Source organism: Bombina bombina, chromosome 6, assembly GCF_027579735.1.
Source record: "Bombina bombina isolate aBomBom1 chromosome 6, aBomBom1.pri, whole genome shotgun sequence".
NCBI classification, from domain to species: Eukaryota; Metazoa; Chordata; class Amphibia; order Anura; family Bombinatoridae; genus Bombina; species Bombina bombina.
Window position 1 is genome coordinate 987,311,070 of NC_069504.1, and position 72,089 is coordinate 987,383,158.

The 72,089-nt window shown below is 38.6% G+C and overlaps 1 protein-coding gene across 2 annotated transcripts; it reads right to left on the bottom strand.

The window, feature by feature from the left end:
* Positions 1-6,488: 6,488 nt before the first annotated feature.
* Positions 6,489-34,016, bottom strand: CD74 (CD74 molecule). Of its 2 annotated transcripts, none has more exons than XM_053718657.1 (9): positions 33,817-34,016; positions 27,541-27,725; positions 24,096-24,193; positions 14,468-14,530; positions 12,506-12,601; positions 11,711-11,810; positions 10,589-10,792; positions 7,850-7,915; positions 6,489-6,754 (listed from the first exon to the last, which is right to left on the bottom strand). In XM_053718657.1, exons 1-9 carry the CDS (start codon positions 33,894-33,896, stop codon positions 6,750-6,752), a joined length of 897 nt encoding a protein of 298 aa, XP_053574632.1. In that variant the 5' UTR covers positions 33,897-34,016; the 3' UTR covers positions 6,489-6,749. The 2 variants fall into 2 exon arrangements, with proteins under 2 accessions (XP_053574632.1, XP_053574633.1); XM_053718658.1 differs by having other exon boundaries at positions 7,859-7,915; positions 33,817-34,015.
* Between the last annotated feature and the right edge of the window lie 38,073 nt (positions 34,017-72,089).

Below are 72,089 nucleotides of genomic sequence, written 5' to 3' on the forward strand. Positions count from 1 at the left end.
GCCCATACAAATGCCCTTTTCAGGGCTATGGGGAGCTTAGGTTTTTTAGATAGGCTTTTTATTTGGGGGGGTGGTTGGGTGGGTGGTGGGTTTTACTGTTGAATTCCAGCGTATTTGCGGTTGACAGCTTGATAAATATCACCCTAACTTTCATCCAAGCCCTCACTGACAGACTGACAGGACTACTTAAAACTCCTGTCCCATGCTGAAGAGTACTAACCTCCAGAAGAGATAAAAATTAAAAATTCTGACACTTCTCTGCCATCCTCCTGGGACGAAAGGCAAAGAATGAATGGGGGATGAGGGTAGTGGGAGGAGTATTTAAGCCTTTGGCTGGGTTGTCTTTGCCTCCTCCTGGTGGCCAGGTTCTTATTTCCCAAAAGTAATGAATGCAGCTGTGGATTTTTTCCATGTAAGAAAAATTTTATTCTTGCATATATATTATGTACACGCAGACAAAGATACACACTGGGGCCTATCTATCAAGCTCCGAATGGAGCTTGAGGGCCCGTGTTTCTGGCGAGTCTTCAGACTCGCCAGAAACAGTAGTTATGAAGCAGCAGTCTAAAGACTGCTGCTCCATAACCCTGTCCGCCTGCTCTGAGCAGGTGGACAAACATCGCTGCAATTCAACCCGATCGAGTACGATCGGGTTGATCAACACCTCCCTGCTGGCGGCCGATTGGCTGCGAGTCTGCAGGGGGCGGCGTTGCACCAGCAGCTCTTGTGAGCTGCTGGTGCAATGCTGAATACGGAGAGCGTATGTCGGATCAGGTCCGCACTGTCGGATCAGGTCCGCAAGACCTTTAATAAATAGAGGCCATTAAAGGGCCATGATACCCAAATGTTGAATCACTTGAAAGTGATGCAGCATAGCTGTAAAAAGCTCACTAGAAAATATCACCTGAACATCTCTATGTAAAAAAGAAAGATATTTTACCTCAAAAATACCTCAGTAGTCACATCCCATTGTAAAGGACTTCTAAGCAGCAAATCAGTATGTCTGTCCCGGGACAGCTAAGGGAGTGAGCTTACGTGCACACTCATCTTATTTCCCTATTCAGTTTAAGGAAGTTTACTATGAAATCTCATGAGAGTTAAGTCAAATCTCATGAGATCACAGTAAAAGAGTTAATGACTTCAGCACTGTTGATGCTTATTGGCTGCTGTTCATTTCTTCATATTTCTTTTTTTTACCTGCAGCTGGACAACAGCTGAAGTATATTGTTTTTAATAACTTACTCTGCTGAGCTGAGGAAATTGTGAGGTAAAATATCTTCTTTTTGCATAGAGATGCTCAGGTGATATTTTCCTGTCAGCTTTTTACAGTTATACTGCAACAGTTTCAAGTGATTTTGCATATTAGTATTATGTCCCTTTAAAGGATTACTTTCTGTTATAATTTTTAAGCTAAACAACTAACATATTAAAGTTAATAAACATTAATTAAAACCTACTGACCTATATTTTCTCCAAAACGAAGTTTCATAACGTTCTAAAAGTTATATCTTTTATTTGCAGATGATGTCACGTTATCCTGCCCACTATTTTCAGCACTGCATGTTCAAAATACTTAAACCAATAACTTTGTGTTTAAAGCGCCATTTTGAAACCTAGGTATTGTAAACGGATTGGTACAGAGCAAAAGATACCCACGGAGTGGGTTTGGAAAACAATTAAATTTGCAGACAAGATTTCTGATATACGGTAGAGATATGTTAATGAAATGCTATTGATAAAAAGCGTATTGGGGTAGTTAGTTAGTAACAGGCATAGAAAATATTTACTTACAGTGGCCCTTTAAGTAAAAAAAATAAAAAATTTGTGGCCCACATTGGAAAAAGCTGGAAACCCCTGTTTAGATACCGTTCCAGACAATCGTCCACCATTTGCTCAGTCAGCATTCCAACAGCTCATATATGTATTTTCAATCCACATTTTATTTGTATTGATAGATATTGATATGAATCATAATAAACAAAACAGATTTGTCCTGTAAAGTTTATATTTATATATATATATATATATATATGTATCGTACTTTAAATGTTTTTTTATTCAAAAAAGTAGAACAAAAATCTAGCTAAGGCACCTGCACACATCATAAAATACAGTTGTAGTTGTGTTTAAAAAAAGTCACGCAAAAAAAAAATCTGAAGCCCATATCACATCGTTTTTGTTTTTTATTGAAAATGTGACTCTATAAAGCTTATGCAAGTCATGTTTTTGTAAATGTTTATTTAGGGGCAATGGGAGCAAGTTTATTTCATGCATTGAAGAGTATGCATTAAAACAATCATTTTTCATCTTTAAAACCTGAAAACTGGTACAATTGTGAGGCTGAAGAATGAATTTTTAAAGATATATAAACAAGGGTCCTAAGTTACACCCACACAGAACATGAAATCCTAATCAGTTTAGAGAAATGACTGCTAAAGCCAATGTATCCGAGCTCAAAGCCTGTGCCACCTAACACATTCAGTTCAAGGATAAGTGAATGTAAAATGTTACTTTTACCTCATCTGTATTAATATTAAACACTTAAAGTGAAGGTCAATTTTCATATGAAAGTGTCCGGTTTTTAAAAAAACTATTAAAAACAGGGGCACTTTCATTCATGAAAATTGACATAGCACCGTATTTTAAAAATACTTACCTTGTTCTTCTGAAACGCCAGATCGCCGTTCTGAAATGATGCCCCGTCTGCTTCTTCCTGGTTTACTTACCCAGCAATGACGAAACCGGCTTCCTCCAATCACGGCGTTGCCTCAGGCAATGATTACCCCGGGGGGGAAGCCGTGATTGAGGATGCCGGGATCGTCATTGCTGACGTATGAAGAGGCTTGTGACGGGCTGGTGAAGCACTGGAGCGGCTTCAAGAAGAAAAGGTAAGTATATTTAATAGTTTTTTTTTAAAAACGGGCACTTTCACATGAAAATTGACCTTCACTTTAACAGTAAGACATGAATGTAACTTTGAAATTATAACATAATTTTACAGTCCAGATCCTATAAAATAATCACTGTGTGTTTACTGTTCAGCATACAGCAAGGAAATCACTAGAAGTGCTGAATGACTGTATTAAACACAATATCTCACAGGTATCTAGGGCACCGCATTTTATTGGCTGCATGGTCAAGTCTTCAGCAATAATGGTTTTGTGGGTACCCTAAAGATAGTTATGGGCCATTGCAGGCCCTGAGAAGTTTCATGTTGACCACCAGCATTTAACACCAATAATGAAAATCTAATATCTCACTCAAAAATGCATCAGTTTTGGAGAAAAAAAAGATGTAACAACAAATTTATATCAGCATTAAAGATGTTATAAATACAGATAATCACTTCTATAACCTTTTAAAAATATGCATTGAATTTGTAGGCTTCCTTTTTATGCATTACATAAGGCCCTTTTGGTGAAATTACTTGGCGTCTTCTAGTCATTGTAATACATAATGCATCTGAACTGCCAAGATTCTGTTCTTGCTATTACCTATAGTAACAAAGTTGCAGCATAGCCGTATTATTAACCAATCATTACAGTTAGAAAGTTCAGTTTTAACTATAAGCCCACCCATTGCAGTCCTGATTGGTTAAGCAGATTAATCCTCCATTGTTGCTTTAAATTTCCATAAGTAGGAAGGTACTCCATACAAGGCCCAGACCATAGCAAAGAAGAAGAGGAAAGAGGAACGTATTGCTTTTTAGCCTGAAGGGAATGAAGAAATAAGATTCTTCAACTTTACACCTTCCTGGGTGTGATATGTGGGCAGGCATTTTTAAAAAAAATTATTTTAGCAACATTATTTGGGGGATTTAGGTGTTAGGGGTGGTGGGAAGTTTGCAGTGGGGAGAATCTCTAGAGGTTTGTAGTTTGGAGGAGGAGAACCATGGTGGGGATTATTAGAGTTTGGGGAAGGAGTTCAAGGGTTTGTGGGATGGTGTCCAGGGGGTGTTATCTTTAGGATGATCATGCAGGTGGTAATTAAATGTATTAGGAGCATTTTGCAATGTGAGCCGATGTGGGGGTATTTTGATACTGAGGGATGCGTACAAAAGGTAATTTGATAAGGGAGTATTTTTCAATAGCTATTGTGTCAGATAATTGGATCTAGGGAGGTGTTTTATGATGGGGTATACTTTTCAGGGGGTAACACTGTTTTTGTGATGGTGCAGGGAATTGTTGGGTTGTACTTTAGGTGATGGGAGAGGTCTCATAGGAGAGCTGGGTCAGCCATTAGATTTTACTGTGGTGGGACTGAGATGTGGTTATAATTGTGGGTAGGGAGGGTCGCAGGATTAAGGGGCAATAATCATGGTACCTACATTATATCATCATTGTGACTAGATATAAGGAGAAGCTATTATTCCATGACTGGCATATAATCTACTGTTATGAAATAATAGTGATTTGTGTGTGTGATTCAGTCACAAAAATGAAGTGGTTGTCCCTGAATGGCTATATAAAATCAACTTGAATAAATCTTGCCCTTAGTCTTCCTCCTAGCCCACCTTCCCTGTCTTGTATCACTGTGTCTGCTGGTATACTTCTGCTGCTCTAGAGGAGGGATGTTAAATACTGCAGAACTGAAGAAATGCCAGAACAGAACAAAAATCCCAGATTTCTCAGAAGATAGATATCACTTAGCAATCATCACTAAATAGTTCCCACAGGCATTTCAAAATGCAAAATATAACATGAAATCTCATAAATCTACCAGTGATCTCAAAATGTCTTCATTCCCTCGATTCTACATAATAATAATAAAAAAGTGTCTCTTAAATCTAAAATGGTTATATAGAGGAAAATTAGTATTTTGGATGTTTCACCATATAACAAACCTATATATAAAAAGTCAAAGTATAATTATTTACAAAGTAGCGTAATTCTATTGATTTATCCCCTTTTCAAGCTAAAATGCTGAATAACTCATTTCCAGCTATTCAGAGCAGACAATACTTAGTTAGACATACTTAAAAAAATGTTTCAAGAATATTCTATAATTATAGCCAACAGTTTTGTAGCAAATTGCTCTATTTCTGCATTTACACAAGATGTATTACAACAACAGTAAAAATGATTCATCCTCAGTATAACAAGGAATGTCAGTTAAAATCAAAATTTATAGGTTAGTGACAGGGACATTTTTTAAGTACTTTAAGATTTAAATTGTCCTCAACATTCTCAGGTGGGTGCTCAGTACTATTAGTTAAAATGACATGAAACCCATAGTTTTTTTCTTTCTTTCATGATTTAGAAAGAGCATGCAATTTTAAACAACTTCCCAATTTACTTTTATTGTCTAGTTTGCTCCATTCTCTTGATATCCTTTGTTGAAAAGCATATCTAAATAGGCTAAGTAGCTGCTGATTGGCTCACACATGTGCATTGCTATTTCTTCAACAAAGGATATCTAAAGAATGAAGAAAATTAGATAATCAAAGAAAAATGTTTTCTCTATCTGAACAATGAAATAAATATTTTTGGTTTCATGTCCCTTTAATAGGCAAGTTGTTGTCAGATTGCTGCCTTTAAAGCTGGATACACCTTCCTGACATCATACATTCATAAATCATTGTGGCATAGACTGCTAGTCACTTCTCACCATTTCTGTATTATAGATAATTGCTGTGCCACACTACCTGCTGTATAAGCTATATGGCATGGTAAGTAGACAGTGCTTGCTAACAGAGACGTCTACACGCCTGAGTTAAAAGAAGGGCAGAATTTGGTAATTGAAAGGACCACATAAGGCCAGCAAGTGAATATCATAAGTGACTATAACTGTGCTGGCAAATGGACGCACCTAAAACTTAATGAGACAGCCAGACAGGTTCCCTGTTAAAGGGCCATGATACTCAAATGTTGAAACACTTGAAAGTGATGCAGCATAGCTGTAAAAAGCTCACTAGAAAATATCACCTGAACATCTCTATGTAAAAAAGAAAGATATTTTACCTCAAAATGTCCTAAGTATTCACACCCCATTGTAAAGGACTTTAAGCAGCAAATCAATATGTCTGTCCTGGGACCTACAAGGGAGTGAGCCTCGTGCACACTCATGTTATTTCCCTATTCAGTTTAAGGAGTTAAGTGAAATCTCATGAGATCACAGTAAAAGAGTTTATGACCTTAGCACTGTTGATGCTGATTGGCTGCAGTTAATTTTTTCCTTTTTTTTTTTACCTGCAGTTGGACAGCAGCTGAAGTATAACTTTTTGCACAGAACTTACTCTGCTGAGCTGAGGAAATTGTAAAGTAAAATATCTTCCTGTTTTACATAGAGATTCTCAGGTGATATTTTCCTGTCAGCTATTTACAGTTATGCTGTATCAGTTTCAAGTGATTTAGCATATGAGTATTATGTCCCTTTAATTCAACTTTCCTAGGTCGATGCCTACAAAGGCTACTCATAAACTTTGATTAGCTGAGGGAGCATTTGAATAATTTTGTGAGTTCTCAAGGAGAATACACTGAGCACCCCAGTAAGCAACATATGCATTATTTACTCCTGGTGGTATTACATGTAAACCAAGCTAAGAATGCATTTTGATTGTAGAGAGAGGAAAATTATTCAAACAGTAACATCAGAATCTCTATGGACCTATTCAGTAAGCCGGATACAAGATGCATCATTAATTAGATGAGTTAATAACAACTATCGTTTTTATGCAGAGTTTGCTGAATTCTGTGAGATAACACAAGGAATAGAACCTCATCGGACAGCTCTCTTGAAGAGGATCACTTTTAATCTGTAGAGAAACAATATAGCTCAATTAGTAATAAACACTGGCATGTAAGTCTGCAGTTAACTGATATATTATTGTGTGTAAAATTATGTGTGGATTTTGTTACTTCACAGTTAGAGGTAATAAGTCCTAACGTTTTTGTCATGCATATGAAACAGCATGAAATAAACATGGTAAAATTTGTGTCATTCTCTTGGTAACTTTTAAAAAAAGATACTAAGAGAAAGAAGTTAATTTGATAAAATAAGTAAATTGGAAAGTTGTTTAAAATTGCATGCTCTATCCAAATCATGAACGTTTAATTTTGACTTTACAGTCCCTTTAAGATTGGCACCTAATGGGCGCTTCCATGACGATCTCAGAGTTATTCAAAAGGAACTGAACAGCATGTTTATTGTATAATATAGAGAGTGAGAGGAGGATACAAGGGGAATTAAGGATTTTATCTTTCTGCTACGGTTTTCTGTTACCCTGGGTACTTGTCTTATTATTCTTTAGGAAATCAGGACAAGATACTTTTTTATGCAATATATTTCACTGTATAATTCCACAAGGCTCATGTATTAACTATACTCATTATGCAGTGCATGGGGAAATTAACAGCTACAATTGTTGCTTAGAGACACTGTAAACACCTTGAGATTTGTATATAAAATGTTTAGTTATGATTAATTAAACAACTTTGAAATATATTTCGTTATTTGTTTTGCCCCCTTTTTATGCTATTTAGCTTTTTTTAAAGAGCAATTTCTAATTCTCAGAACTTGAACTGGATCCTGCTGACTTCTCAGGGCTAACTTTGCTAGATATTTGTCCCAAAGTAGCTTTTTCAGATAACAATTGCAAAACAATGCATTTTACACTATCTTTATGACAGAGACGCGCCTTGTTGTCAGCGGACTAAAGCCCAGATTGGCTCCTCCAAATAAGGCAAATGGTGGGCAGAGTTTGGCTATTAAAAAATAACTGCAGTTAAAAGGATGTTCATTTGTTTTAAAAACATAAAGATTTGGCTGATATACTATTCTATAGCAACACAACATAAATAGCTTGTAATTACAAGGTGTTTACTATCCCTTTAACACAAAAAAAACTTACCAAACTTACCAAATTGATAATCCATTTGAGGAGTTGATCCCAGAAAATCCTCTGGCTCCATAATTTCTATAAAAAGGAAATACATTAATTTCCAGCCTCCTACATATCGTTTATCTCTGTCTCACCATCTACAACTATTCATCAGACAATTTCAAATGTTAATTATACAAACATATGACTAAAAATATTAAATTAAGTCTTAAGAAAATGTATTAAATTCATTAAAGCAATTTGGAAAAGCCCAATGGTTTTAAGTATTCATAATCAAGATTGTAAGTATTATAAGACTAATAATTTGATTTATATAAATGATAAATTGCAAACATGTCATTTTACAACACTAGAAGGTTCTCAACTTTATTCAGAATAAATCATTAACCCCTTAACGACCAAGGACGTGCAGGGTACGTCCTCAAAAAAAAAGGCAGTTAACGCCTGAGGACGTACCCTGCACGTCCTCGGTGTGGAAAGCAGCTGGAAGCGATCCTGCTCGCTTCCAGCTGCTTTCCAGTTATTGCAGTGATGCCTCGATATGGAGGCATCCTGCAATAACCCTGCATGGCCATCCGATGCAGAGAGAGCCACTCTGTGGCCCTCTCTGCACCGGACATCGATGGCCGGTATCGTTGGTGGGTGGGAGCTGACTTGGGAGGCGGGTGGGCGGCCATCGATGGGCCGTGTAAGGTGGAGGGGGGCGGGATCCGGGGCGGAGCTGACGGGGGCGCGCACGGGCACGCGCGCGTGCACAGAGGGTGGCGGGCGCGTGCACGGGGTGGGAGCGGGTGGGATCCGCTATACTACAGAAAATGAGAATGTAACTATGTGGGGGAAAAGGGCAAAATTAAAAAAAATAAACTTCAGTCAAAGGGATCTTGGAGGGGTGGGGGGGTTGTTCTTGGGTGTGGGGGGAGCTACACTATAGAAAAAGGGATTTTTTCTTAAAAAAAGCACATTTTTTTCTAAACTGGGTACTGGCAGACAGCTGCCAGTACCCAAGATGGCGCCCATTAAGGCAGAGGGGGAGGGTTAGAGAGCTGTTTGGTGGGGGATCTGTGAGGTTGGGGGCTAAGGGGGGATCCTACACAGCAGCATATGTAAATATGCTTAAAAAAAAAACTAAAAAAAGCCCAAATATACCTTTTATTTTAGTACTGGCAGAGTTTCTGCCAGTACTTAAGATGGCGGGGACAATTGTGGGGTGGGGGAGGGAAGAGAGCTATTTGGGAGGCATCAGGGGGTCTGATGTTTCAGGTGGGAGGCTGAGCTCTACACTAAAGCTAAAATTAACCCTGCAAGTTCCCTACAAGCTACATAATTAACCCCTTCACTGCTAGACATAATACACGCGTGATGCGCAGCAGCATTTAGCGGCCTTCTAATTACCAAAAAGCATTGCCAAAGCCATATATGTCTGCTATTTCTGAACAAAGGGGATCCCAGAGAAGCATTTACAACCATTTGTGCCATAATTGCATAAGCTGTTTGTAAATGATTTCAGTGAGAAACCTAAAATTGTGAAAAAGTTAACGTTTTTTTTTTTATTTGATCGTATTTGGCGGTGAAATGGTGGCATGAAATATACCAAAATGGGCCTAGATCAATAGTTGGGGTTGTCTACTACACTACACTAAAGCTAAAATTACCCCAAAATGCTCCCTACATGCTCCCTAATTAACCCCTTCACTGCTGGGCATAATACACGTGTGGTGCGCAGTGGCATTTAGCGGCCTTCTAATTACCAAAAAGCAACGCCAAAGCCATATATGTCTGCTATTTCTGAACAAAGGGGATCCCAGAGAAGAATTTACAACCATTTATGCCATAATTGCACAAGCGGTTTGTAAATAATTTCAGTGAGAAACCAAAAGTTTGTAAAAAATTTGTAAAAAAGTGAACGATTTTTTGTATTTGATCGCATTTGGCGGTAAAATGGTGGTATGAAATATACCAAAATGGGCCTAGATCAATACTTTGGGTTGTCTACTAAAAAAAAAATATATACATGTCAATGGATATTCAGAGATTCCTGAAAGATATTAGTGTTCTAATGTAACTAGCACTAATTTTGAAAAAAAAAAATGGTTTGGAAATAGCAAAGTGCTACTTGTATTTATGGCCCTATAAGTTACAAAAAAAGCAAAGAACATGTAAACATTTGGTATTTCTAAACTCAGGATAAAATTTTGAAACTATTTAGCATGGGTGTTTTTTGGTGGTTGTAGATATGTAACAGATTTTGGGGGTCAAAGTTAGAAAAAATGTGTTTTTTTCGATTTTTTCCTCATATTTCATAATTTTTTTTATAGTAAATGATAAGATATGATGAAAATAATGGTATCTTTAGAAAGTCTATTTAATGGCGAGAAAAACGGTATATAATATGTGTGGGTACAGTAAATGAGTAAGAGGAAAATTACAGCTAAACACAAACACCGCAGAAATGTAAAAATAGCCTTGGTCCCAAACGGACAGAAAATGGAAAAGTGCTGTGGTCATTAAGGGGTTAAAATACCAAGACGGATGGGCTGATTGTTACAAAAGAAATTCTATCTGTCTTGCAACAGTAGTCTAATGTTATTAACAGACTGTTAATCAGCTTGTTGCAGGTTATATATTTCATCCTAATCACAGCTGCAAGTTGTACAAGACATAAAAACAGCAGACAATATTGCAATATAACTCTTTAAGCTCCCTCTTCTTTCAGCGTACAATGGGAGAGTAGGAAAGAATCGTTCTTACCACTGCAATCCAGTTTGCCACGAGTCTTGGTTCCTGGGATCAGTGTTCCATTCTTGTAGACACACCAGCAGTACCCAGTGCTTCTCCAGCACTGCAGAGGCTTAAAGTTACCTTGCTCATCACACTCAGGTAAAAAGGCACCCAGGTGGCGGTGAGGGCTGGCGCTGCTGGCTTTAACCTGGCATTCTGTTTTCACCGGGGCACCTTTATATAGAAAGCAAATGAAAAAGGTCTGTGCTTATCTGAAAGTATTAGATATGTATTTGACGTATTACTTATTTCATTTTTTTATGGGAAATATGTTTTGTTCACTGACCCAGCAATTGAAAAACAATACCAATGTGCGCTTTGTTGACTGACAATGGTATCATTGGGATATGCATCATCTTTTTTTTTTTTTACTAAATATTGATCATTGCTATAATTCTATGAAAAAAAATCTATATTATATACATATATATTTATGTGTTTATGTGTATATACATGTATTAACACATACATATATATGTATATAAGCATATACATATATATGTACAGGGAATACACAGATCCCCATAGACCGCAATGTAAAGGCACTTTTCAGTGCTGTTTTTTTTCTGATAGCCCACACCCGCCAACTTTAACCCCTAAAAGCTGCTTCAATGCTCATATTTTTGTATTTTGGGGGCAATTAGGGGACATTTTAAAAATTTACCAGAGGTCTGGCCTCTGGTTAATGTTTTGAGTGATAATTGCTACCGCGAGTTTACGGTAGCAATAACCCAAGACTAATAATGGCTGATTAAGTATCGTGTTTCCGTAAACGGGTGAATTTGCCTATTTAAGGTGGAGCAATAAATTAGCATTCCACTTGTAATCTTGCCCTTTATCAATTATAGAGACAGAGCTAACAGTTTATACTCAACGTTGCTAATCTTTTTGCAACGCGTTTCTGCATTCTTATCAGTATTTAACCAGTATATGTTTCACCAGTCTTTGAAGTTGTGATAATCGTACAGTAGATCTCAGCTCTTATGTCTACTCTTCCATGTATCAGTCAAAAAAGAAATCATAGCAAAAATATTTCACAAAGAATAGGTTACAAAGTTTTCATTATAATATATAGATGCCTGTATCCTTTACCTGTCATATGCACAGTATCTGGGAGTGGAGTGGCTTCAGGTGTCTTGGTGTTCTGCACTAAGTAGAACAGGAACCACTGCTGCATCCAGGAATCAAATAGCTGTGAAAAATTGCAAATGTGAGAGAGTGCCCAGTATAGTAAGCATATGTTTCTTTGTGCATATATATATATATATATTTGGGACTCAGTTAAAAGGATATGAATTGTGTTCACTATTTATAATAGGAAATAGTTTTACTGTGATCCCTTTTTCTTAAACCAGTATGGGATCCATTCCAATTGTACACATAATGTTTTGATATTATTGGCCAAGTGAAAAAATCTACACCCAAAACACATTAGAGCAGTCATCATCTCTACCAGAGCTTCCAACCGCACTGCATATTGCAGTATTGTCATGGGATTAAAGCTCTTCCCAATATTTTTGCTTCCTGGCAAATGTCCACTTTCCAGAAGGCTCACTGTCCGCTCATCTCTGCTCAACTCCACCCACATCATGGTTCACACCACCCACAACCCACATGTAGCCTGCGCCCCTCCAGCAACGGCTTCACCCTCAAAGCACCTGTGGGCCACCTCTCACAACTGCCCCTCACCTCCCTTTCCCAGAAATATTAGAATGTATGGACTACTGAACTGTTATAAAAAGAAGCAAAACTCATGTTGTCACATTATGGTTTCCATGAGAATTATCACTGATTGCGTAGGGCCTTGGGTGACTGGAGTAGAGGAGTGCATTGCTTTGTTACATATCATAGATAGGGATAGGTGTGTGAGATTGCACAACGACTTACAATCCACTCTTCATCAGTCAAAGTTTTCCTCAGCTTCCTCATGTTCTCCATGATGCTGCCATTGAATGTTGTGTATGCTCTCATAGGGTTTCCAGTCTGCATAGAAGAGATTAAACAAAAAATGCATATTGGATATAATTACATTTATTATTTAGGGCCAAATTTTCTAAAGCTGCCTGGTCTATAAGAAGAAACTTTTAATTTTAAAGATTGTGTATCTAATTAAGGGAAGTTCTCTAATTTTCTGTATTTAAATGAGAGATTACAATATAGTGCCAATAAAATAAAATAAGCTGATGATTGCTCTCCATGCTAACAAGTTTTCCAGAATCAGCCCCTTAGTCTGCAAACTCATAAGCACAATTATTTCCTCTAATGCAATTTCATCTAAAATCTGTGCTACTATGCACCATAAAGCAGCACCAGATGAACAGAGATTGGAGCAAATGTTGCAGGATACTGGGCAAAAGTCTCTGTCTCTCTTCAGCCTCACCAGTCGAAAGACTAAAGATGTATATGTATGTATATATATGTCTATATATGTATTTATGTATTTAGGTGTATATTTATGTATTTACAGACATATAGACATAAATACATATGTACACACATATAGACATAAATACATATGTACACACATATAGACATAAATACATATGTACACACATATACACATAAATACATATGTACACACATATACACATAAATACATATGTACACACATATACACATAAATACATATGTACACACATATACACATAAATACATATGTACACACATATACACATAAATACATATGTACACACATATACACATAAATACATATGTACACACATATACACATAAATACATATGTACACACATATACACATAAATACATATGTACACACATATACACATAAATACATATGTACACACATATACACATAAATACATATGTACACACATATACACATAAATACATATGTACACACATATACACATATATCTAAGTGCATTGTAGCCCGTTCCAATCAAGTAGAGGAAAACATGTAAAAACATATTTATGCAATATTCATAGTTAATATAGTGTATATTTGCTGTAAATATTTCCCATACCAATGTTCTTTACATAACGGAACATGTTCTATGTATTTGTAAATATATATTCCTATATATATCTGTGTATATCTATACCTATATATAATCGTGTATGTATATATATATATATAGATATATATTTGTGCAAAAAAAAACATTATATATATATATATATAGAGAGAGAGAGAGAGAAATATGTATTTATGAATAAATAGAACATATTCTTCTATGTGAAGAATATTTTAATGTGAAATATTCATATTTTCATGTCAAGTTAGGGCACTTGAGAATATGCAATCGGGTTTGCAATTGAATAGGCTGTTATTACTAGTAAATTTAGGTGTGAACGCTACACAGATATATATGTTTTGTAGGATCTATAGTTAAAAAAGCAAGATATTCAGTTAAAATATAAACAGAATAATAACAGCAAGGCAAAGTTCTGATGATTGTAAAACCAAAATAGGGAAACTTAGCATTTTTCTAAGCGGAGAGGTTTAGATTATCAGGCCCTTAGAGAGAACAATTGGAATTGAATATTTTAGTACCTCTCTGTCCAACTCCCCCCCCCCCCACACACACACACACACACTGGGAGCGTTATTTTTCTATATTCTTGTTTACATAACTTTTCTATAGCTATTAATTATTTCAATTTTCAGTATAGGTGGGATACAACAGGCAAAATCTGCTATTTTCAAACAAGAAAATAAAGGTAAAGGGCGATATGTAAACAATTTAATATTTCACAACCTCAAAGTGTTTCATGTCATTTGCGTGTTTGTGTTTTACATGAGCAAGAATGTGCATACTGATAAGTATGTGCCGTCATAATCTATTTTTCTAATAATTTAATCATTTCCGAGTTACTGAGATACTTACCACCATCAGATATTTTACTACATCCTCTATCTTGTTGCCGTTCTCAGCAATATTTCTTAGCTCCTAGAGGTGTTAGAGAAAAAGATTTTAAATGCACAGATGCCAAAACCCAAAAGTTAGTTACAGGGGTGATGATTACACCCACAAGTTTTTAAAGCTCCGCCCACTTTGCGATGCCCCTAAACAGCCAATGTAAATTGTACACAATATAAAGAATATTAAATATTATATTATTCAATCTAATCTGTAAAGTTCTACCAATAAAGTGATATGCTGTGTGCATGCACATTCTTCTTTTGCGCATGGTCAGAGTGCCGGTGGCATAATGCAACATATCACTACAACCACTACACACACTCAGCAACCGCAAGAAAAACGTATAGCAAAGTAATATATACAGCAAAAATGTTTTCAATTAAATCTGAATTGAACTTTAATGTACAAGGCCATATGGGTGACATGCAGAGAGTTTATTCAATGTTCCTCAGTTGCTGAAATTTATTTAGGGAGTCTAAGATCTCTTATAATATATTATTTAACAATAAGAGCAGAAAAAGGACAGAATACACATGTATTAATTGTCCTTACCATGCAATAAACCCCTATTCATAAATCAGCTGAATAATATTTATACAAAATCATCTTTATCCCTCCCTTTAAGCAAACATGTCTGGATTATCCTAAAGGGCAGTAAACACTAAATACATTTTGTAATTTTAGGATTGAGGATATTCCCCGCCTCCCTCTGGTCGTGAGTGCCTCCATGTTGAAATCTAGCTTTCACTACATTCCAGTGCAGACCTGTTTGAACTTGTGCAGCAACTCTCCTTCAGATACCTGCATCCCTCTCTTTTTTAGTTGAATGTTGACTGGATGTGAGTCTTTTCCATGCTATAGTATTTAGGCTACAGCATCTTTATATGTTTCTATGGCATCTAGTTTAGATCATGGCCTCTATGTATGAAGCCGTCTACTTAGCTGCATTCGCCGGCCCAATACGCTCGCCTACCATCGCCGCCGCGGGCCTGAATACGTTCGCCAAAGTTAGCAAAAAATCTGTCAAGAAGCCGCGCACCAAGTACGGAGCGATGAGCAGCGGACTGTTGTTAACTGACAGTCATCGATCTCACTGCTCATCCGCTTCTTCGCAGCTTTTTTGATAGCCTGTCACTAAGCACCCATACTAAACTACACTGTTTTACCCCCTAAACCGCCGCTCCCGGAGCCCCCCACAACTAAATAAAGTTATTACCCCTTAAACCGCCGCACCCGGAGCCCACCGCCACCTATATTAAAGTTATTAACCCCTATCCTGCCCCCCACTACACCGCCGCAACCTATATTCAAGTTATTAACCCCTATCCTGCGGATCCCGAACCCCGCCGCAACTAAATAAATTGTTTAACCACTAAACCGCCGCTCCCGGACCCCGCCGCAACTAAATTAAATGTTTAACCCCTAAACCGCCGCTCCCGGACCCCGCCGCCACCTATATTAAACTTATTAACCCCTAAACCTAAGTCTAACACTATTATTTTAATAAATCTAAATAAAACTTACTATTATTAACTAAATTATTCCTATTTAAAACTAAATACTTACCTGTAAAATAAACCCTAAGATAGCTACAATATAACTAATAATTATATTGTAGCTATTTTAGGATTTATATTTATTTTACAGGCAACTTTGTATTTATTTTAACTAGGTACAATAGCTATTAAATAGTTAATAACTATTTAATAACTACCTAGCTAAAATACAAAATTACCTGTAAAATAAATCCTAACCTAAGTTACAATTAAACCTAACACTACACTATCATTAAATAAATTAAATAAATTACCTACAATTACCTAAAATAAAATAAAATAAACTAAACTATAGTACAAAAAAACAAAACACTAAATTACAGAAAATAAAAAAGAATTACAAGAATTTTCAACTAATTACACCTAATCTAAGCCCCCTAATAAAATAATAAAGCCCCCCAAAATAAAAAAATGCCCTACCCTATTCTAAATTACCAAGTAACCAGCTCTTTTACCAGCCCTTAAAAGGGCTTTTTCTGTGGCATTGCCCCAAAGTAATCAGCTCTTTTACCTGTAAAAAAAAATACAACCCCCCCCAACATTAAAACCCACCACCCACATACCCCTACTCTAACCCACCCAAACCCCCCTTAAAAAAACCTAACGCTAACCCCCTGAAGATCACCCTACCTGGAGCCGTCTTCACCCAAACGGGCCGAAATCTTCATCCAAGGTGCGCAGAGGAGGTCCTCCATCCGATTGAAGTCTTCATCCAGGCGGCGTCTTCAATCTTCATCCATCCGGAGCGGAGCGGAGCCATCTTCAAAGGAGCCGACACGGAGCCATTCAATCAGCCAATCGGATTGAGCTCTCATTCTATTGGCTGATCGGAACAGCCAATAGAATGCGAGCTCAATCCGATTGGCTGATTGGATCAGCCAATCGGATTGAACTTCAATCTGATTGGCTGATTCAATCAGCCAATCAGATTTTTCCTACCTTAATTCCGATTGGCTGATAGAATCCTATCAGCCAATCGGAATTCGAGGGACGCCATCTTGGATGACGTCCCTTAAAGGAACCTTCATTTGTCGTTCAGTCGTCGGTTGAAGAGGATGGCTCCGTGTCGGCTCCTTTGAAGATGGCTCCGCTCCGGATGGATGAAGATTGAAGACGCCGCCTGGATGAAGACTTCAATCGGATAGAGGATCTCCTCTGCGCACCTTGGATGAAGATTTTGGCCCGGTTGGGTGAAGACGGCTCCAGGTAGGGTGATCTTCAGGGGGTTAGCGTTAGGTTGTTTTAAGTGGGGTTTGGGTGGGTTAGAGTAGGGGTATGTGGGTGGTGGGTTTTAATGTTGGGGGGGTTGTATTTTTTTTTACAGGTAAAAGAGCTGATTACTTTGGGGCAATGACCCGCAAAAAGCCCTTTTAAGGGCTGGTAAAAGAGCTGGTTACTTGGTAATTTAGAATAGGGTAGGGCATTTTTTTATTTTGGGGGGCTTTATTATTTTATTAGGGGGCTTAGATTAGGTGTAATTAGTTTAAAATTCTTGTAATTCTTTTTTATTTTCTGTAATTTAGTGTTTGTTTTTTTTGTACTATAGTTTAATTTATTTAATTTTAGGTAATTGTAGGTAATTTATTTAATGATAGTGTAGTGTTAGGTTTAATTGTAACTTAGGTTAGGCTTTATTTTACAGGTAATTTTGTACTTATTTTAGCTAGGTAGTTATTAAATAGTTAATAACTATTTAATAACTATTGTACCTAGTTAAAATAAATACAAAGGTGCCTGTAAAATAAAAATAAATCCTAAAATAGCTACAATATAATTATTAGTTATATTGTAGCTATCTTAGGGTTTATTTTACAGGTAAGTATTTAGTTTTAAATAGGATTAATTTAGTTAATACGAGTAATATTATTTAGATTTATTCAAATAATATTTAAGTTAGGGGGGGTTAGGGTTAGTGTTAGACTTCGGTTTATGGGTTAATAATTTTAATATAGGTGGCGGCGGTATAGGGGGGGCAGGATAGGGGTTAATAACTTTAATATAGGTGTGGGCGGGGTCCGGGAGCGGCGGTTTAGGGGTTAAACAATTTATTTAGTTGCGGCGGGGTCCGGGATCCGCAGGATAGGGGTTAATAAGTTTCTGTAGGGGGCGGCAGATTAGGGGTTAATATGTATAATGTAGGTGGCAGCGGGGTCAGGGAGTGGCGGTTTAGGGGTTAACATGTTTAATATAGTTGCGGCGGGGTCCGGGAGCGGTGGTTTAGGGGGTAATAAATTTATTTAGTTGCGGCGGTGTAGGGGGGGGGGCAGATTAGGGGTGTTTAGACTTGGGGTACATGTTAGGGTGTTAGGTGCAGACATCTCCCATAGGAATCAATGGGATATCGGGCAGCAGCGAACATGAGCTTTCGCTATGGTCAGACTCCCATTGATTCCTATGGGATCCGCCGCCTCCAGGGTGGCGGATTGAAATCCAGGTACGCTGGGCCGGAATAGTGCCGAGCGTACCTGGTAGTAGTTTGATAACTACCAAAAGTAGTCAGATTGTGCCGAACTTGCATTCGGAACATCTGTAGTGACGTAACCATCGATCTGTGTCGGACTGAGTCCGGCGGATCGTATGTTACGTCACTATATTCTACTTTTGCCGGGCAGTAGGGGTTGATAACTATGGCGAATCAGCCTCGCCACAAATACGCTGCGGAATTCCAGCGTATTTGCGGTTGACGGCTTGATAACTAGAGGCCTATATGTTTACTTGCTTCTTCAGCTACTTTCCAGCACCCTTTTTTCCGTGAGGGGTAAATATTATTTTTTTTTCTACTGGCTTGTTATTCTTTCACTTTAAGATGCTTTACTATCTGGTCTGAAAACTTAGATTTTTTTTTTTTGTGTGCAAAGAGTTATTTGAGCTATTATGAGGGTTTTTTTATCTGTCACCCTAGACTTGACAGATAGGACCTTGCAACAACATATGGCGTAGTTCTCTTTTTTCTTCCAGTTATTTTACTCTGCTTTGTGCTTGAATTGTATATACAGGTGGCCCTCGTTTTACAACGGTTCAATTTACACCGTTTCAGAATAACAACCTTTTTTCCAGTCATGTGACTGCTATTGAAAAGCATTGAGAAGCAGTGCATTTATTAAAATAGCCAGTAGGTGGAGCTGTCCGCTTGTGTTGCAGCAAAGCCAAGCAAGCTGAAATTAATCAGTTTAACCAAACCTGAGTTATTGAGCAGATTTCAAAGGAACAAGATCTTCATGTCTATAAATCAGTCTAGATTGGAATGCATAGAAAGAACTGTTTGCAGAAAAATGCAAGTAAAGTCTGTGTTGTGCGATTATTTTATTAGGTTTATAATGCTGTTTAGCAAATGTTTTTGTTCATTTAACTTAGTTTAATTATATATTCTGTGTTGTGTGATTATTTTATTAGGTTTATAATGCTGTTTAGCATTTAAAGTCTTAATTTCAAAGCTTTAAAAATAATGTATTAGGTGTTACTTATGACAATTTTGAGAGGGGTCTGGAACCTAACAGCCTCACTTCCCATTGACTTACATTATAAACTGGGTTTCAATTTACAACGCTTTCGATTTACAACCATTCCTTTTAGAACCTAACCCCGGCGTAAACTGAGGGCTACCTGTATTTGGTATTAGCTTTCTTTGCTGTTTTTTGTGCATCGGTTCATATACTTTGGTGATATTGCTTTGGGTTCATCATTTAATTTTTTAGGGTAAGTGTTTCTATGGTTGCCAATTTATCTACAGTAGAACTTTTCCAATTTCTTAAATTGTTTCAGAATTTTATATATATATATATATATACACACAGTTGTATGCAAAACTTTAGGCACCCCTGACAATTTCCATGATTTTCATGTATAAATAATTGGGTGTTTGGATCAGCAATTTCATTTTGATCTATCAAATAACTGAAAGAGACAGTAATATTTCAGTAGTGAAATTAGGTTTATTGGATTAACAGAAAATGTGCAATATGCATCAAAACGAAATTAGACAGGTGCATTAATTTGGGCACCCATGTCATTTTGTTGATTTGGATACCTGTAACTACCTAGCACTGATTAATTGGAACACACAATTGGTTTGGTGAGCCCAGTAAGCCTTGAACTTCATAGACAGGTACATCCAATCATGAGAAAAGGTATTTAAGGTGGCCAGTTGCAAGTTGTTGTTGTCTTTGACTCTCCACTGAAGAGTGGCAACATGGGGGCCTCAAAACAACTCTCAAATGACCTGAAAACAAAGATTGTTCAACATTATGGTTTAGGGGAAGACTACAAAAAGCTATCGCAGAGATTTAAGCTGTCAGTGTCCATTGTGAAGAAATGGAAGACCACAGGCACATTTCTTGTTAAGGCCAGAAGTGCAGGCCAAGTAAAATATCGGAGAGGCAAAGGCAAAGGATGGTGAGAATGGTCAAAAACAGCCCACAGACCACCTCCAAAGACCTACAACATCATCTTGCTGCAGATTGTGTCACTGTGCATCGTTGAACAATTCAGCGCACTTTGCACAAGCAGAAGCTGTATGGGAGAGTGATGCGGAAGAAGCCTTTTCTGCACACACGCCACAAACAGAGTCGCTTGAGGTATGCAAATGCACATTTGGACAAGCCAGCTTCATTTTGGAAGAAGGTGCTGTGCACTGATGAAACAAAGATTGAGTTATTTGGTCATAACAAGAGGCGTTATGCATGGCGGCAAAAGAACACAGTGTTCCAAGACAAACACTTACTACCCACAGTAATCATGCTGTGGGGCTGTGGGGCCAGTATCGGGAATCTTGTTAAAGTTGAGGGTCGCAACGATTCCACTCAATATCAGCAGATACTTGAGAATAATGTTGAGGAATCGGTCACAAAGTTGAAGTTACGCCGGAGGTGGATATTTCAACAAGACAACGACCGAAAACACTGCTCAAAATCTACTCTGGCATTTATGCAGAGGAACAAGTGCAATATTCTGGAATGGCCATCCCAGTCTCCAGACCTGGATATCATTGAAAATCTGTGGGGTGATTTGAAGTGGGCTGTCCATGCTCGGCAACCATCAAACCTAACTGAACTGGAGATGTTTTGCAAGGAGGAATGGTCCAAAATACCTTCATCCAGAATCCAGACACTCATTACAGGCTATAAGAAGCGTCTAGAGGCTGTTATTTCTGCTAAAGGAGGCTCTACTAAATATTGATGCAATATTTCCTGTTGGGGTGCCCAAATTTATGCACCTGTCTAATTTTGTTTTGATGCATATTGCACATTTTCTGTTAATCCAATAAACCTCATTTCACTACTGAAATATTACTGTGTCCTTCAGTTATTTGATAGATCAAAATTAAATTGCTGATCCAAACACCCAATTATTTATAAATTAAAATCATGGAAATTGTCAGGGGGTCCTTAACTTTTGCATACAACTGTATATATATATATATATATATATATATATATATATATATATATATATATATATATATAGTTCAAGAATACAAAGGTTTGCAGAGGCGGTGATCCGTTAAAACATAAAAAATGTATTATCCAAAATGGAAATTACAATTACACATGGAAGGTACCAAACGGGTAATCAGTGGAATCACAGCATAAGAAACGCTTATATATATATATATATATATATATATATATATATATTTGTAGCAATGAAGGTGCATTCACATTATGTTCACAACGACCAGGGTGCTTAATCCACACCAGGGTGATTATATATCACCTATGGGAATAATCTGTTCTGAAAAAAACTTTGGAGGTTTCTCTTTTTCTGGTTCTGGTTAGAAATCTCTTCCTATCTTTGTATCCTTCTTCAATTAGTTTGGCACAATGTTTTTTAGTTGTGTTATTTCAGAGAAAATTTCTAATTTTCTTGTTTTACTTATCTTGCCTTTTAAGGTTTTTTTGTTCTTACTTTCCCACCCTATGTTTTTTGCACTGCTTTGTATCCATCTCACTTGGTAATTATTGGTCTATAGCCTAGAAAATACTTACCAAGGTCCCATCACAAATTCTTCCACCCTATGGTTGACAAACTAAAAATGGGGATAGGTAGTCAGGTGATCATTTTATAGGTGTTTAAATCGGTCCACGCCCAGGGAGGGGAATCTCATTGGGTAAGTATTGTCTAGTATATAGGCCAAAATATAGAAATGACTTGTTTTTATGATGAAAACTTCTTATTTTTCTACCTTGAATGTGGAAAATCTAACTATAAATAAGTTTGTGCACTGCTCTAAGGAATCACTTTGAAATGCGTATCCAATTCGGGCAATTTGCAGCATTCTTAAGTACAGACAATTAAGTCACTATTAGAGGCACATGAAAATTGACAATTAATTTGCATGGTTCAGATAGAGCATGCAGTTTTTAGAGAATTTTCAATTAAATTGCATCAAATGTATTTTGTTCTCTTGGCATACTTTATTGAAAAGCATACCTGGGTAGGCTCAGGAGCAGAAATGTACTATTGGTGATTAATAGTTATACACATATACCCCTAGTCATTGGCTAATCAGATTTATTCAGCTAGGTCAATGTAGTGCTTTGATGCTCCTGAGCTAACTTTAACTAAGGGTTTAAGTGTTTAATAGCCATTTAATTAAGTTATATGAGGGCAACTACACTAGAATAACCTAGGTTGGAAGTATGGAAGTGTCCTGCTGCAAGTTATCAGAGCCTAGGGCAATGCTCACACCTGCTTTCAGTTTGAATCTTAAAGGGACAGTATACAGTAAAATTGTTTTTCCCTTAATATATTTTCAATGACATGTAATAACAGCTGCAGAGTATAAAATGTATGAGAAATTGCATTTTCAGGTTTATTTGTGTATATAAATGAGCTGTTTTTGTGCTTTAAAACCACAACCTATTGAAATGGGTTGAGCTTGCAGGTAATATCAGATCTCATTATATCACTTTGTGTATACACACTTGCTTCCTTATCTTATATTTGTTTGTAAACCAAAGCTTAATATTTAGAGAGGACAATGGAAAATTAACGTTCTATTACTTAAAGGGACATAAAACAAGTTGGGATAGAAACAAAATATAATAATATGTACTTTAATTACTTTACCTGCAAATTTATTCTGCAGTGCCTCGCTATTAACCCTTTCTTTTTAGTTTCTGAATTGTAAAGCTCTATCCCCCTCCCCCCCATTTCTTATTTTGGCTGTATCTATATCTATGGTTGCTTTTGGTAGAATACAAAAGTGAATAAGGATTATCTGATGGAGCAAGCCTAGAAGCTGTGAACTCATTGAAATACAATGCCTGTGTCTAAACACTGATAAGGGGGGGGGGGGGGAGTGGAGTTGTCTGCTTAGCTATGTAATTTATTTTGCTTATTTTTGAAAATTATTTTTAATTACTTGCCAGCAATTTTTTTTACAATTTTTTTTATGCAAACTATTTTTAATTAATTAGGCCTTTTAGGATATGCACAGATCTCAACCTGTTTTATGTCCCTTTAACTACCCTGCACCCCACTGGGAGTGTATTTCTTCTGCTGGTTGTGTTTACATAGGCTTGACAATAAAAAATGCTGAAATAAGGGTGAAGGAGCTACTTGTAAACCATTAAAGGACCACTCAGTGCAGTAGAATTGCATAGCTATTAAGTGCATAATAAAAAGATAATAATTTAACACCTACTCTGAATTTTAAATAAACCGTAGATTTTGTTTCTGACAAACCTAGTTCCCCCCATTTTCTGCCCCCCTGTATCATGTGACAGACATCAGCCAATAACAGACTAGTATATGTATATCATGTGAGCTTGTGCACATGCTAAATAGGATCTTGATCCCCAGAAAGTGTGTATATAACAAGATTGTGCAAAAAATTGATCAATTTCTATCTATCTATCTCTCTATCTGAAGTTTATTTTGACTTGAGTGTCCCTTTAAATGCACTTCAGCAGGTAAAATGGATAATTGGGAACAATTTAAAGGGGAGGAAAGTTTTGGGCAAACTGTCCCTTTAACTCTGTTAAATGATATCATGCACATTAGATAGTTTAGAAAAAAGAATACACCTGACTTACACTTCGGGTCATTTGCGGTTCTGAAGAGCCATCAGTATCCCTGAATGCCAAAGGAATGTTAAAGCTCGCCATTTTCAGCTTCTTCTTCTGTGATGGAGCTGATGTTAGGGACATAAAGAAACATTAATACACAAGATAAATAAATAAATATATCTTGATAAATAAATATAATAATAATAATAAATAAAATCTTAAATGATACATATAACTATTCTAAAGCTAATTTTCTAAACATTACAGCATACAAGCCTTGTAGGGTTTTACATGACAATACCAATTATTACTCTATTAGTCCTAAAGCCCGTGTACATGGGCCATTTTGTGCAGTACAGCGGTCCCACCACTTGCTCTCTCTCTGTCCCCCTCTCTTTTGTCCTCTCTCTCCCTCTCTCTTTTGTGCTCTCCCTCTCTCCCCCCTCTCATTTGTGCTCTCTCTTTCTCTCTCCCCCCCCCCCTCTCTTTTGTGCTCTCTCTCCCCCCCCTCTCTTTTGTGCTCTCTGTCTCTCCTCCCTCTCTTTTGTGCTCTCTCTCCCCCCTCTTTTGTGCTCTCTCTCTCCCCCCTCTCTTGTATGCTCTCTTTCTCTCCCCCCTCTCTTTTGTGCTCTCTTTCTCTCCCCCTCTCTTTTGTGCTCTCTCTCTACCCCCTCTCTTTTGTGCTCTCTCTCTCCCCCCTCTCTTTTGTGCTCTCTCTCTCGCCCCTCTCTTTTGTGCTCTTTCTGCCCCCTCTATTGCTCTCTTTCGCCCCTCTCTTTTGCTCTGTCTCCCTCCTCTTTTGCGCACTCTCTCTACAGACCATGCCCAGTCACGCCCCCAATGCGATTGCTTCCGATCACACCCCGGCCCCGTCCACTCTGCCTGGGCCCGCCCACTCACTCCGGACAGCAGATCAGGTTAGTTTGTGTAAGGCCAGGTGTGATTGTCCTTGTGCTGTCTCACATGACAGCTTTGGACAAACACACTTGGCCTTTTATATTATAGGATAATCCATTTACATGCAAGTATATATGTTTTATAGTGAAATGGGGCATGAAAATACCTGCTGCAGTTTTAAAGTTAGTTATTAAAAGTATAGTCGCACGCTAACACCACTAGAAGTAAGCCTTGGGTAGCACGTGTATTACAAGTTGAAAGTAAAACATTTTCGCTCGCACACTAACCCAATGAGGGCAAAAAGATGAAGTTACAATATTGCGATCTCATTAACATATTCCCACTGTAGAAGTCAATGGAGGTTGAAAAGTTTGGGGAAAAAATACCAACCTACTCACGTGCAAACCTGATCGCATTTTATCAAGTGCGCTAACAGGAAAATATGACAGGAAAATATGAATATTTCACATTCCAATGTTATTCACATAGCAGAGTATGTTCTATTTATTCATAAATGTATATATATATATATATATGGTATTTTGGTAAAATATATATCTATACCTATACATATATAATATTTATATAGGTATAGATATATACAGATATATATAGGAATAACTATTTAGAAATATATAGAACATATTTACATATGTGAAGAAAACTGGAATGTGAAATACACAGTTGAAACCTTTATTAAAATGAATATTGCATAAATATGATGTTACATGTTTTCATCTACTTAACTGCAAAGGGCTCCAATTCACTTATATATGTCTATATATGTATACATATGTATGTATGTGTTTATATGTATATATATGTCTGTAAATACATATATACACACATAAATACATAAATATATATGAACATGTTAAAGCCCATTGCAGCCCTTTATTTTTCTGAGACCTCATATCTTTGAGTCCTTATAACTTTTGAATGAATTTTTTTAAATTATTTTTTATCAGAAAGTGTTATGAATGTAACTGTACTTTTAATGTTTTTTTATGTGTTTTGTGCAACTTTTTATTTGAGCTTAACAGTTAACCAGAGCTATGAAGTCACACTAACCTGAGCTAATGTGTTTACTTTAAACTTGTAATATGCGCTATACTGCTGATGCGTGCTAATAGCCGCAGTAAACCGTTACCCGATCACTTGTGCGCAACCGTTACAGCGCACCACTTCTAGTCTAATATATGATCCCATACTTTATTCCTGTCTCAGCTCTGGATTGGTTGCATGCATGGACACGCAGTCATTCTAGAGTCAACAATAATGCACAGGAGTATATATTTCAGGCAATGCAAAGCACCAGAGCCAGAAGTGCCTTTGGTGCCTTAAAAAGACGAGCAGAGCTGAACATGGTTGCAGTGTATTGCCAAAAATAAGCTCAAATTCAAGAAAATATATAGAAAATGCAATTATGAAACTCAGCTTTTTTTAAATAGCGCAATAGATGGATTTGGAATATTTTTAATCTCAAGTTTAAATGTGATACTGTTAAAGGGATAGTAAACACTTAATTACAACATTCTTCTGCAGTCTTCCAATAGATTGATATATCAGCAGAGTCTGTTATTAGATCAGATTATTTGCTGCAATAACCTTTCAATGATCAAACTCCCCAACCCACCATTTTCCTTATTTGGAGGAGCCAATCTGCGCCTTGAGTCTTGGTCAATTAGTTAGTAAAATTTGCATTGGTTTAGCAGGATCTTATGCTGTCACTTTTGCTGGTGCCATTTAGGGCTGATATGCAGATGGACTTGGTATGTGCAGTCTGCAGTGTGCTCTTACAATTCTCCGAACTGGAAAACTCAGTTTTAAAGTTAAATTTAAGCTAAATATACTGTAAAGAATGTTTTTATACACATAATTAAGCATTACATTATCTCAAAGTGTTTCATGTCCCTTTAAATTTAGGTAACTTTCAGCAGCTGCACTATGCAACAGTCAGAAACTTATCAGGAGCTAAATACAAAAAATAAATAAAACACTGTCTACATGTAGTTCTCTGTTGCTATTCCCATCCATCCCATTTTTTAAATCTGCCCTAAACAGTATTGCTCTGGCAAATTGGAATCCATGATTTAGCAAACTGGTAGGGCATGACACTCATTAGCTTACAACTTCCCAGAATCCATTGCTCCAGTGGAAACACTGTCCCCTGCAAAATAAATCACCTCCTTTATTTGCATGTAAAGATATATTTTGTAATTCTTGGAAAGAATGTAACACTTTTTCTGCAGACTCTTAAATCATAATATGTAATTATTTTAAATGAAAAACATTTGAATGTGTTGTTTTTACTTTAGATCTTTATTCTAAGTGCTTGCAGAGAGATAGTTAAACTTCTGATGTAGTGTTGGAAGTAATGCTGATATATTTAGAGGCATTAGGTTATGTTTAATCAAAAAAGAAAACAGTAAACAGGGTTTTGTAACACTTAGAAAATAAATAAAATGTTACAGAAAATACACATTCTTGTAAATAAAATCTAGAACTGTATTTTTATTATTATATTTTATGTAGAAAGAAAATAAATATAGGATATGTGATTATTGGTACTGACGTGATCCTGGAAGCTTGTCCATTAAATCCTTCAATTTCATCTGTTTGGCAGTTTCGCTCAGATCAGTGATTTGTGATTGCTGTTGTGTCACAAAGTAAACTGTTACCGCTTGCCCCACAATCAGAAGACCAACAAAGACGGACAGGGCTGGAATTATGGTTCCTTTATTGCAGGACACACCACTTCTGTGAATACAAAAGACAGATTCATAACGATATTCATTTTTTCAATCCCAAATTTTTACTTACGATAGCTGCTTGGTCTTTCATTGTCTGTGGTTTTCAAGAGCTTCATTTCACCTATAAGTTAATGCCATAGTAGCTGCCAAGGTTCTCTGTTTGCCCCTACCCTGAAACTTAAAAAAATAATGTATGTGCCAGGCAGTACAGCCAATGAGTAGCAGAAGAGCTGTATGCTCTCGGGCAACTTGTCGAGATGGAATTTCCTAGTGCAGACAGGTCATGTATGTACAGACAGGGCAACCAGGATGGCACATAGTTCTTCTGCAATATTGTTTCACAATAGCTGTACCACCAGGGACGGAACTACCATTGGTGCAGCAGATGCAGTGGCACCAGGGCCCAAGAGCTAGAGGGGGCCCATAAAAGCCAGCCTATACTTAGGCGTATGCAGAATGTGTACAATCCTAATGCAGGGAAGCCTTTTATTAGTGCTGGTTCATTTATCTATCCTCAAAACCATTATATTAGGCAGAATGTACTTCTGCAGAGGCATGGACAGGGACTTTGGCAGCATGCTACTATGGCATTAAAATATAGATGAAATTAAGCTCAGTAAGTAAAATTATGAAAAAAAATGTTTTGAGTTTTGAATAGACAAAGGCACCGTGGAAGGCAGAGAACATGAAAAATGTCCTTTCGGGTTTTTTTCATACCAGTGATGCCAATCTTAGGACTGGGACCCTCAGTGTGGCCTTTTACCATTTATTTATTGAGCACTTTATTTCACCAGGCCAACCCATTCTCTTATATTTACCTATTTTCACCTTTTCTCTGCAACTTGCTCCTTACTGCTCTCACTGTGTTTATCAAATGTGTGTGTACAGAGGCCTAATTATCTAAAGACTAAGAAATCTCGCCATACTATGAAGGCACTGGTGGAATTCTCTAAAGGCAATTTTTACCTTGAAAACAGCATGTCTCAAAAAGGAGCGCTCCCTGTGTTTACGTATGCGAAGGTGAAGCATACATTACAAAATGGCTCTCAAAAAATCATAATTTAAAAATTGTTTAAAGCAAATACAGCTGCATCCTCCACTTATCACAGTGCATCATACACTCGACGACAACCATGGCACACCAAACATACCCGCTATCTTCAGCGATGTTCACAGACTGCAGAACTTCAGTTGAGACAGTCACACAATGGTGCTGACTTCCTGCATTAAAAATTAATCCTAGGGTCATACAACTCTAGACTCAAGTCTATTTCTCCTTCCTTGTACTAACTCACACATGTGGTGACCTTTTTTTCACTGGGATATTCACCTAGCTGTTATTAAAACCCTTCCCCCAGATACACCTTTGTCTCTTGGCAAGGTGTTAAAGATACTCCCATATAGCCTTTGCCTGGCATATGATAAGCCACTACCTATTGAATTGGGGCATAAAAACTGGAACACCAAACTAGCTCCTCCTTTTTTCTTATCCTGCTGAAAAGATGGATGATGCTGGACACATTACAGAATTTGGGATAAAATTCTGTGATTATTTTATTTAATTAGCAGTGTTGCACAAATAGAGGTTGTTGCCCTGTAATAATTATTTGGACTGTTTTGCTGTAAAATATATGTGTGTATATATATCTGTAAATATATTCAACTTATTGTAAAATATGTACTGGTTCCTATAAAAACTCTTTGCAAGAATTATGGACGGTCCTGTTAGTATTTAACAACTTAGTTGTAATGGTTTAGTGGTTTTAACATAGAATTTAGTATTTCAATTTTAAAATCTTTAAATTTAAATGGGGTTCAAGTCTGGAGATTGGGCTGGCCATGATTGACCTGGCTTGTTGGCATGGAGCATTGTCCTGCTGGAAAAAAACAATCCTCAGAGTTGGGGAACATTGTCAGACCAGAAGGAAGCAAGTTTTCTTCCAGGACAACCTTGAACGTGGTTTGATTTATGTACCCTTCACAGAGATAAATCTGACCGAATTAAGTTCATTTTCTCTGATGAGTCAAATTTTCAGCTTTGCACAACACCTGTTTGTCTAATGGTTAGACAGAGAACCTGGAGAGGTCTACAAACCACAGTGTCTCACTCCCACTGTGAAATATGGTGGAGGATTGGTGATTATCCGGGGATGCTTCAGCAAGGCTGGGAATCAGGCAGATTTATCTTTGTGAAGGATGTATGAATCAAGCCACATACAAGGTTATCCTGGAAGAAAACTTGCTTCCTTCTGCTCTGACAATGTTCTGCAACTCTGAAAATTGTTTTTACCAACAGGTCAATCAAGGTGTGGATAGAGGACCACCAGATGAAGACATTGTCATGGCCAGCCCAATATCCAGACCTGAACCCCATTGAAAGCCTTTGGAATGTGATAAAGAAGATGATGTATGGTCACAAGTCATCAAAGACAAACTGCTTGAATTTTTGCGCCCAGAGTGGCATAAAGTTACCCAACAGCAATGTGAAAGACTGGTGGAGAGCATGCCAAGAAACATGAAAACTGTGTTCGAAAAGCAGGGTTATTCCACCAAATATTGATTTCTGAACTCTTGCTTAGTTAAAACATTAGAATTGTGTTGTTTAAAAATGAATATGATCTTGTTTTCTTTGAATTATTTGTGGTCTGAAAATACTGCATCTTTTTTGTTATTTTAACTATTTGTCATTTTCTGCAAATAAATGCTCTAAATTACAATATTTTTATATGGAATTTGGTAAAATTTTCATTATACTCAAAAACATACTTATAAATAGTAAAACCAGAGAAACTGATAATTTTGCAATGGTCTTTTAATTACAGAGCTTGATATATAACTGTATTACTAAACTAATGTATTTGTTTTGAATAGTACCAATTCTAGAATTTGCTCAGAAACCCTTGCAAGTGACAAATCCCATCATATAATAAAGCTTGATCTGGATTCAACATTTTTATATTTTCTTTTAAATTTCTATGCTGGATTAAATAATTTGATAAAATTGAATTTCAAAAGAATTATCGCTAACAAGGAACATGAAAATCCATGTCTGCCAAAACAAGAACTGCCTGGTAACTGCTGATGTCATGGTTGAACTAACCTATCAGAATAATATTTAAAGTCTACCTCCAAAGCTGTGGTTCTGGAAGCGTCTTGCTGGGAGGAGTTGGGTTATGTTCCAAGAGTTCAACAAGAAAAAAAATAGACAAGACCACTGTGGAGTTCCCCTGAGATTTGGATAAACACCTCACAAAAATACCCATTTAATTACAAGAAATATATTATTCTATGTGTGCATATATAGGGATGTCTCCCAAATTGTCTTGATATTTATAATAGGCTAAGAATTATAGGTCTAAGTATTTATTCAGCAAGGAACTTCCTAAACTAATTTAATCATTAAACCTCACATATATTTCTTCTTTACAAAAATGTATACATATTAATACCAGGTCACATTAATCATGGAAATTTTAAACAAAACCATGTGCTTTTTTTAAACCTTATTTCACTGGCTCATCAGTTGGTGAATCGGAACAAGCTTCTGAAAAAGTTATTAGGCTAGCTAAAGAAAAAATAATTGGTTTTAAAGAGCCTACAATTTGAAACAGCTTAGCAATTAGTTTATAGTATCAAATCTGCTTCATTCCTTTGATATCCTTTGCTAAAGGAGCAGCAATGCACTATTGAGAGCCAGCTGAACAAATCTAGTAAGCCAATCATAAGAGACAAATGTGTGAAAGCACCAATCACCAGCTAGCTCCCACTAGTGTAGGATATGCACATATTATTTTATTTAGTTTTCAACTGTGAATACTAAGAGAACAAAGAACATATAGAAAATAGTGATTCTAAAAGAGTCTTAAAATAACACGCTCTATCTGAATCATGCGCGTGTACGCAGCACTATATGGAAGCAGTTTTGCTAGAATGTTATATTCACAAGAGCCCTAGATAGCAGCACTTTTTCTGCCATGCAGTTGCTCCAGACATGTGAGGGCTACCTATCTAGATATCTCTTCAACAAATAATTTAACATAAGAACAAAGCTAAATTGGTAATAGAAGCAAATTGGAAACTTATTTTAAATTGTATGCTCTATCTAAATCATTAAATAATTTGGCTTTCATGTCCCTTTAAACATATAAAACTACTTTTTCTGTCTAGACTGGCAAATTATAGTTTGTTTTTGTTTTGTATTTTTTTCTACACAGGGCAGCTCAAAGCAATTCTGAATTTTTATTGTAAGCTTAAAGTAAAATCTAAATTTAACTTAAATTATCAGTTTTGCTTAGTTCTCTTTGTATCCTTTCTTAAAAGAGTACTCCGAGGTGAGTTCAGGAGCGTGCACGTGTCTCTAGCCTCTGGCAGCGGTGTTTGAAACGTTGTTGATAGCGCCATTATACATAGTTGCAAACACTGCTGCCATAGACTGCTAAAGACGTGCACGCTCCTGAGCTCGTATCAGCCTACCTAGATTTACTCTTCAAAAAGGATACAAATTGAACTAAGCAAAACTGATAATATAAGTAAATTGGAAAGCTGTTTAAAACTTCATGCTCAATCTGAATCATGAAAGTTAAATTTTTGACTTTACTGTCCCTTTTTAAGTCTCTCTACCTGTAGCGTACTTAAGTAAAATTGAGTTTGCTACTGTTTTTAGCTCAACCGCTTTACCATTTTCACTTCAGTTTGTTTTAATAATTCATTTTCTCGTCAGCTAGCAAAATAAAAAACATATCTCGGAAGTAGCTTAAACAGAGAGAAGTTTCCAAGATTGTCAAAGTCTATATGCATGACTTTCATCAACAATATGTTCCAATACATTGTATTTTTTTTTATCTAAATAGGAAATTTGTGTTCTGAGTTTTTTCTATTCCTGAATTCTATGACAGAATACATAATATAAATGTCCTGTAGTTATTAAACAAAAGCCAGATCATAGAGCTTTTGAGCCTGTCTTCCTAGCAACTAGTGACATCACAATATCTGACTCATTTGATTGGGTTGGAATATAGATTTTGTTAGCATGTTATATATTAAATAGAAACATAGTAAAACAAACAATATATTTAATTAACATCCATATTAATAATAGATGTTAATTTAAAGGGAGAATAAAAAAAAAAAAAAAAAAGAACTTGTGACTTCATTTTGAAGTCATAATTTTTTTGGACTCTAGTCATGTGTGTCCATGTTAAAAAATAGGGATGTGTTTAAATATAAACAAATAGAAACAATGTACATATTCAAAAAAATAATTATTGATTGCAGTATTGATAAACCAACCCAATGTTTGAGTTTGAAGAAAGTGGACCAGCTCAAGGTGTGAATAAGAATATACCCATGGTAGATTAGCTTCATGATAAAGCCAAGTTGTTTCTACAATAAAACCACTCCCTTGTTTAATAAAATAATTCTGAATACAAATTGTGCCTTAAATTTACCATCTGCTGCTGTGGACCTGCACTGTTCCATACAGATTAATATAGTTTTGGCACCTATAACACCCCCCCCCCCAAAAAAAAAATGAGCTAATGTTGCATTCTGCTGCCACAGCTAGTCAGTATAAAAGTAAGAACTACAAAAAATAGGTCCAGTAAGATGTAACACAATTATTGTATTGTCTTGACTTTCATTATAGTTCATAGATAACGACGGGTGCATGCATAATATTACAGGAATTACAAAAATAGGAAAACTCACCAACTGGATGTGCAATGTTGGATATCAAACTATTTTTAACATAAAATAAATGGAATGATAAAACCTGCACAACGGATTTTCTTTTTCTATTATAAAGATGGAAACTTAAAACATGGATTATTTTTGTCGAATTATTATCCAAGGTGCCAATACATGATACCCTTACGCAGTACTACCCACACCCCTATATAGGGTTAAAAAGGTTATTTTTGGACGGCTTTATAATAGTCTGTTTTTCGTTTTAACGTTTTAGAGATAACCAGTGCAAAATAACTTTAGAAATGGCTTATGATTATGTATTAGCCACAGCCACTTGGCTGCTAGAAGGGGCTACAGCATTATCACTCTCTCTTGTAGGCAAGGGGATAAAATATGAAAATATGGCATAATACCGCTGACTTGGTTGTCCCACAAGGACCACGTTCTCGTCTGACATTTGCTCCTGCACCAGGTTCTGGGTTTCTTCGGTCATTATGCTGCTATCAGGTTGCGCACAGTGGAGGCTGCTGCTGCTGCTTCTGTGATGCTGCGTCTGTAACTAAATCAGGGGAAATAAAGCGACTCCACAAAATTAGTTTATGCTCTCTATAATGACCAATCAGCATTAACTGGGAAGTGAAAGCGATAAAAATATCACATTTATGGAAATACCCTTATACCACACAGCTTGGCTTGGGGAGAGGTGAAAATGCAGTTTTGCTATAGGATGTCTGGTGTTCGTCACTTGTTGTCAGGCAGAGGCCAGCGCTACAGCGCTTGGAGCAGGTTATATACTGTTGTTTATTGTAAGACTTTATATCGAATCAACAGTAAAGTACCAAATTATAGCACAGATTTCACTTTTATCGCTACAGAAATCAAAACAAGTGCAATGATGTTACTGAAAACCCCCGATGTCTCACTGTACACCAGTGACGTGCAGTGACGTCAGAGGTTGGTGAGGCAGTGGCTAGTATACGCCTTCATTCTTTAGATATCCTTTGTTGAAGAAATAGCAATGCACATGGGTGAGCCAATCACATGAGGTATCTATGTGCAGCCACCAATCAGCAGCTACTGAGCATATTTAGATATGATTTTCAACAAAGGACATCAAAAGAATGAAGAAAATTAGATATTAGATGTAAATTGGAAAGTTATTTAAATTTGAATATGGGTTTCATATGGGTTTCATGTCCCTTTAAATGGTGTCTTGGAAAACTGGTCAACTTAGTAAACATCTGATTTTAGTCTAAAAGGATTGTAACAGAAACTCTTGCCAGATAACACAATGCTTGCTCTGATTATGAGATCTAGAAATCTATGCCCATTAAAATATGTTTAAACATACTTTTTACTTTAATGCTGCAAATTATGCTTATAGATTCTTTCATTACATAAGGGATGAGAGTCAGAGGGGGAGGAAGAGAGACAGCGAGAGAAAGAGACCATGGGGAGAACAACACATAAGGAGAGAGATGGATAGAGAGAGAGAGAGACACACACACACACAAGGGGGGGACCATTGCATTTTAAAGTAATAAAACAGCAGAGCTACAGAGAGTTCAGAAAATTAGTCTATAATTTAGTGTGAAGTACAGAGGCAAGCTGCTAAGTTAGTGGGTGTAAAGTTTGAGTAAACAAAATACAAAAACGACCCTGCTGTAAAAGAGTAAAAAACACTAAACCACATTCATTAAATTATCATTTTCACTAACAAAATCCCTTACAGTAAAATCTTACTTCAATAAGATGTGGCTGAACAGAAACATTGCTCTCTGTGCCTCTCTCTTCCTGCTGTGTAAGGATTCAGGAAGTGATAGTGGCACATTCTACTGCACTTAGAGGGGAAGAACAGAACTCTCTTTTTCACTTTAGCAAAGCTAGCAGGTTCACAGGACAGCAACAAAATATATGAAAGTTGTTTTTTTCCGTTTTTGTTTTGTTTTATATAATTTAACATCCAGCCCCAACCCTATGTTCCACTTACTAATGCCTCTCGCTGGATTGGTTCAGCCCTAATAGGACTGCCTCAAATAAAGCACTTATGGGCCATGCAATGATCTTAACCACTGTCATCCAGTAGATGGCGCAGCATGTTGTGTAATGGTGGGCAGACCTGCTTGTGCCTCTCCATTGCACAACATCTAGCTGTGAAAAAAAATGCTGGGGAAAAAAAATTACAATTTTTTTTTTTAAAGCCAATAAAAAAAAATATATTTTTGCCCATATGAAAGGTGAAGCACTGCCTCACCTGCCTCTAGTGACTGCACATCACTGCTGTACACCCACTTCTCTCAGTACTGAATTCTCAATTTCTGTCACGATCTCTCCAAAGTTTTCTTTTTCTCTTATTGTCATCTCTGGCTCTCCTCTTTTTTTCTCCATCTCCTACTTTCCCTAAATCTATATTTAACTGATCAATCAGCCAGAAACTGACATGTTTGTTCTCTGCTTTGATCAATGAACACTTCTAGAATGATAAGATAGTGTCCTATTTTAATATATATTGGTTAGCAAAATATCGTCTGAATCTTTCCCCTAACAATAAAATGTTGGGGGAAACAAGAATTAGATTGTTGTGAGTAATGTAACAGACAAAGGAAATGCCACAATTAAGTTTGAGAGGCCTTCTAAAGGAGTGTTTTTGGGTTTGTTTGTTTTTTTTGGGGGGCGGCAGACTGGAGGAATATAGGGTTGTTCCCTTATACAGTGGTTACAAGTTAGGGAAGCAGATAATGCTGAAGATTAAAACAACTAGCTCATATTTCACTTATAATTAAAAAGGTTTTCCCTTTAGTCTGAGTGCTTACATTTTTTTGTATAAATCTAACCTCTCCTGAGAGGCTCAGCTGTGCATCTCAATAGGCATTATGTGCCATGTACCCGCATGATGCAGTAGAATATTACGTATGATAAAGAAGCATTAGTGGTGAGATTTACTTCATATATTCTCTGTACATCAGAGGATATCTTATATATATATATATATTTATATACATGTATGTTTAGGTGCTGGGGGAATATTTGTTTTTATGCATGTGGAGCACATATCTTGCAACAGGGCTATGGACGATGCCATTGAAAGCAGATGGACAATCTGTCTCTAATAGTCTCTTATTTAGTTTAAATTATACCCATGCCCTGGAAAATCTGCTGCCCCCTCTCACCTAATTAAAAACACAAAATGCCCCAAAATAATATCAGTGGCAAAGTGTAGAAGGAAAAAGTTTCTTGTTGTCCAAAGGTAATGCACATTCTTTCAGTTTATTGGCGTCATGATTGACTCAAATGAGTGCTTGTAGATATTGGGATCAAAACTCTAGGGGTTGCACCACACAGTAGTGGATTAAAGCTGCTGAGAAGAAATACGATAATTCTATGGATACAGACATAAAAAAGAAAGAAGACATCCACAATATAGGTGGGTGTCAAAGAATGACAAGGTTGCACACTGCAAAATAAATTCAAATAAAATGAATTACAAAACTCAGTGTAAACAATTACAGCAACATTCAAAATTAAGAGCCTGTTTAGTCCTAATGTCCCTTTAAGTCTGTGAACCAAGAACTTAGTTTTTTAACACTTATGGCTAGATTACGAGTTTGGCGTTAGCCTTAAAAAGCAGCGTTAAGGGGTCCTAACGCTGCTTTTTAACGCCCGCTGGTATTACAAGTTTGGCAGGTACAGGTGTACCGCTCACTTTTTTTCCTCGATTTTTCCATACCGCAAATCCCCTTACGTCAATTGCGTATCCTATCTTTTTAATGGGATTTTCCTAACGCCGGTATTACAAGTCTTGGAAAAAGTGAGCGGTACACCCTCTACCTCCAAGACTCCTACCGCATATAAAAGTCAGTAGTTAAGAGTTTTATTGGCTAACGCCGGAACATAAAACTCTTAACTAAAGTGCTACAAAGTACACTAACACCCATAAACTACCTATTAACCCCTAAACCGAGGCCCCCCCACATCGCAAACACTATAATAAAAAAAATTAACCCCTAATCTGCTGACCGGACACCGCCGCCACTTTAATAAATGTATTAACCCCTAAACCGCCGCACTCCCGCCTCGCAAACACTAGTTAAATTTTATTAACACCTAATCTGTTGTCCCTAACATCGCCGACACCTACCTACATTTATTAAACCCTAATCTGCCGACTCCAACGTCGCCGCTACTATATTAACTGTATTAACCTCTAAACCTAAGTCTATCCCTAACCCTAACCCCCCTAACTGAAATATAATTTTAATTAAATGAAATAAATTTTACATAATTAAATACATTAATCCTATTTAAAACTAAATACTTACCCATAAAATAAACCCTAATATAGCTACAATATAACTAATAGTTACATTATAGCTATTTTAGGATTTATTTTTATTTTACAGGCAACTTTGTATTTATTTTAACTAGGTACAATAGTTATTAAATAGTTATTAACTATTTAATAACGACCTAGCTAAAAGAAATACAAAATTACCTGTAAAATAAATCCTAACTTAACACTACTCTATAAATAAATTAATTAATTAACTAAATTAAATTAAACTAATTACAATTAAATTAAATAAACTAAATTATGAAAAAAAACCCACTAAATTACAGAAAATAAAAAAGAAATTAAAATTTTTAAAACTAATTACACCTAATCTAATCCCCCTAATAAAATAAAAAAGCCCCCCAAAATAATAAAATTCCCTACCCTATACTAAATTACAAATAGCCCTTAAAAGGGCCTTTTGCGGGGCATTGCCCCAAAGTAATCAGCTCTTTTACCTGTAAAAAAAAAATACAATCCCCCCCAACATTACAACCCACCACCCACACACCCCTACTCTAAAACCCACCCAATCCCCCTTAAAAAAACCTAACACTAACCCCCTGAAGATCACCCTACCTTGAGCCATCTTTACCCAGCCGGGCACAAGAGATCCTCCATACGGCAGAAGTCTTCATCCGATCGGGGCAGAAGAGGTCCTCCAGACGGCAGAAGTCTTCATACAGGTTGCATCTTCTATCTTCATCCTTCCGGCATGGAGCGAGTCCATCTTCAATCCAGTCGACGCAGAGCATCCTCTTCAATCAAAGTCCTAGCGAAGAATGAAGGTTCCTTTAAATGACGTCATCCAAGATGGCGTCCCTCGAATTCCGATTGGCTGATAGGATTTTTTATTTGATCACATTTGGCGGTGAAATGATGTCATGAAATATACCAAATTGGGCCTTGATCAATACTTTGGGTTGTCTTCTAAAATATATATATATATACATATCAAGGGATATTCAGAGATTCCTGAAAGATATCAGTGTCCCAATGTAACTAGCGCTAATTTTGAAAAAAAGTGGTTTGGAAATAGCAAAGTGCTACTTGTATTTATTGCCCTATAACTTGCAAAGAAAGCAAAGAACATTTAAACATTGGGTATTTCAAAACTCAGGATAAAATTTAGAAACTATTTAGCATGGGTGTTTTTTGGTGGTTGTAGATGTGTAACAGATTTTGGGGGTCAAAGTTAGAAAAAGTCTGTTTTTTTCCAATTATTTCCTCATATTTTATAATTTTATTATAGTAAATTATAAGATATGATGAAAATAATGGTATCTTTATAAAGTACATTTAATGGCAAGAAAAACAGTATATAATATGTGTGGGTACAGTAAATGAGTAAGAGGAAAATTACAGCTAAACACAAACACAGCAGAAATGTAAAAATAGCCCTGGTCCTTAAGGGAAAGAAATTAAAATTTGGCCTTGTCCTTAAGGGGTTAAGTCCTCGGTTAAATCACAGACCGTAACAGCACCACTTCAATCACTTTGAGCACTTAGTGCTAAAACACGCTCAAGCACAATAACAAGTGGTGAATCCCTATTCAGTGTAGGACAGATAATACTCGCTTTGCATAATGCCCCAAATTTCTCACCGCTCATGCCAAGTCCAGTCAAGCAAACCAGTACTCTTATGGCATTAGATGTGCTCCCAGAGTATATCCTTGCTTTCGGTTGCCAAATCCAAGTGTTGCGGGTGGGGAAGCAAGCTAAGTAGATGTCTATCGTTGGTTTTCCACAAAGCGTGAGCGGTGAGAAATTTGGGGCATTATGCAAAGCAAGTATTATCTGTCCTACACTGAATAGTGATTCACCACTTATTGTTGTGCTTGTGTTTTAACACTAAGTGCTCAAAGTGATTGAAGTGGTGCTGTTCGGTCTGTGATTTAACAGAGGACTTAAAAACGCAAGTTTGTTTCTCTTTTCTTTGCAAGTTGCAAGTGTGAATTGAATACAATTAAGAGAATTGTTGCAGTTTGGTTACTTGGAAGCTACGTGAGCGTGTTTTAAACACTAACGGCTAGATTTAGAGTTTTGTTGGTAAAGACCCGCGTAGCTAACGCTGCTTTTTTTCCCAACGCACCCTTCCAACAATGCTGGTATTTAGAGTTGTCTGAGGGGCTGCGTTAGGCTCAAAAAAGGGTGCGTTGAGCATAACTTAGCTCCACTTCAACTCTCAATACCAGCGCTGCTTACGGTAGCGGTAAGCTGGGAAAACGTGCTCATGCACGATATCCCCATAGGAAACAATGGGGCTTAACTTGCTGTAAAAAAAACCTAACACCTGCAAAAAAGCAGTGTTCCTATGGGGAAACACTTTCTAAGTCTGCACCTAACACCCTAACATGAACCCTGAGTCTAAACACCCCTAACCTTACACTTATTAACCCTTAATCTGCCACCCCAGCTATCGCTGACCCCTGCATATTATTATTAACCCCTAATCTTCCGCTCCGGACACCGCCACAACCTACATTATCCATATGAACCCCTAATCTGCTGCCCCTAACACCGCCGACCCCTATATTATATTTATTAACCCCTAATCTGCCCCCCCAATGTCGCCGCTACCTTACCTACACTTATTAACCCCTAATCTGCCGACCGAACCTCGCCGCCACCATAATAAATGTATTAACCCCTAAACCGCCGCACTCCCGCCTCGCAAACACTAGAATAAATAGTATTAACCCCTAATCTGCCCTCCCTAACATCGCCGCCACCTACCTACAATTATTAACCCCTAATCTCCCGCCCACACCGTCGCCGCTACTATAATAAAGTTATTAACCCCTAAACATAACTCTAACCCTAACCCTAACACCCCTCTAACATAAATATAATTTATATTAAACGAAATAATATTCCTAAAATTAACTAAATTATTCCTATTTAAAACTAAATACTTACCTATAAAATAAACCCTAATATAGCTACAATATAATTAATAATTACATTGTAGCTATTTTAGGATTTATATTTATTTTACAGGCAACTTTGTATTTATTTTAACTAGGTACAAAAGCTATTAAATAGTTAATAACTATTTAATAGCTACCTAGTTAAAATAAATACAAAATTACATGTAAAATAAATCCTAACCTAAGTTACAATTAAACCTAACACTACACTATCATTAAATTAATTAAATAAATTACCTACAATTAAATACAATTAAATAAACTATTCTATAATACAAAAACCCCCCACTAAATTACAAAAAATAAAAAAGAATTACAAGCAGTTTAAATTAATTACACCTAATCTAAGCCCCCTAATAAAATAAAAAAGCCTCCCAAAATAAAAAAATCCCTACCCTATTCTAAAATACAAAAGTAATCAGCTCTTTTACCAGCCCTTAAAAGGGCTTTTTGCGGGGCCTTGCCCCAAAGTAATCAGCTCTTTTGCCTGAAAATAAAAATACAATACCCCCCCAACATTTACAACCCACCTCCCACATACCCCTACTCTAACCCACCCAAACCCCCCTTAAAAAAACCTATCACTAATCCCTTGAAGATCTCCCTACCTTGAGTCGTCTTCACCCAGCCGAGCCGAATTCTTCATCCAAGTGGAGCAAGAAGATGTCCTCCATCCGGTAGAAGTCTTGATCCAAGCGGCAAAGAAGAGGTCCTCCAGTCGGGCGATAGCCCCGCAAAAAGCCCTTTTAAGGACTGGTAAAAGAGCTGATTACTTTTGTATTTTAGAGTAGGGTAGGGAATTTTTTATTTTGGGGGGCTTTTTTATTTTATTAGGGAGCTTAGATTAGTTGTAATTAGTTTAAACTGCTTGTAATTCTTTTTTATTTTTTGTAATTTAGTGGGTTTTTTTGTATTATAGAATAGTTTATTTTATTGTATTTTATTTTAGGTAATTGTAGGTAATTTATTTAATTAATTTAATGATAGTGTAGTGTTAGGTTTAATTGTAACTTAGATTAGGATTTATTTTACAGGTAATTTTGTAATTATTTTAACTAGGTAGCTATTAAATAGTTATTAACTATTTAATAGCTATTGTACCTAGTTAAAATAAATACAAAGTTGCTTATAAAATAAATATAAATCCTAAAATAGATACAATGTAATTATTAATTATATTGTAGCTATATTAGGGTTTATTTGATAGGTAAGTATTTAGTTTTAAATAGGAATAATTTAGTTAATTATAGGAATATTATTTCGTTTAATATAAATTATATTTATGTTAGGGGGGTGTTAGGGTTAGGGTTAGAGTTAGGTTTAAGGGTTAATAACTTTATTATAGTAGCGGCGACGGTGCGGGCGGGAGATTAGGGGTTAATAATTGTAGGTAGGTGGCGGCGATGTTAGGGAGGGCAGATTAGGGGTTAATAAAATTTATTATAGTGTTTGCGAGGCGGGAGTGCAGTGGTTTAGGGGTTAATACATTTATTATAGTGGCGGTGAGGTACGGTCAGCAGATTAGGGGTTAATAAGTGTAGTTAGGTAGCGGCGACATTGGGGGGGGCAGATTAGGGGTTAATAAATATAATATAGGGGTCGGCGATGTTAGGGGCAGCAGATTATGGGTTTATAGGTATAATGTAGGTGGTGGCGGTGTCCGGTCGGCAGAATAGGGATTAAAATTTTTTATTATAGTGGCGGCGATGTGGGGGGGCCTCGGTTTAGGGGTACATAGGTAGTTTATGGGTGTTACTGTACTTTAGAGCACAGTAGTTAGGAGCTTTATATTCCGGCGTTAGCCCATAAAGCTCTTAACTACTGACTTTTTTTTGCGGCTGGAGTCTTGTCAGTAGAGGGTCTACCGCTCACTTCTCCCAAGACTCCAAATACCGGCGTTAGGCAGATCCCATTGAAAAGATAGGATACGCAATTGGTGTAAGAGGATCTGCGGTAGCGTGGAGTCGCGGTAGGGAAGTGAGCGGTAGACCCTTTCCTGCCTGACTCTAAATACCAGCGGGCGGCCAAAAGCACCGTTAGGACCCCTTAACGCTGCTTTTGACGGCTAACGCAAAACTCTAAATCTAGGCGTAAGTGCTCAAAAACTAAGTTCTTGGTTCACAGACTTAAAGAGACATTAGGGCTAAACAGGCTCTTAATTTTGAATGTTGCTGTAATTGTTTACACTGAGTTTTGTAATTTATTTGAATTTATTTTGCACTTGTAAGGGGTTTGGTAGTCTGTCAAACGATCGACATTAAGATAAAATAATTAAGGATTTGAGCGTGCAACCTTGTCATTCTTTGACACCCACCTATATTGTGGATGTCTTCTTTCTTTTTTATGCTTGTAATTACTAGTATATGACTGTTTGAACCTGTAATAAAATCCTGGGATAAGTGTGCACACGACCGTTGCTATATATTTTTATAAATTCTATGGATACATACCAATAATTGTCTCATGTACATGAAATAGTACGCACCAGATTTTCAAAAACTGCTTTCATTTTAGCCATATCGAATACATGATTATTTTTGGGTAAACATTGATGTTTGCATATACTGAATAATTTCAGAAGAAATAAATTATGTTTTATTTTATCTCGTCATGGCAAAATGCATCTGAACTTCAACAGCTAACAAGTAAAAGTAACACAGTGGGCTAGAGTCACTAACAACCTTTCGATTATCAGCCTTACCTACAACTTTGTTATTTTGTTGAATTAGTTGATTATTATTATTATCGGCTATTTGTAGAGCGCCAACAGATTCCGCAGTGCTATATAGTTGATTAAAGAATGACATTATTAATGTTCTTTAGTAAATTAGGTCAATAGATTAATGTAATATATTGAGTCTAGAAAGGCTGTTAGTGTTACAGAAAGTAGAGAGATTTCCTTCTTCCTTCTTCTAAAAATTTGTGTGTACAAAGAAATATGTTTTATGAATCTTCCAGTTTGTGTATAGAATTATATTGAAAAATATAGAAAAGACAAAGCGCAACAGGACTCAAGTGAAAAGATTTATTAAACAGATAAAAGATATTTTAAAAACAGAATGTATTAGGCGTACCAGAAGTTAAAAACAGAAATGCATATCAGACAAAATTGTCTTAAAACTTTCACCAGGTTACCGCTTCCAGCTGATCTTGAATTGCAGGATGAAACCGTTTTATACAGGCTTCCTTTTAGCTTGGTGCTGTGTTACTCCACAGTGAGATCCTGCATGCAGCTCTGAATTCCTGTGTGTGAAGGAAATCTTCAGCTGTGCAGCTGTGCAGTGTCTGCTGTTTTCACCCTTGGGTGATTAAAGATCTACTCAACGGCCGTTTCGTTCCCTAGCGTGGGAACTTTCTCAAGAGGTTGATCTATCATTGGTGGGTTGTAACCTCCTTAAATACCCGATGATTTGATTGCCAATTTTTGCAAATTCAAACACATAAATATATACAATAATACATTTTCATATTCCTAAAAGACTATAAAAAGTGGATCATAATAATACATAAATAGTGATGTCGCGAACATAAAAATTTGGGTTCGCGAACAGCGAACGTGAACTTCCACAACTGTTCGCGAACGGGCAAACCGGGCGAACCTCCATAGACTTCAATAGGCAGCCGAACTTTAAAACCCACAGGGACTCTTTCTGGCCACAATAGTGATGGAAAAGTTGTTTCAAGGGGACTAACACCTGGACTGTGGCATGCCGGAGGGGGATACATGGCAAAACTCCCATGGAAAAATACATAGTTGATGCAGTTACGCCCGCTTCACAGTGACAGACCAAACTCCCCGTTTAAAGGGACAGTCTACACCAGAATTTTTATTGTTTTAAAAGATAGATAATCCCTTTATTACCCATTTCCCAGTTTTGCATAACTAACACATTTATAATAATATACTTTTAACCTCTATGATTATCTTGTATCTAAGCCTCTGCAAACTGCCCTTTTTTTCAGTTCTTTTGACAGACTTGCAGTCTAGCCAATCAGTGCCTGCTCCCAGATAACTTCTCGTGCACGAGCACAGTGTTATCTATAGGAAATACGTGAACTAACACCCTCTAGTGGTGAAAAACTGTTAAAATGCAATCTGAAAGAGGTGGGCTTCAAGGTCTAAGAAATTAGCATATGAACCTCCTAGGTTAAGCTTTCAACTAAGAATACCAAGAGAACAAAGCAAAATTGGTGATAAAAGTAAATTGGAAAATTGTTTAAAATTACATGCTCTATCTGAATCATGAAAGTTTATTTTGGCCTAGACTGTCCCTTTAACGCACCGCAAACAACCGCAAACAGTCCATTTGCACAACCGCAAACTCCCCATTTGCACAAGGTTGGATACCAAGCTAGCCATGTCCCGTTCCTTGTCCTCACTGATGTCATTGAAGGTCTCTTCCTCCACCCAGCCACGTACAACACCAAGGGTCCCCGAAAGGTGACAACAAGCCCCCTGGGACGCCTGCTGTGTTTGGTATTCCACCTCCTCAAAGTCACCTTCCTCGTCTGACTCCTCTTCTTCAGACTCCTCTCTCTGCGTTGCCTCTCTCTACGTTATTATAAGGTGTGTTAAGTAGTACTATTCCTATCAGTTTAACCCCTGTTACGTCCCCTATCAGGGGACGTGTATATGGTATCGATTTTAGGAACCGGGAGATGGAAAAAGATGCTTGGTCGGTCCTCCTACTTCAAATTTGGGGCACTGCGCATGCAATCTAATGTGCCACCAGATAGGAGTGGTGTGTTAAGTAGTACTATTCTTATCAGTTTAATCCCTGTTACGTCCCCTATCAGGGGACGTGTATATGGCATCGATTTTAGGAACCGGGAGATGGAAAAAGATTCTTGGTCGGTCCTCCTACTTCAAATTTGGGGCACTGCGCGTGCAATCTAATGTGCCACCAGATAGGAGTGGTGTGTTAAGTAGTACTATTCTTATCAGTTTAATCCCTGTTACGTTCCCTATCAGGGGACGTGTATATGGCATCGATTTTAGGAAGGGGGAGATGAAAAAAGATTCTTGGTCGGTCCTCCTACTTCAAATTTGGGGCACTGCGCGTGCAATCTAATGTGCCACCAGATAGGAGTGGTGTGTTAAGTAGTAATATTCTTATCAGTTTAATCCCTGTTACGTCCCCTATAAGGGGACGTGTATATGGCATCGATTTTAGGAACCGGGAGATGGAAAAAGATGCTTGGTCGTCCTCCTACTTCAAATTTGGGGCACTGCGCGTGCAATCTAATGTGCCACTAGATAGGAGTGGTGTATTAAGTAGTTCTATTCTTATCAGTTTAATCCCTGTTACGTTCGCTATCAGGGGACGTGTATATGGCATCGATTTTAGGAACGGGGAGATGGAAAAAGATTCTTGGTCGGTCCTCCTACTTCAAATTTGGGGCACTGCGCGTGCAATCTAATGTGCCACCACATAGGAGTGGTGTGTTAAGTAGTACTATTCTTATCAGTTTAATCCCTTTTACGTCCCCTATCAGGGGATGTGTATATGGCATCGATTTTAGGAACCGGGAGATGGAAAAAGATGCTTGGTCGGTCCTCCTACTTCAAATTTGGGGCACTGCGCGTGCAATCTAATGTGCCACCAGATAGGAGTGGTGTGTTAAGTAGTACTATTCTTATCAGTTTAATCCCTGTTACGTCCCCTATCAGGGGACGTGTATATGGCATCGATTTTAGGAAACGGGAGATGGAAAAAGATGCTTGGTCGGTCCTCCTACTTCAAATTTGGGGCACTGCGCGTGCAATCTAATATGCCACTAGATAGGAGTGGTGTGTTAAGTAGTTCTATTCTTATCAGTTTAATCCCTGTTACGTTCCCTATCAGGGGACGTGTATATGGCATCGATTTTAGGAACCGGGAGATGGAAAAAGATGCTTGGTCAGTCCTCCTACTTCAAATTTGGGGCACTGCGCGTGCAATCTAATGTGCCACCAGATAGGAGTGGTGTGTTAAGTAGTTCTATTCTTATCAGTTTAATCCCTGTTACGTCCCCTATCAGGGGACTTGTATATGGCATCGATTTTAGGAACCGGGAGATGGAAAAAGATGCTTGGTCGGTCCTCCTACTTCAAATTTGGGGCACTGCGCGTGCGATCTAATGTGCCACTAGATAGGAGTGGTGTGTTAAGTAGTTCTATTCTTATCAGTTTAATCCCTGTTACGTTCCTTATCAGGGGACGTGTATATGGCATCGATTTTAGGAACGGGGACATGGAAAAAGATTCTTGGTTGGTCCTCCTACTTCAAATTTGGGGCACTGCGCATGCAATCTAATGTGCCACCAGATAGGAGTGGTGTGTTAAGTAGTACTATTCTTATCAGTTTAATCCCTGTTACGTTCCCTATCAGGGGACGTGTATATGGCATCGATTTTAGGAACCGGGAGATGGAAAAAGATTCTTGGTCGGTCCTCCTACTTCAAATTTGGGACACTGCGCATGCAATCTAATGTGCCACCAGATAGGAGTGGTGTGTTAAGTAGTACTATTCTTATCAGTTTAATCCCTGTTACGTCCCCTATCAGGGGACGTGTATATGGCATTGATTTTAGGAACCGGGAGATGGAAAAAGATGCTTGGTTGGTCCTCCTACTTCAAATTTGGGGCACTGCGCGTGCAATCTAATGTGCCACCACATAGGAGTGGTGTGTTAAGTAGTACTATTCTTATCAGTTTAATCCCTTTTACGTCCCCTATCAGGGGACGTGTATATGGCATCGATTTTAGGAACCGGGAGATGGAAAAAGATGCTTGGTCGGTCCTCCTACTTCAAATTTGGGGCACTGCAAATGCAATCTAATGTGCCACCAGATAGGAGTGGTGTGTTAAGTAGTACTATTCTTATCAGTTTAATCCCTGTTACGTCCCCTATCAGGGGACGTGTATATGCCATCGATTTTAGGAACCAGGAGATGGAAAAAGATGCTTGGTCGGTCCTCCTACTTCAAATTTGGGGCACTGCGCGTGCAATCTAATGTGCCACCAGATTGGAGTGGTGTGTTAACTAGTTCTATTCTTATCAGTTTAATCCCTGTTACGTTCCCTATCAGGGGACGTGTATATGGCATCGATCTTAGGAAGGGGGAGATGAAAAAAGATTCTTGGTCGGTCCTCCTACTTCAAATTTGGGGCACTGCGCGTGCAATCTAATGTGCCACCAGATAGGAGTGGTGTGTTAAGTAGTAATATTCTTATCAGTTTAATCCCTGTTACGTCCCCTATCAGGGGACGTGTATATGGCATCGATTTTAGGAACCGGGAGATGGAAAAAGATGCTTGGTCGTCCTCCTACTTCAAATTTAGGGCACTGCGCGTGCAATCTAATGTGCCACTAGATAGGAGTGGTGTATTAAGTAGTTCTATTCTTATCAGTTTAATCCCTGTTACGTTCCCTATCAGGGGACGTGTATATGGCATCGATTTTAGGAACGGGGAGATGGAAAAAGATTCTTGGTTGGTCCTCCTACTTCAAATTTGGGGCACTGCGCGTGCAATCTAATGTGCCACCACATAGGAGTGGTGTGTTAAGTAGTACTATTCTTATCAGTTTAATCCCTTTTACGTCCCCTATCAGGGGACGTGTATATGGCATCGATTTTAGGAACCGGGAGATGGAAAAAGATGCTTGGTCGGTCCTCCTACTTCAAATTTGGGGCACTGCGCGTGCAATCTAATGTGCCACCAGATAGGAGTGGTGTGTTAAGTAGTTCTATTCTTATCAGTTTAATCCCTGTTACGTCCCCTATCAGGGGACGTGTATATGGCATCGATTTTAGGAACCGGGAGATGGAAAAAGATGCTTGGTCGGTCCTCCTACTTCAAATTTGGGGCACTGCGCGTGCAATCTAATGTGCCACCACATAGGAGTGGTGTGTTAAGTAGTACTATTCTTATCAGTTTAATCCCTGTTACGTCCCCTATCAGGGGACGTGTATATGGCATCGATTTTAGGAAACGGGAGATGGAAAAAGATGCTTGGTCGGTCCTCCTACTTCAAATTTGGGGCACTGCGCGTGCAATCTAATGTGCCACTAGATAGGAGTGGTGTGTTAAGTAGTTCTATTCTTATCAGTTTAATCCCTGTTACGTTCCCTATCAGGGGACGTGTATATGGCATCGATTTTAGGAACGGGGAGATGGAAAAAGATTCTTGGTCGGTCCTCCTACTTCAAATTTGGGGCACTGCGCGTGCAATCTAATGTGCCACCACATAGGAGTGGTGTGTTAAGTAGTACTATTCTTATCAGTTTAATCCCTTTTACGTCCCCTATCAGGGGACGTGTATATGGCATCGATTTTAGGAACCGGGAGATGGAAAAAGATGCTTGGTCGGTCCTCCTACTTCAAATTTGGGGCACTGCGCGTGCAATCTAATGTGCCACTAGATAGGAGTGGTGTGTTAAGTAGTTCTATTCTTATCAGTTTAATCCCTGTTATGTTCCTTATCAGGGGACGTGTATATGGCATCGATTTTAGGAACGGGACATGGAAAAAGATTCTTGGTTGATCCTCCTACTTCAAATTTGGGGCACTGCGCATGCAATCTAATGTGCCACCAGATAGGAGTGGTGTGTTAAGTAGTACTATTCTTATCAGTTTAATCCCTGCTACGTCCCCTATCAGGGGACGTGTATATGGCATTGATTTTAGGAACCGGGAGATGGAAAAAGATGCTTGGTTGGTCCTCCTACTTCAAATTTGGGGCACTGCGCGTGCAATCTAATGTGCCACCACATAGGAGTGGTGTGTTAAGTAGTACTATTCTTATCAGTTTAATCCCTTTTACGTCCCCTATCAGGGGACGTGTATATGGCATCGATTTTAGGAACCTGGAGATGGAAAAAGATGCTTGGTCGGTCCTCCTACTTCAAATTTGGGGCACTGCGAATGCAATCTAATGTGCCACCAGATAGGAGTGGTGTGTTAAGTAGTACTATTCTTATCAGTTTAATCCCTGTTACGTCCCCTATCAGGGGACGTGTATATGGCATCGATTTTAGGAACCGGGAGATGGAAAAAGATGCTTGGTCGGTCCTCCTACTTCAAATTTGGGGCACTGCGAATGCAATCCAATGTGCCACCAGATAGGAGTGGTGTGTTAAGTAGTACTATTCCTATCAGTTTAACCCCTGTTATGTGCCTTTTTTTTTGTTTGATTTTTGAAGCCACAGTGCAGCACCAGAGGCCAGAAAAATTAGGCATGTACACATGCCTGACAAATTAGGTATTGTTGCAGCCGCTGCTGTAGCAGCGGTCAGAAAAAATTGATGTTTGTTTCCCAGGCAGAAAGTGCCCTAAAACATTGCGGCTTGAACCCTAGTTGGTGGCGGATAAGTCTCGCAAGTCATCCGGCATTCAGAGATAAAATACAGCCGCGTGTGGACCATTTTTAGCCCAAGGCAGCTCATTTCATCAGGCCTTTTTTAGTCTAATGTATCGCCCACTGTCAGTCCCTTCGGGATCCATCCCTCATTCTTCTTAATAAAGGTGAGGTAATCTAGACTTTTTTGACCTAGGCGACTTCTCTTCTCAGTGACAATACCTCCTGCTGCACTGAAGGTCCTTTCTGACAGGACACTTGAAGCGGGGCAGGCCAGAAGTTCTATCGCAAATTGGGATAGCTCAGGCCACAGGTCAAGCCTGCACACCCAGTAGTCAAGGGGTTCATCGCTCCTCAGAGTGTCGATATCTGCAGTTAAGGCGAGGTAGTCTGCTACCTGTCGGTCGAGTCGTTCTCTGAGGGTGGACCCCGAAGGGCTGTGGCGATGCGTAGGACTTAAAAAGCTCTGCATGTCCTCCATCAACAACACGTCTGTAAAGCGTCCTGTCCTTGCCGGCATGGTCGTGGGAGGAGGAGGATTACTTTCACCTCTTCCCCTGTTAGATTCCCGTTGTGCTGTGACATCCCCCTTATACGCTGTGTAAAGCATACTTTTTAATTTATTTTGGAACTGCTGCATCCTTTCCGACTTGCGGTAATTCGGTACCATTTCAGGCACTTTATGCTTATACCTGGGGTCTAGTAGTGTGGACACCCAGTACAGGTCGTTCTCCTTCAGCCTTTTTATTAAAGGGTTCCTCAACAGGCACGACAGCACGAAAGACCCCATTTGCACAAGGTTGGATGCCGAGCTACTCATGCCCCGTTCCTCATCCTCAGTGATCTCACTGAAGGTATCTTCTTCCCCCCAGCCACGTACAACACCACGGGTACCAGATAGGTGACAACGAGCACCCTGGGATGCCTGTTGTGGTTGGTCTTCCTCCTCCTCCTCAAAGCCACATTACTCCTCTGACTCCTCTTCCTCACAATCCTCTTCCAGGGTTGCCGCTGGTCCAGCAAGCGATGCTGATAAGGCTGTTTCTGGTGGTGATGGTGACCACAACTCTTCCTCTTCACGCTCTGATCCAGCACTCTTTGCAGGGCACACCCCAGGAAGAAAACAAATGGTATGATGTCGCTGATGGTGCCTTCGGTGCGACTGACTAGGTTTGTCACCTCCTCAAAAGGATGCATGCGCCTACAGGCATTGCGCATGAGCGTCCAGTAATGTGGCAAAAAAATTCCCAGCTCCACAGAGGCTGTCCTAGCACCCCGGTCATACAAATAGTCGTTAACAGCTTTTTCTTGTTGGATCAGGCGGTCGAACATTAGGAGTGTTGAATTCCACTGTGTCGGGCTGTCGCAAATCAAGCGCCTCACTGGCAGGTTGTTTCGCCGCTGGATATCTGAAAAGTGCGCCATGGACGTGTAGGAACGTGGAACACCTTAAAAGGCCACACACCTTCCTGGCCTGCTTCAGGACGTCCTGTAAGCCTGGGTACTTATGCACAAAGCGTTGTACGATCAGATTACACACATGTGCCATGCACGGCACATGTGTCAACTTGCCCAAATTCAATGCCGCCACTAAATTTCTTCCGTTGTCACTAACCACTTTGCCGATCTCCAGTTGGTGCGGAGTCAGCCACTGATCCACCTGTGCGTTCAGGGCAGACAGGAGTGCTGGTCCGGTGTGACTCTCTGCTTTCTGGCAAGTCAACCCCAATACGGCGTGACACTGCCGTATCCGGGATGTGGAATAGTACCTGGGGAGCTAGGGGGTTGACATTGATGTGGAGCAAGACGCAGCAGCAGAAGAGGACTCAGCTGTGGAAGTTATGAAGGAGGATGGAGTAGGAGGAGTAGAGGAGGTGGCAGCAGGCCTGCCTGCAAGTCGTGGCGGTGTCACCAACTCCTCTGCAGAGCCACGCATTCCATGCTTGGCAGACGTCAGCAGGTTTACCCAATGCGCAGTGTAGGTGATATACCTGCCCTGACCATGCTTTGCAGACCAGGTATCAGTGGTCAGATGGACTCTTGCCCCAACACTGTGTGCCAGACATGCCATTACTTCCTTTTGCACAATCGAGTACAGGTTGGGGATTGCCTTTTGTGCAAAGAAATTTTGTCCGGGTACCTTCCACTGCAGTGTCCCAATAGCTACAAATTTTTTGAACGCCTCAGACTCCACCAGCTTGTATGGTAAAAGCTGGCGGGCTAAGAGTTCAGCCAAGCCAGCTGTCAGATGCCGGGCAAGGGGGTGACTTTGTGACATTGGCTTCTTACGCTCAAACATGTCCTTGACAGACACCTGACTGTGGGCAGATGAGCAGGAACTGCTCAAGGCGAGACACGGAGTGGCGGATGGTTGAGAGGGGGCAAGGAGGACAGCAGTGGTTGACGTGGCTGAAGATGCTGGACCAGGAGGAGGATGGCAGCTTTGAGTTTGTGTGCTGCTTGTACTCATGTGTTGATCCCATAGGCGTTTGTGATGTGCGATCATGTGCCTTCGCAAAGCAGTTGTACCTAGGTGGGTGTTGGACTTCCCACGACGTTTCTTTTGGCACAGGTTGCAAATGGCATCGCTGTTGTCAGAGGCAGACACACACAGAAAATGCCACACTGCTGAGCTCTGCAATGACTGCATTCTGGTGGTGGCAACAGCATGCGTTGATTGGCGTGCTGTCTGGCTGACCCCGGGTGCCGATGCATGCTGTCTGACTGTGCCACTAGCTCCTTGTGATGACCTCCCCCTCCTTCCAACTCGTCTCCTCCTCCTCTCTGTCTCCCCATCTGAACTTTCCCCCTCTTCTTCTTGGGCACCCACGTGACATCCACGGACGCATCGTCATCATCAACCGCTTAACTTGTATCTGACAACTCAGCAGAGGAAGCAGCAGAGGGTACAACATCATCATCATCACACCGTACATCCATGTGTGTAATGCTGCCTGACTGAGACATATCCCTGTTATCTACATCCTCTGGCAATAATGGTTGCGCATCACTATCACTCATTTCTTCCAACTGATGTGTAAATAACTCCTCTGACAGATCAAGTGAAGCGGCTGTGGTGCTAGTGTTGGTGGTGGCGGCAGGCGGGCGAGTGGTAACTTGAGAGGTGCCCAAAGCTAAGCTGGAGGAGGATGGTGCGTCAAGGTTCCGAGCGGAAGCTGTAGAAGATTGGTTGTCCTGTGTTAGCCAGTCAACTATGTCCTCAGAAATGTTCGAGTTCGGGGTACGTGGCCTCTGAACACTGGGCATTATTCTAGGGCCAAAGGGAATCACAGCACCACGAACACGATGGCCCCTGCGGGGTGGCCTGCTTCTGCCTGTCATTTTTTTTTCGATTAGTGGTACTATGCGTGCAAGCTACTGTGACAACAGATATGAGTGGCACTGTGCACTGGCAGAAGTTGGCAGAGTAGACGCTGTAGGCCTGACACACACGCTTGCAGACAACTAACTGCTATTCAATCTATTACAGTCAAAATTGTATTTTTTTTTTAAATGTACACTACTGTTACACCAGATATTAGTTGCACTGGTGTGACACTGTGCCCTGGCAGGCACTGAAACGCACACGTGTGAAGGAAACTGACTGCTATTATTTAACACAGTCAAAAAAGTGTTGTTTTTTTTAAAATCTACACTACTGTTACACCAGATATGAGTTGCACTGGGGTGACACTGTGTCCTGGCAGGCACTGAAACGCACACGTGTGAAGGAAACTGACTGCTATTATTTAACACAGTCAAAAAAGTGTTGTTTTTTTTTAAATGTACACTACTGTTACACCAGATATGAGTTGCACTGGGTTGACACTGTGCCCTGGCAGGCAGGCCCTGAAACGCACACGTGTGAAGGAAACTGACTGCTATTATTTAACACAGTCAAAAAAGTGTTGTTTTTTTTATATCTACACTACTGTTACACCAGATATGAGTTGCACTGGGTTGACACTGTGCCCTGGCAGACAGGCCCTGAAACGCACACGTGTGAAGGAAACTGACTGCTATTATTTAACACAGTCAAAAAAGTGTTGTTTTTTTTAAATCTACACTACTGTTACACCAGATATGAGTTGCACTGGGGTGACACTGTGCCCTGGCAGGCAGGCACTGAAACGCACAGGTGTGAAGGAAACTGACTGCTATTATTTAACACAGTCAAAAAAGTGTTGTTTTTTTTTAAATCTACACTACTGTTACACCAGATATGAGTGGTGGCACTGGGCAAGTGGGCACAGTATACACTGTGAGCCTGACACACACGCTGGCAGGCAGGCAACTGCAATTAGATTACACAGGGGGAAAAAAAATGCAGACTGATGTTCTAGCCCTAAAAAGGGCTTTTTGGGGTGCTGTCCTTACAGCAGAGATCAGATGAGTCCTTCAGGACTGTAGTGGACACTGAATACACTAGCCTAGCTATCGATTTCCCTATTAACTCAGCAGCAGCTACACTGTCCCTCCTCTCACTAACAATGCAGCTTCCGAATTAATCTAAAATGGATGCTGTCCAGGAGGTAGGAGGGTCTGGGAGGGAGGGTCTGCTGCTGATTGGCTGGAATGTGTCTTCTGACTGTGAGGTAAAGGGTCAAAGTATTACTCAATGATGACGAAAAGGGGGCGGATCGAAAATTGCATATGTTCGCCTGCCGCGGCGAACGCGAACATGCCATGTTCGGCGGGAACTATTCACCAGCGAACTATTCGCGACATCACTATACATAAATATTCAAACCATGAAATCGCTAATTTAACATTTGAAAGCATACATATATATTATACTATATTTTGAGTAAAAATAAATATATATATAATATTAAGTGCGGTAGGCCATCTTAGTATCTGAATTTATTATTATATATATATTTATTTTTATTCAAAATATAGTATAATATATATGTATGCTTTCAAATGTTAAATTAGCGATTTCATGGTTTGAATATTTATGTATTATTATGAGCCACTTTTTAAAGTCTTTTAGGAATATGAAAATGTATTATTGTATATATTTATGTGTTTGAATTTGCAAAAATTGGCAATTAAATAATTGGGTATTTAAGGAGGTTACAACCCACCAATGATAGATCAACCTCTTGAGAAAGTTCCCACGCTAGGGAACGAAACGGCCGTTGAGTAGATCTTTAATCACCCAAGGGTGAAAACAGCAGACACTGCACAGCTGCACAGCTGAAGATTTCCTTCACACACAGGAATTCAGAGCTGCATGCAGGATCTCACTGTGGAGAAACACAGCACCAAGCTAAAAGGAAGCCTGTATAAAACGGTTTCATCCTGCAATTCAAGATCAGCTGGAAGCGGTAACCTGGTGAAAGTTTTAAGACAATTTTGTCTGATATGCATTTCTGTTTTTAACTTCTGGTACGCCTAATACATTCTGTTTTTAAAATATCTTTTATCTGTTTAATAAATCTTTTCACTTGAGTCCTGTTGCGCTTTGTCTTTTCTATATTTTTCAGTGCTTTTCTAACACTAAGGGACTTCTGATGATACACCCTTTTAAACAAAGCAGCATACACCATTTTTTTGTGGTGGGGACTGAGAGAATCATCAAGTATATAACATCTATAAGCTACAGAGGGGTGAGAAAAATAAAAGACTTAAAAATAAAGACTGATAATCCATGAATTTTCAGTGCATAAAATATTTCTGTATGCACTAGATATCCTATATGTTTTTGTGTTTCTAGCATATGTTATTGTATGATTTGCTTTTTTTAATATGTGCTACTTTTAGACATTTAAATATTCATATATCTGTTTAATTTAATGTTTGCACTATTTAGTGTAGCACTATTGTGTCTTTTGGTGATAATGAGCCACATTCAAACCTCACCTTAGACTCTGATTAAGTCTACACCTGCCCTATTTGAATCTACTACACATTAGAAATTTTTTATATGTTATTTTTTAGCTAATTTTATTTTGTGAGCCCTTATATATTTATTTAAATTACTCTCTTCCCCAACAGTAGCACTGACATTTTGTTGTCTTTTTTAATAGAATTATATTACAAATATTACTGTAGGTCTGTTATTTTCCATAGGAGGTATCAGTAGTGTGATCATATTAACCATTTTATGAAAATCATTCATATAATTTGTCATTCCTATTTGTAGTGTAGGCGCTATTTTACAGCTTGAAATGTAACAGAAGAGCTGTACTTATGGACTATGTTCCATACTTCATGTACATACATGAGAGAGAGAGAGAGAGAGAGAGAGAGAGAGAGAGAGAGAGAGAGAAATAATATCATGTGTGTTTTAAGAAATTACCTGTTTTTCAACTTCACGCGTTTCGCTTCCCATGAACCTACTCATTGTTCACTCTTGTGTTCTTCCCAGTGTCTATTATTTCCCCAATGCAATACAGGAATGGACAGGCTTTGAGAATAATGGTGCAATTTCACCTTACGTTTACCCTATAAACTAATTTCATATAATTTAAAGGGATACTAAAGTCAAAATTAAAAGTTTATGATTCAGTTAAAGCAGGCAATTCAGAAAAAAAAATGTTCCAATATACTTCAATTATCAAAACACTTTCTGAGGCTCCAGCTCCTACTGAGCATGTGCAAAATTGCTCAGTGTATACATATATGCATTTAGTGATTGGCTGATGGCTGTCACATGTACAGGGGGAGGAAATTTTTTTAATACATTTGAGTGAAATTTGCCATAAAATATTTTATTGCTCATTTTAAACTCAAAGTAAATGCTATTGTATTGTCTTTTAATTGTTTCACTCATTCAATTCCAGGCTAATAAATGTAATTGCAAATGTATTACATAAATCGCTAAAATGTTACTCTGATTATGTAGCAAAACTGTGTAAATGAGAAATATATTTCTACCTTACATAAATAAATGTGTAAGAATATCACAAACAAATGACTATAATAAAAGGATATTGCTGCAAAAAATACAAAATAAAGTGAAAATTAAAGTGAAATTGACAAATAAAAAATTAATATATAAATTGCCTAGGATATATTATTTATAAGCATGACAGTCTGGATGCAAATACTAAACAGTGAAGTGGTTTTATGTGGAACAGGTTTGTAAGCACACAACCCATAACCATACACAGTAATACTAAGAAATATTAACTGTTAATGGTTCATACCCTTAAAGACACTGTACTGCACACTATATGGCTACATTTCTATGAATAGTATAGTTTTAATCATTTTGTTTTGTATAAAAACACAGGTGCGCACATCAAACAGAGCTAGGATAGCTCTGATTTACTTAAATAGCTATTCAGCATTATTGCTTTTTTTTTACTGCCTTCCAAATGGATTTGCACTATAGCTCATGTTTCACTTTTTTGATGCTCAAAGATTGGACCATTTCACTGTCTAGAAATACCGTCCAGATGACAGGATTATTTGCTTATATCCTTTATCTTATAATAAATATGTTGGTACATTTCTGTCTTGTTAAGAAAATATATGCATCCCTTTTAATAGATAGTAGCAGAAGTATAGAGCAACCTCATAATGTGTGTTATAAATGGAAATGTAGCTTACACAAAGAGAGCATGATTTGACAGAATCAGAATGTGTCTATAGATACAGGGATTTAGATCACTTGGGTTTATGATCTCAGGAATGGTTCCATTATTTTACTTCATTTGCTACACAAGGATTGCTCAATTATGGAACTTATTATAACAACATCTGGAAAGAGCATCCTGCCAAGTTGAGTGACAGATCCAATTATGGGTCTGTAGGTGTACGTAGGTTTCTGGAATATTGATTTAAAGTTTATTTAAGGAGAATTATATATTTTATCTCAATTACAGTGACATTAACATCATTTTTTTAATTGTTTAATGTTAAAGAGTACATTTTAAAGGGAAACTAAACCCATTTTTATTTATTTCATAATTCAGATAGAGAATGCAATCTTAAGCAACTTTCTAATTTACTCCTATTAACAATTTTTCTTTGTTCTCTTGGTATCTTTATTTGAAAAGCTGGAATGTACGCTAGGGAGCCGGCCCATTTTCGGTTCAGCACCTGGGTAGCGTTTGCTGATTTGTGCTAAATGTGGCCACCAATCAGCAAGCACTACCCAGGGTGCTAAACCAAAAATGGGCCAGCTCCAAAGGCTTACATTCCTGCTTTTAAAATAAAGATACATAGAGAATGAAGAAAAATTGATAATAGGAGTAAATTAGAAAGTTACTTTAAATTGCATGGTCTATGAGTCATGAAAGAAAAAAATGGGTTTAGTATCCCTTTAAGATGAAATGCAGGTTTTTTAAATTACTTTTCTGAGCTAAAAAACAAACAACTTTTCTGTATTTATGTTTGTCAGGGTCCTTATTTTCCAGTTAGTAACCTATTTTTAAGTATGTGCACAAACAGTTATTTCCTGTTAGATTAAATACCAGCTGTAATTTAAATTTCTTTACGTGAAAACATATTTTAACATTTATTTAAATAATGCTATTTCATATGTCCTCTATCTGCCTCTGCCACACTGCTGTAATGTGAGTGTGTGCCTTCTGTCTCAATAAAAACAAGCTCTACAGCTTCTTATTACCTGCAATGCTCTGATTCCCAGTGTATACGTATATTTTTTATTTATTTTATTTTATTTATAAAATATTTTACCAGGAAGGATACATTGAGATTTCTCTCGTTTTCAAGTATGTCCTGGGACCACGAAACATTGCATTGATACAATAGTGTACAATAAAATACAAAAACAATATTAATACACAATATATGCAAACATTTAACATAGAACAGGTAGGAAATATTTAATCAACCATGACAGGTGCATTCTGTTTTGAGATATGTAGAGAGGGATTTCTTAAAGGATATTAGGCTTGGGGAAGTTTTTAAAGTGTGCAGGAGGTCATTCCATAATTGTGGTGCTCTGTAGGAAAAGGAGGATCGAGCTGCTTTCTTTTTGTATTGAGGCAAGCTAAATAATGTGCTGGTACTGGATCAGAGGTTATGGGAGGTGGGAACAGCCGGAGAGCATTCAGCTCAGGTAGGGTGGGAGCTTCCCAGAAAGGCTCTTAAACACAAGGCAGGAAAGATGGAGGGTGCGTCTGGATTCCAGCGACAGCCAGTTTAGTTCTTTTAGCATGTCACAATGGTGGGTCCTGTAGTTACATTGTAGCACAAAGCGGCAGAACGAGTTATACAAAGTATTAAGTTTATTAAGATGAGTTTGCGGTGCAGGTGCATATACTACGTCCCCATAATCCATGATAGGCATCAACATTTGCTGTACAATCTTATCCTTTACTGTAGGGCTGAGGCAGGATTTGTTTCTGTACAGGGCACCTAGTTTTGGATAAAGTTTAGATGCAAGTTTTTCTATGTGGAGGCCAAAAGATAGATTGGGGTCTAATAACATACCTAAGTAATTAAAAGAGTGGACTGCGGTCAGCGTGTAATTGGATTTTGTTTTGATGCGAAGATGGGAATCTTGTAATTTGTGTAATTTAGGTCCCGTTCCAAAGATCATTGTGACAGTTTCGTCAGTGTTTAGGAAGAGTTTGTTTTTTGAGATCCACTTTTCTACCTCTGTGAACTGGTCTTGGAGCACTGCTTCAAGCTGCGACAGATCGGAATTCTTTGCATAAATTACCGTGTCATCTGCGTACATGTGTACAGTTGAGGATTTGCAGACATTAGGTAGATCATTTATAAATAATGTGAATAATAGGGGGCCAAGAATGGAACCTTGGGGTACACCACACGTGACTGGGAGAGGGAGGGAGTCACTGTCAGAAATGGAGACATATTGTGATCGATCCGATACATATGATCGAAACCAGGTTAACGGACGATCAGCAATACCAGAGTTTTTTAGTTTGAGCAGTAGTATTTCGTGGTCTACTGTGTCAAAGGCCTTTGCAAAATCAAGGAAAATAGCTAAGTTAGGTCTCCTTGTTCCATGCCAGTTTGGATGTCGTTGCAAACTTTTAGGAGGGCAGTTGTAGTGGAGTGATTCGGGCAAAAACCTGATTGATCAGGGGTCAGATAGTTAGATTGATGGTAATACTCACATAATTGCGTATGGACGCATTTTTCTAAGATTTTTGACGATACTGGGAGCAAAGATATAGGGCGATGATTAGAAACCAAGGTTATCTCCCCACTTTTATGGATAGGCACCACTCTTGCAGTTTTCCAAAGTTTGGGTATGTATCCAGACACCAAGGATTAATTAATTAGGGTTGTGACCGGTTTAGCAATTGCCGGCACACTGAGCTTCAACAGCATTGCTGGGATTTGATCAGGTCCAGACTGTTTTTTCATTTTTAGATTATTAAGTTGTTTCTTAACGACATTGATGGGTACAGGTCTTTGCTGATTTAGTGGGGCCTGATCCACATTTGTAGTTTCAGGATGCGTTTCATTTATTAGTTTGTCAATCAGGGTCGTGGAGCATCCGACAAAATAACTATTAAAGGCATTTGCTACTTCTAAGGGGAGTTGCAGGGTATGGTTGTCCACAGTGACAGTGGGGGGTTGGGAGTGGATTGGAGGATTTTGTAAGTTATTTATGAGTTTCCAAAACTTTCTAGGGTTTAATATGTTATTGTTCAGATTTTCACCCAAATATTGGGCCTTGGCCAATTTTGTTTGTTTAGAGCATATATTTCGCCATTTTCTATATACACAGTGATCGTTCATAGAGCCTGTATGTTTGAATTTTGACCACAATGAATCCTGAAACTGGTACATTTGAATGAGGTCAGCTGTGATCCAATTCAGGTGTGCTCCTTTTACTCTCGTATATGAGCCTGTAATTGGCTGATGGCTGTCACGTGATACAGTGGGCAGGAGAATTAAGCAATGCTTGCCATTTTGTCAGAAAAAAAAGTACGTGCCAAGAGCCTGTAGGATTGCTTGTTGCTGTGAGGTCTTCAAATGTTTGTTTGCAGAGAAAGTAAAGGCAGAGTGATTTAATTAAAAATTACAACTTGTTTTTCTTGTTTGACAATAAAGGTAAGTAGTGTAAATTGAGTTTTCAAGGGCCTTCCTTTATCATCCCTGCAAGTAAAATAAAAAATCTAACCGGCCCCCTTATTGGAAAAGATTGGACATCTGTGCTTTTTCCTCTACCAGGTGATCCAGTAGTTGGGGAATAAACATACACTTACTAGATTGAGTCCAATATGATTGTCAGGCATGGCAGATGGCCATTTTCATAAGATGCATTATCATTAGCTATATTCATTGTCTATTTAATACAATATATTATCATGAGCAACTATCATTATATATTTCATAAGAAGTATTATCATTCTACCAATATTGTATACTATTATTATCTCTTTACCTATTATTGTTTCTGCATGTCTAAGTAATACTCTTAAAGGGACATGATAGTAAAAAAAATAAACTACTTTATTTCATAGCAACAAAGGAAAGACACAAGGGCACCACATGGCATCATATCTGCTTTACAATAGAGAAAGATAATAGAAAATAAAAACTCATAAAGAAAAAAAATGCTCACGGTCTCCCAGCTAAACTGAGCTCCGGTAAGACACAACCTGGTCACAACAATATGGTAGGGGAAAAACAGGTTCTCTCAATATCTAATTTGGTAAAATGTATTAAAACAATTTAAAAGCAAACATTTCTTGGCTGTGTATCTGCTGATGTTTCATCATATCATAAATGGCAAACATACTTATTTCCACAATTTGGCAGCACACAGATCTTAGCTGGCCAAGCAAATGAGTGTTCTACAAACAAAACTCGAGTTATTTCCATAAGTGTACCTAAATGACAAAGTAAGATAGTATATAGGTGATGGGTTATACAGGAACAGATGACACTTTTGTGTGAGTATGTCCCCAAGTTGGGGATAATCTTGCATCATAGGTTACATGAGTTAATGTACACAATCCACTGCTGCCAAACAAATTGCTAAAAGGCCCCTGTCAAATAAGAGCACTTATACACTTTAATAATACATCAAATAATACAAAATAAACAAAAAATACCAGAAATTCCTTTTTAAAGCAAAGGATCCGTTAATGTTACATTTTTGTTGCCCAGATAATGATGCAAGATAATATGGGATGCTTTTATATCCTTTTAAAGGGCCATAGTACCCAAATATTTAAACACTTGAAAGTGATGCAGTATAGCTGTAAAAAGCTGACTAGAAAATATCACCTGAACATCTCTATGTAAAAAAGAAAGATATTTTACCTCAAAAGTTCCTCAGTAGCCACATCCCATTGTAAAGGACTTCAAGTTCTAAGCAACAAATCTGTATGTCTGTCCCGGGACAGCAGAAGGAGCGAGCTTTCGTGCACACTCATCTTATTTCTCTATTCAGTGTAAGGAAGTTTACAATGAAATCTCATGAGAGCAAAGTGAAATCTCATGAGATCACAGTAAAAGAGTTCATGACCTCAGCACTGTTGATGCTGATTGGCTGCTGTTCATTTCTTAATTTTTTTTATTTTTTTTTTACCTGCAGCTGGGCAACAACTGAATATAACTTTTTACACAGAATTTACTCGGCTGAGCTGAGGAGATTGTGAGGTAAAATATCTTCCTTTTTTACATAGCGATGATCAGGTGATATTTTCTTGTCAGCTTTTTACAGCTATACTAAATCAGTTTCAAGTGTTTTAGCATATGGGTATTATGTCCCTTTAATTAATTCTGACCATAATAATAATAATCAAAAAACAAATTGACAATTAGAGATCCCTATGTTGTGCAGTCATTACAGGTGAGTTGTTCTTAACATTATGAAGTAAGTTGAGAAAGACTGTCAAAGTTATTGCATACGCAGTATATATCGCTAAGGATAAACATAGGTAGACTACTGGTTTTCAAACCTGTCCTAAGGCCTCCCTAACAGGCCAGATTCTCAGGATTACCTTCAGTGAGAGCAGGTAAAATAACCATGTTTATTAATCACCTGGGCCTAGATTTGGAGTTTGGCGGTAGCCGTGAAAACCAGCGTTAGAGGCTCCTAACGCTGGTTTTAGGCTACCGCCGGTATTTGGAGTCAGTCAAAAAAGGGTCTAACGCTCACTTTTCAGCCGCAACTTTTCCATACCGCAGATCCCCTTACGTCAATTGCGTATCCTATCTTTTCAATGGGATCTTTCTAACTCCGGTATTTAGAGTCGTGGCTGAAGTGAGCGTTAGAAATCTAACGACAAAACTCCAGCCGCAGAAAAAAGTCAGTAGTTAAGAGTTTTCTGGGCTAACGCCGGTTCATAAAGCTCTTAACTACTGTGCTCTAAAGTACACTAACACCCATAAACTACCTATGTACCCCTAAACCGAGGTCCCCCCACATCGCCGCCACTCGATTAAATTTTTTTAACCCCTAATCTGCCGACCGCCACCTACGTTATACTTATGTACCCCTAATCTGCTGCCCCTAACACCGCCGACCCCTATATTATATTTATTAACCCCTAATCTGCCCCCCACAACGTCGCCTCCACCTGCCTACACTTATTAACCCCTAATCTGCCGAGCGGACCGCACCGCTATTATAATAAAGTTATTAACCCCTAATCCGCCTCACTAACCCTATAATAAATAGTATTAACCCCTAATCTGCCGACTGGAGCTCACCGCTATTCTAATAAATGTATTAACCCCTAAAGCTAAGTCTAACCCTAACACTAACACCCCCCTAAGTTAAATATAATTTACATCTAACGAAATTAATTAACTCTTATTAAATAAATTATTCCTATTTAAAGCTAAATACTTACCTGTAAAATAAATCCTAATATAGCTACAATATAAATTATATTTATATTATAGCTATTTTAGGATTTATATTTATTTTACAGGTAACTTTGTATTTATTTTAACCAGGTACAATAGCTAAAATAGTTAAAATAATTACAAAATTACCTGTAAAATAAATCCTAACCTAAGTTACAATTAAACCTAACACTACACTATCAATAAATTAATTAAATAAAATACCTACAATTACCTACAATTAAACCTAACACTACACTATCAATACATTAATTAAATACAATATCTACAAATAAACACAATGAAATAAACTAACTAAAGTACAAAAAATAAAAAAGAACTAAGTTACAAAAAATAAAAAAATATTTACAAACATCAGAAAAATATTACAACAATTTTAAACTAATTACACCTACTCTAAGCCCCCTAATAAAATAACAAAGACCCCCCAAAATAAAAAAATGCCCTACCCTATTCTAAATTACTAAAGTTCAAAGCTCTTTTACCTTACCAGCCCCGAACAGGGCCCTTTGCGGGGCATGCCCCAAAGAATTCAGCTCTTTTACCTGTAAAAAAAACACATACAATACCCCCCCCCAACATTACAACCCACCACCCACATACCCCTAATCTAACCCAAACCCCCCTTAAATAAACCTAACACTAAGCCCCTGAAGATCTTCCTACCTTATCTTCACCATACCAGGTTCACCGATCTATTCAGAAGAGCTCCTCCGATGTCCTGATCCAAGCCCAAGCGGGGGGCTGAAGAGATCCATGATCCAGCTGAAGTCATCATCCAAGCGGGAGCTGAAGAGGTCCATGATCCGGCTGAAGTCTTCATCCAAGCGGGAGCTGAAGAGGTCCATGATCCGGCTGAAGTCTTCTATCAACGGCATCTTCAATCTTCTTTCTTCGGGAGCCATCATCTTCCATCCAACGCGGAACATCCTCTTCTCCCGACGCCTACTCGCCGAATGACGGTTCCTTTAAATGACGTCATCCAAGATGGCGTCCCTCGAATTCCGATTGGCTGATAGGATTCTATCAGCCAATCGGAATTAAGGTAGGAATATTCTGATTGGCTGATGGAATCAGCCAATCAGAATCAAGTTCAATCCGATTGGCTGATCCAATCAGCCAATCGGATTGAACTTGATTCTGATTGGCTGATTCCATCAGCCAATCAGAATATTCCTACCTTAATTCCGATTTGCTGATAGAATCCTATCAGCCAATCGGAATTCGAGGGACGCCATCTTGGATGACGTCATTTAAAGGAACCGTCATTCGTCGGGAAGTCGTCGTCGGAAGAAGATGGGTCCGCGGTGGAGGTCTTCAAGATGGAGCCGGTCCTCATCGGATGAAGATAGAAGATGCCGCTTGGAAGAAGATGGTTGCTGGTCCGGATCTACTCTTCTTCCCGGATAGGATGAAGACTTTGGACCCTCTTCTGGACTTCTTCAGCCGTCGGATGATGGATGTCTAGCCCCCGCTTGGGCTTAGATGAAGATATCGGAGCCAGGACGGATCGGTGTTTTACCCGGTGAGGTGAAGACAAGGTAGGAAGATCTTCAGGGGCTTAGTGTTAGGTTTATTTAAGGGGGGTTTGGGTTAGATTAGGGGTATGTGGGTGGTGGGTTGTAATGTTGGGGGGGGTATTGTATGTGTTTTTTTACAGGCAAAAGAGCGGAATTTCTTGGGGCATGCCCCGCAAAGGGCCCTGTTCAGGGCTGGTAAGGTAAAAGAGCTTTGAACTTTTGTAATTTAGAATAGGGTAGGGCATTTTTTATTTTGGGGGTCTTTGTTATTTTATTAGGGTGCTTAGAGTAGGTGTAATTAGTTTAAAATTGTTGTAATATTTTTCTTATGTTTGTAAATATTTTTTTATTTTTTGTAACTTAGTTCTTTTTTATTTTTTGTACTTTAGTTAGTTTATTTCATTGTAGTTATTTGTAGATATTGTATTTAATTAATGTATTGATAGTGTAGTGTTAGGTTTAATTGTAGGTAATTGTAGGTATTTTATTTAATTAATTTATTGATAGTGTAGTGTTAGGTTTAATTGTAACTTAGGTTAGGATTTATTTTACAGGTAATTTTGTAATTATTTTAACTATTTTAGCTATTAAATAGTTCTTAACTATTTAATAGCTATTGTACCTGGTTAAAATAAATACAAAGTTACCTGTAAAATAAATATAAATCCTAAAATAGCTATAATATAATTATAATTTATATTGTAGCTATATTAGGATTTATTTTACAGGTAAGTATTTAGCTTTAAATAGGAATAATTTATTTAATAAGAGTTAATTAATTTAGTTAGATTTAAATTATATTTAACTTAGGGGGGTGTTAGTGTTAGGGTTAGACTTAGCTTTAGGGGTTAATACATTTATTAGAATAGCGGTGAGCTCCAGTCGGCAGATTAGGGGTTAATGTTTGAAGTTAGGTGTCGGCGATGTTAGGGAGGGCAGATTAGGGGTTAATACTATTTATTATAGGGTTAGTGAGGCGGATTAGGGGTTAATAACTTTATTATAGTAGCGGTGCGGTCCGCTCGGCAGATTAGGGGTTAATAAGTGTAGGCAGGTGGAGGGGACGTTGTGGGGGGCAGATTAGGGGTTAATAAATATAATATAGGGGTCGGCGGTGTTAAGGGCAGCAGATTAGGGGTACATAGCTATAATGTAGGTGGCGGCGGCGTGCGGACGGCAGATTAGGGGTTAATTATTGTAGGTAGCTGGCGGCGACGTTGTGGGGGGCAGGTTAGGGGTTAATAAATATAATATAGGGGTCGGCGGTGTTAGGGGCAGCAGATTAGGGGTACATAAGTATAACGTAGGTGGCGGTCGGCAGATTAGGTGTTAAAAAAATTTAATCGAGTGGCGGCGATGTGGGGGGACCTCGGTTTAGGGGTACATAGGTAGTTTATGGGTGTTAGTGTACTTTAGAGCACAGTAGTTAAGAGCTTTATGAACCGGCGTTAGCCCAGAAAGCTCTTAACTACTGACTTTTTTCTGCGGCTGGAGTTTTGTCGTTAGATTTCTAACGCTCACTTCAGCCACGACTCTAAATACCGGAGTTAGAAAGATCCCATTGAAAAGATAGGATACGCAAATGACGTAAGGGGATCTGCGGTATGGAAAAGTCGCGGCTGAAAAGTGAGCGTTAGACCCTTTCCTGACTGACTCCAAATCCCGGCGGTAGCCTAAAACCAGCGTTAGGAGCCTCTAACGCTGGTTTTCACGGCTACCGCCAAACTCCAAATCTAGGCCTCAATACCAGAGTTATTTTAAAGGTGCGGCCAGAAAAAAGCCAGCGTTAGCTACGCGGGTCGTTACCGACAAAACTCTAAATCTAGCCGCTGATTATTTCACCTGTGCTCTAGTTCAGATATCTCCAAAATCTGGCTTGTTAAGAGGCCTGAGGACAGGTTTGAAAATGAGTGAGGTAGACAGTGAAAATTCAGATCTTAGTGTGTTGCACCTTTGAGCCTTTTCCTGTCAAACACCTTTCCATACAGCACATAAAAAAATAACACTTTTTTGTTTATTAAATATAGAATTGCATAGCATTGTTCTTTACTCAGAAGAAAATGTTAATTTTATTATATATATATATATATATATATATATATATATACAGTATAAATATATATTAAATATGTACATGTATATATACAGTATATACATGTATATATTATATACATACATACATACATATACTTCTTTAGACATGTATATGTATGTATCTCAATGTTAAAGCCCTTTGGCTGCTTTCTTTTTTATAACACCTTGATGTGTTTTGTGAGTCTTTTTTGTTTCACAAAATAGTTAACCAGAGCTCTGAGGTCGCGCTAACCCAACGTGCTTTAACTTCATTTGCACTCAAGCAATCTCGCTTACTTTCAACTTGTAATACAAGCGAAAAACCCAACGCCTGCTCACACCCATGATAAAACGCTCTTTGCTCTTGCGCCACTCGTAATCTAGTCCAAAATGTTTTGTTATTGAAAGTGAAATGTTTTTTGCAATATACATTTTTTATTTTGTTTCATTTTGCAATAAAAATAAAATACATCTGAGAATTGTACTTGTTCCCCTTTCTCCCAGGAAGGCTTTGGTTAATACTTTTGCTATTTCTTCCAAAGATATGTTGAGTCCACGGGTTCATCTTAATTACTGTTGGGAATATCACTCCTCGCCAGCAGGAGGAGTCAAAGAGCACCACAGTAAAACTGTTAAGTATCACTTCCCTACCCATAAACCCCAGTCATTCTCTTTGATTCTCATGCATGGAGGGGGTGAAGTTTAGTGTGTAGTTTAAATTAGTTTTTCTGAGAAGATTGATACTTCATTCAAATTTCAGGGTATAGCCATACTCCAAGTTAGTCTTTGTGGTCGAACTGTGGTGGCTTTCAAGCATTGGGGAACTTGCAAATAGGTGCTTGCTGTGTTTTTCCCACATTGCTGCCCTGGTCTCAGATACCAAAGTTGGTTACTTTGTTATCTGCATTTTTTCCAGGTCTCTGTGAGAAAGAAGTGTCCTCTCACACCTAGGGACTGTCTTCATGCCGGAGAGCCGAGCAGGTAAGTGCTGGAATATTTTATATTCTTTCCTGCTAGTGTACGGGGACGATTTAGTTCACCCTGGTATAAGGGCTACGCTAAGGCATGACTGCAGGCACAGTGTGTTAATTGAGAGACTTGGGTTAAATGAACCTAACAGAGGGCTTGTTTTTGGGGCTGTTTTATTATGTGGGCGCTGTGTATTGGAACCTTCAGTGTTGCTACTTAAAGACATTTTTTCCTTTTAACGCCATTGCGGCGTGTGTATGTTTTGGCCACGCCCCCTCCTTCTCCGTAGTTCCGCTGGAGCTTTTCGCGCCTCCCTTACGTTTGTTCATGTGATCAGCACTTCCTCTTTGCTCCGTTCGCTACGGAGGTTTGTTCTCTTCAGCTTCAGCAGTTACTTTTAGAGAAGCACTAGAAGAAGAGGTTGGAGGAGCATTCCAGTTTTTTGACATAGTTGTTTTTATTATTATCCAATAGCGCTTCTATTTTACACTTTGTGAAACAGACATTACATCACATCAGTTAAACGTTAACGGCCTGTGGGGATAGGAATCAAGCATGTCGGACATGGATCAGGAGTCCGTTTAATTTAACCCATGTTTGTTGTGTTTAGATGCAAAAATTGCAGCCCCATGCAATTTTGTTCCTCCTGTGTTAAACAGACATTACAAGGTATTTTAATGTGGAGCCTAATGTCTAAGGGCTACAGGTTGAGAAAAATTGCTCTCCCAGGGGCAGGTTTCATCTTTCCAGATTATCTGCAGACTGGATAAAAAGAGAGGCATTCTTGAAATGCGTTCAAGATCTCTCATCCCTGGGAGTGATTGTCCCTGTTCCAAAGCAGGAACAGGGTCGGGGGTTTTACTCAAACTCTACCTTTCGTTCTTGCCACGGCTCCCAGGATATTTTCAAAGGTACTAGGAGCTCTCTTGGCGGTGGTTTGATCCAGGGGAATTGCAGTGGCTCCCTACCTGGATGACATTGTGGTCCAGGCGCCATCTTTCCCTCAAGCAGCATCTCATAGGGAGATGTTACTGTCCTTTCTCCGATCTCACAGGTGGAAAGTGAATTTGGAAAAAAGCTCCATGGTTCCGACGACAAGGGTAGTTTTTCTAGGGATTATCATAGACTCTGTTCTGATGAAGATGTTTCTGACAGAGGTCAGAATAGCAAAGATTCTATCCTCTTGCCGATCTCTGCAGGTGACGGTTCGTCCTTCAGTCGCACAATGTATGGTCTGATAGTGGCTTCCATAGACATGGTCCCATTTGCTCGATTTCATCTGAGAGACCTGCAGGGGTGCATGCTCAGTCAATGGAACGGAGATTATGTGGATCTATCCCCAAAGATAGTTCTAGATCAGAAGACGAGGGACTCCCTTCTGTGGTTGCTCTCTCAGGAGCATCTGTCTCAGGGCACTTGATTTCAGAGACCTTCATGGGTGATCCTGACCATGTCTATGGTCTTGGGAGGAGTCCGAACTGCCAATCAACTTCCTGGAATTGAGGGCAATTTACAACGCGCTGATGGCTTGGCCTCAATTAGCTTTGGCCCAGTTCATTAGATTCCAATCAGACAACATAACCTCAGTGGCGTACATCAACCACCAGGGGGGGACTTGGAGCTCCCTAGCCATGAAGGAGGTGTCTCGGATCATTCAGTGGGTGGAAGACCACTGTTGTTGCCTTTCTGCCATTCACATCCCAGGAGTGGACAATTGGGAAGCGGATTTCCTAAGCAGGCAGACTCTCCATCCCGGGGAGTGGGAACTTCATCCAGAAGTGTTCTCCAGGTTGACCTCCAAATGGGGGCTACCGGAGTTGGATCTGATGGCGTCTCAACAAAATGCCAAGCTTCCGAAGTATGGTTCCAGGTAGAGGGATCATCAGGCCTTCCTAATAGATGCGTTGGCAGTCCTTCAGAATGGCCTACCTGTTTCCTCCGTTTGCACTACTCCCACGTGTGATTGCTCGTATAAAACAGGAAAGGGAATCAGTGATCCTCATTGACCCGGCTTGGCCTCGAAGGATCTAGTTTGCGGACCTAGTGGAGATGTTGTCTCTACCTCCGTGTAGGTTACCCTTGAGGAAGGACCTTCTACTTCAGGGGCCCTTCCTTCATCCAAATCTCATTTTTCTGAAGCTGACTGCTTGGAGATTGAATGCTTGATTTTGTCTAAGCGAGGGTTCTCTGGGTCAGTTGTTGACGCTATGATTCAGGCCCGTAAGCCTGTTACTCGGAAGATTTACCATAAGATATGGCGGAAATATCTTTATTGGTGTGAATCCAAGGGCTACTCTTGGAGTAGGGTTAGGATTCCAAGAATTTTGTCATTTCTCCAAGAGGGTCTGGAGAAAGGGTTATCTGTTAGCACTTTCAAGGGTCAAATTTCGGCCTTATCTGTTTTGTTACACAAACGTTTGGCAGATGTACCAGATGTTCAATCCTTTTGTCAGGCCTTGGTCAGAATCAGGCCTGTGTTTAAGCCTGTTACTCCACCTTGGAGTCTTAATCTTGTTCTTAATGTTTTGCAGGGGACTCCGTTTGAGCCAATGCATTCTGTAGACATTAAATTGTTGTCCTGGAAAGTTGTATTTCTTTTGTCTATTTCTTCTGCGCGGAGGGTTTCTGAGCTTTCCGCCTTGCAATTTGATTCACCTTATCTTATTTTTCATGCGGATAAGGCGGTTCTTTGCATTAAGTTGGGGTTCCTTCCCAAAGTTGTTTCTACTAAGAATATTAATCAGGAGATTTTTGTTCCATTGCTCTGTCAGAAGCCTTCTTCGGATAAAGAACGTCTATTGCACAATTTGGATGTGGTTCATGCTCTTAAGTTCTATTTGGAGGCAACTAAGGACTTTCGCAAGTCTTCTGCTCTTTTTGTTTGTTTTTCTGGGAAGCGTAGAGGTCAGAAAGCTACTGCTTCTACTCTTGCTTTTTGGTTGCGAAGTGTGATTCGCCTGGCATATGAGTCTGCTGGGAAGCAACCTCCAGAGAGAATTAAGGCTCATTCCACCAGGGCTGTAGCCTCTTCTTAGGCTTTCAAAAATGAAGCTTCTATGGAGCAAGTTTGCAAGGCTGCAACTTAGTCTTCTTTACATACTTTTCCAAATGTTTCAGATTTGATACTTTTGCCTCGGCTGAGGCGGCTTTTGGGAGAAAGGTTCTTCAAACGGTGGTGCCTTCCATTTAGGCATGCTTGTTTTTACCCCCCCCTATTCATCTCCAGCTTGGGTATTGGTTCCCAACAATAATTAAGATGAACCCGTGGGCTCACCATATCTTTGGAAGAAAACAAAATGTATGCTTACCTGATAAATTTATTTCTTCAAGATATGGTGAGTCCACTGACCCGCCCTTACCTGATAAATGTATTTCTTCAAGATATGGTGAGTCCACTGACCCACCCTTTTGTTTTTGTATTTTTACAAGAGTTTTTTTACTAAACCTCAGACACCTCCGCACCTTGTGTTGCTTTACTTTCTCCATTTACTTTCGGTCGAATGACTGGGGTTTGTGGGTAGGGATGTGATACTTAACAGTTTTACTGTGCTGCTCTTTGCCTCCTCCTGCTGGCGAGGAGTGATATTCCCAACAGTAATTAAGATGAACCTGTGGACTCACCATATCTTGAAGAAATAAATTTATCAGGTAAGTATACATTTAGTTTTTTTTGTTTACCTGAACCTCCTCCCTCATCTTCTCTGTAGTCATTTGCACTTTTAAGATGGATTATAAGCT

Coding starts and splice junctions, on each gene's coding strand:
- CD74 (XM_053718657.1), bottom strand. CDS start 33,896: ATGACCGAAGAAACCCAGAACCTGGTGCAGGAGCAAATGTCAGACGAG. Junction 12,602..14,467: donor TAGTAAAATATCTGATGGTG/GTAAGTATCTCA, acceptor TCTTCTATGCAG/ACTGGAAACCCTATGAGAGC. Junction 11,811..12,505: donor TGACTGATGAAGAGTGGATT/GTAAGTCGTTGT, acceptor AATTTTTCACAG/CTATTTGATTCCTGGATGCA.